This window comes from Scomber scombrus, chromosome 17 (genome assembly GCF_963691925.1).
Source record: "Scomber scombrus chromosome 17, fScoSco1.1, whole genome shotgun sequence".
In the NCBI taxonomy this organism is placed as follows: Eukaryota; Metazoa; Chordata; class Actinopteri; order Scombriformes; family Scombridae; genus Scomber; species Scomber scombrus.
In genome coordinates, this window is record NC_084986.1 from 2,447,122 (window position 1) to 2,519,210 (window position 72,089).

At 37.9% G+C, this 72,089-nt stretch overlaps 2 protein-coding genes and 1 pseudogene across 2 annotated transcripts in view; all 3 read right to left on the bottom strand.

Annotated features, from left to right (window-relative positions):
- The window catches only part of msraa (methionine sulfoxide reductase Aa), a 25,993-nt gene extending 12,000 nt beyond the window's left edge, over positions 1 to 13,993 (bottom strand). Inside the window, exon 1 of the mRNA XM_062437745.1 lies at positions 13,804 to 13,993. Within this exon, the coding sequence (XP_062293729.1) occupies positions 13,804 to 13,942 (139 nt within the window). The 5' untranslated portion in view covers positions 13,943 to 13,993. The remainder of the gene's footprint in view (positions 1 to 13,803) is intronic.
- Positions 13,994 to 28,376: 14,383 nt separating this feature from the next.
- On the bottom strand, positions 28,377 to 54,734 carry LOC133997233 (NACHT, LRR and PYD domains-containing protein 12-like; annotated as a pseudogene).
- Positions 54,735 to 62,673: 7,939 nt separating this feature from the next.
- LOC133997242 (protein NLRC3-like) lies at positions 62,674 to 64,897 on the bottom strand (the record flags this gene model as incomplete). Its single annotated transcript, XM_062436815.1, has 2 exons — positions 62,674 to 64,538; positions 64,687 to 64,897. Coding segments are annotated over 2 exons (2,076 nt in total), but the record flags the coding sequence as incomplete, so codon positions are not given.
- Positions 64,898 to 72,089: the final 7,192 nt, after the last annotated feature.

Below are 72,089 nucleotides of genomic sequence, written 5' to 3' on the forward strand. Positions count from 1 at the left end.
TTTAAAAAATATTATTCAGACTAATCTTCATTATTAATATCATCAATATCGGTGGTTTTCTATCTCTGTCGCCCATTTTTTCTCTAATCACCCGCTCGGCCTCGCAGCGACGCCTCGGCCCAGGAGAGGAGCTACAGCCGGGCCTAAACATCCAGGGCTCCCTCTCTTCTTCCTCTTCCTCCTCTTCCTCCTCCCTGAAGCTCCAGACATGACAGTGATAAATGAAACACTGCAGCTGATGTCTGGCGAAGGAAGATTGGAGAGCCTGCACACACACATGCACATACACACTGCATTGCAATTAAATCTACAAAGCAACCCCAACCTCCCCCACCTCTTCCTCCTCCTCCTCCTCCTCCTCCTCTCTCTGATTGCCTGGCTTCTTCATCCTTCTTCAGTTCTGCTCCCCCCCTTTCTTTCTCTCTCTCTCTCTCTCTCTCTCTCTCTCTGATTACCCCCCATCATTACAAGCATCAGCGTTAGCCTCGTTGTTGGGCTGCTGTCTTCCTCCTGTGTTTGTCTTCTAACTCGCAGCACATATCAAAGGAAGCTGTGTGCAGAATTTAAAAACTTTAAACCACTAAAACTGATCCAGTCTGTCCGGGTCACACTGATCACTGGAAGCAGACGACTAGTATAACTTTTCTTTTCTTCATTTCTCATGCAGGTTACCATCTAAGATATTTATTACATGCATATAAAGGAATGAGATGCCAAGTATCATATAGCATGATGGGAGTAAAGTAGGCGTTAAAAAATAGAACACACACACACACACACACACACGCACACGCACACGCACACACACACACACACACACACACACATCACTGTTAAACAATAATGATGTTTTATGATGTAATAACCTTTAGTCCTAAGGTCTGGTTTAGGCACTAAAACTACTTCCTTAAAGCTACTCCACCTTTGTCGTCACGGCAACAATAAACACCACTGGGTTAAAGTTAAGGGACGATTATAGTCGTGGTTTTATGACACTAACAGTCGGAAATGACAAATGTTGTTGATGCAGAAAAAGCATTCACAGTCACACTGTATACTGGTCCAACGCTCATTTACACGGGAGAACATAATGATTTCAATTAATAATATTAAATGTGAATAAAAAAAATGTTGTATAATCTGGGTCACATTAGGAAAAGTTATCAAATATCTGGCTAAAAGAAAAGATTTTAAGGTGTGATTTCGTCTTTCAAATGTAAAGCTGGGTCACATTAGACTCTGGACAGTATGTAAGGGTTAAAGGAGCCTTTCAAAGCACTCAAGGAAACCTTACAGGACACACATAGAACAACAATCAGCTAACATTGATGTGGAAGTTGGTATAATTTTAAAAAGATAAATAAATAAATATGAATGTGGCTACATAGTGCAATAGTACAATATACTGTAGGTTGTTAACTTTAAGTGCACATTAAAAGCCTCAAAGGTTGCACACACTGCAGAGGGGTTAACCCTCCTGTTGTCCTCCCGGGTCAAGGAAGGAAGGGAGGAAGGAAGGATGGAAGGGAGGGAGGAAGGGAGGATGGAAGGGAGGGAGGAAGGAAGAAGGAAGGAAAGTAGGGAAGAAAGAAGGAGGGAAGGAAAGGAGGGATGAAGGAAGGGAGGAAAGGAAAGAAGGTATGGAGGAAGGAAAGGAAGGAAGGACGGAGGAAAGAAGGAAGGAAGGAAGGGAGGAGGGAGGGAGGAAAGAAGGAAGGAGGGAGGGAGGGAGGAAGGAAAAGAGGAAGGGAGGAAGGGAGGAAAGAAGGACAGAGGAAAGAAGAAGGTAGGAAGGTAGGGGGGAGGAAAGAAAGAGACAAGGAGGGAGGGAGGAAGGAAAGGAAGGAAGGAAGGAGGGTAGGAAAGAAGGACAGAAGGAAGGAAGAAAGGGGGAGGGAGGAAGGAGAGAAGGACAGAAGGAAGGGAGGAAAGAGAGAGGAAGGAAAGAAAGAGAGAAGGAGGGAGGGAGGAAGGACAGAAGGAAGGAAGGAAGGGAGGAAAGAGAGAGGAAGGAAAGAAAGAGAGAAGGAGGGAGGGAGGAAGGACAGAAGGAAGGAAGGAAGGGAGGAAAGAGAGAGGAAGGAAAGAAAGAGAGAAGGAGGGAGGGAGGAAGGACAGAAGGAAGGAAGGAAGGAAGGAAGGGAGGAAAGAGAGAGGAAGGAAAGAAAGAGAGAAGGAGGGAGGGAGGAAGGACAGAAGGAAGGAAGGAAGGGAGGAAAGAGAGAGGAAGGAAAGAAAGAGAGAAGGAGGGAGGGAGGAAGGACAGAAGGAAGGAAGGAAGGAAGGAAGGGAGGAAAGAGAGAGGAAGGAAAGAAAGAGAGAAGGAGGGAGGGAGGAAGGACAGAAGGAAGGAAGGAAGGAAGGGAGGAACGAAGGAACAGTCAAAACAGACGAGGGTCAATTTGACCCGGGAAGACAACAGGAAGGTTAAACTATACATTACATTCTACTGAGGCTTAACTGCAACACTTGTCTTAACTCATGAACAACACTAATAGTCCGCTTATGTAACTCTCTCATTTGCATGTTCATAAATCCTCAATAAAAACTTCCCAAAGACAGAACAGTGTATTCTGGCTTTAGCTCCACTGAACCTGATCAGTATTCATTGTGTTCATTTATCACTGGAGACGTTATTGTCTATGAACGCTGAGTTTTGGGCTCGCTTGAAGACAAATTTCACATTTCTGCAGGTTGGACTGACCTTCTGTTGACGGACCGAAAAACCAAATTAAGTAGTTTAATTAATTAAAAGGAACTGAAAGGGTAAAAACTCAACTCTGTCTGCAGCTATTAGAAACCAAATGAAGAAGTTAGTCCAGGAAACTTCAGGAAACAAAGTTGTTCAGTTCCTATTTTTAACTGAAAACTTCATTCCTTCCTTTCATCTTTCTTTCCTTCCTTTCTTCTCTTCCTTCCATCTTTCCTTCCTTCCTCCCTTCCAAGCTTCCTCCCTTCTTTCCTTCCTTCCTTCCTTCCTTTCATCTTTCCTTCTCTTCCTTCCTCCCTTCCAAGCTTCCTTCCTTCTTTCCATCTTTCCTTCTTTCCTTCATTCTCTTCCTTCTTTCCTTCCTTCCTTACTCCCTTCCTTCCTTCCATCTTTCCTTCCTTCCTTCCATCTTTCCTTCATTCCTCTCTTCCTTCCTTCCTTCTTTCCTCCCTTCTTTCCTTCCATCTTTCCTTCCTTTGTTCCTTCTTTCCATCTTTCCTTCCTTCCTCCCTTCCAAGCTTCTTTCCTTCCATCTTTCCTCCCTCCCTCCCTTCCTTCCATCTTTCCCCCCTCCCTTCCTTCTTTCCTTCCTTCCTTCCATCTTTCCATCTTTACTTCTTTCCTTCCTTCTCTTCCTCCCTCCCTTCCTTCCTTCTTTCCATCTTTCCGTAGTATAAGTATAAGAGTAGTATAAGATGATGCTAATGAGAGGATTCAAATGTTCTTATATGTAGAAAATGTCTTAATAAGCACCGAGTGGAGCATCTGTCACATTTACCATCTTTGTCCTCCTTTTTTCTTCATCTATTCTTCTTGATTGACAGCTATGTGTATACTTAGAGTGGCGGTAAGAGGTTAATAAGAGCACTACAGGGTGTGTGTGTGTGTGTGTGTGTGTGTGTGTGTGTGTGTGTGTGTGTGTGTGTGTGTGTGTGTGTGTGTGTGTGTGTGTGTGTGTATGTGTATGTTCCCTGCAGGTCGATAACTCAGGGCCATTAGTAGTGAGACTGTGTGTGATGGAGGAGGAGGAGGAGGAGGAGGAGGAGGAGGAGGAGCAGGAAATAATACTTAATGCACTGAAAAGATGGCCGACTGATTCGACCCTTTCAGACATGGATTCTGTAAAATAGCTCGGTGCATTTATATTAGGAAGAAGGAAGGAAAGGAGGGAGAAAGGAAGGAGGGAAGGAAGGAAGGAAGGAAAGGAAGGGGGAAGGAAGGAAGGTAAGGAGGGAGGAAGGAAGAAGGAAGGAAAGGAAGGAGGGAAAGAAGGAAAGGAGGGAGAAAGGAAGGGAGGAAAGGAAAGAAGGAAGGGAGGAAGGAAGGAAAGGAAGGAGGAAGGAAGGAAAGGAAGGAGGGAAGGAAGGAAGGAAGGAAGGGAGGAAGGGAGAAGGAAGGAAAGGAAAGGAAGGAGGGAAGGAAGGAAAGAAGGAAGGGAGGAAGGAAGAAGGAAGGAAAGGAAGGAGGGAAAGAAGGAAAGGAGGAAGGAAGAAGGAAGGAAGGAAGGAAGGAAGGAAGGAAGGAAGGAAGGAAGGAAGGAAGGAAGGGAGGAAAGGAAAGAATATAAAATGTATATAAATGTTATATTGTAAAGTAATGGCTTTTTAACACTAACACATACTGTGAGATATTTGGCTTTTATCACACAGGATCAAGCATAAAGTTATAATGCATGGTGGTAAAGATATATATATATATATATATATACATATGCGGGCTTTAATAACATCAATACATTTGTGATATTAGCAAAGTGCTCTTCTTCTTCTTCTTACAGCGAACACATTAACTCTTCCTCTGTAAACTATAGCGTCATTATATATGTGTGTGTGTGTGTGTGTGTGTGTGTGTGTGTGTGTGTGTGTGTGTGTGTGTGTGTGTGTGTGCCAGCAATTACAGCATTACTTGTGTATAGTGATGAAAGGCTGAAGTGTTTACACAGTGGTTAAAGTCTGCAGTGCAGTGAGTCAGCTGATCACACAGAAGGCTGGGTTACTTTGATATTTGAAATCTACTCAAAATGATATTTATTTGTAAGTTTTGATCTGAAGCCGTTGTTATCAGCCTTCAGAGTTGCAGTGTTTATATCACTCGTGTGTTTCTATAGCAGATAAATGACACAGTCAACTACTACACACACACACACACACACACACAAAGAACTACTCTGCAAAAACTGAAAATGTGTCACTGTTATTAGTCTTTAGAGTCATTTCTAAACAAACTAACGTGACCAAACTCTTCATAATGATGTCACCTGATGCATCGCTGTGGATTATAAGACATGACCAGACTGTGGACACACACACATGATACTTATTAGTAGATCACTTCATTGTTGGTTTGAGTGACAATAAGGAAAATCACCAGCTTTATCCTTAACTACCTTTCTGAATCATATGGTAACCATGCCAACCGTGGTTCTGCTTGGTTACCAGTTACCTCTAACTATAGAAACTATAGGGATTGGCATTTGAATACATTCACCTGATCGATCATCAGGAAAATTAACGATCAATTATAGAATCATCTTAAAAATGCCATGAATATATAAAATACAGAAATCTTTATTCCAATAACTTATAGTCCAACAATCTTAGACCCTAACCCAAGACAGTTAAAGTTCAACTGCACATATCAATCCCTAACGCTTTTAAACACAATTGAGCCTCTTTTAAGAAACACTTCCAAAAAAAAACAATCAAACAAATTAAATCAGGAAGGGAAGGAAGGAGGGAAGGAAGAAGGAAGGAAAGGAAGGAGGGAAGGAAGTAAAGAAGGAAGGGGGGAAGGAAGAAGGAAGGAAAGGAAGGAGGGAAAGAAGGAAAGGAGGTAGGAAGGAAGGGAGGAAGGAAGAAGGAAGGAAAGTAAGGAGGGAAGGAAGGAAAGGAGGGAAGAAGGGAGGGAAGAGGAAAGGAAAGAAAGACGGGAAGAAGGAAAGGAGGGAGCTCAAACAACTTAATCAAAAAAACAGAATATTAATCAGGACTGACAGTTTTTATATCAAGTTTTTTATAATGTTAAACTCCTCCAAAATGCACCAAGACAGAAAGAGGGAGAGTGAGTGAGAGAGATTTATTTAACTAGAGCCTCATAAAACAACCTAAAGGCTGCAGCGGAGGTGACGACTGTCCTCTGATAACAACGTAAAGTAACTCAAGACTTCTGAGTTTAACTTACTATGAACTAATGTTTCAAGAAGAATGAGGGAGGGAGGAAAAGAGGAAAGAAGTAAGGAGAGAAGGAAGGGAGGGAAGGGAGGAAGGAAGGAAAGGAGGAAGGGAGGAAAAGGGGAAAAGAAGTATGGAGAGAAGGAAGGGAGGAAGGGAGTAAGGAGGGAGGAAAAGAGGAAGGAAGTAAATAGAGGAGGAAGGGAGGAAGGGAAGAAGGAAGGAAGGAAGGAAGGAAAGAAGGAAGGAAGGCAGGAGGGAGGGAGGAAAAGAGGAAAAAAGTAAGGAGAGAAGGAAGGGAAGGAAGGAAGGAAGGACAGGAGGAAGGAAGGGAGGAAGGGAGTAAGGAGGGAGGAAAAGAGGAAGGAAGTAAATAGAGGAAGAAGGAAGGAAGGAAGGAAGGAAAGAAGGAAGGGAGGAAGAAGGACGGGAGGAAGGAAGGGAGGAAGGAGGGAGGAAAAGAGGAAGGAAGTAAGTAGAGGAGGAAGGGAGGAAGGAAGGAAGGAAGTAAAGAAGGAAGGAAGGAAGGAAGGAAGGAAGGGAGGAAGGAAGGAAGGACGGGAGGAAGGGAAGAAGGGAGTAAGGAGGGAGGAAAAGAGGAAGGAAGGAAGTAGAGGAGGAAGGGAGGAAGGGAAAAAGGAAGGAAGGAAGGAAGGAAAGAAGGAAGGGAGGAAGAAAGAAGGGAGGAAGGAAGGACAGGCGGGAGGAAGGGAGGAAGGGAGTAAGGAGGGAGGAAAAAAGGAAGGAAGGAAGTAGAGGAGGAAGGAAGGAAGGAAGGAAGGAAGGAAGGAAGGAAGGAAGGAAGGAAGGAAGGAAGGAAGGAAGGAAGGAAAGAAGTGAGGAAAGAAGTATGGAACGAGGAGGGAGCAAAGAAAGAGGGAAGGACGGGAAGAACGAAGGAAAAATTAAAGAAAGAGGGAGGAAGGAAGGAAAGAAGGAACAGTCAAAAGAGAGACGGGGTCAATCTGACCCGGGAAGACGACAGGAGGGTTAAATAAAAAGGTTCATCTTCACCTCCTCGTCCTTCTTGTCTATTATCTTCTATTCTTTACACCTGTGTGTCATGTTGTGTCCTTTATGCCGTCTAGAGTCTAGACAGTGAGACTCAAACACCTCCTGACCTGTATAATACTAATTGAACACCGTGTTTTATCTTGTTTCTTCTGCTTCTTGATTGTTACATCACCGCTGAACCACCTGAGTGACAACACAGTTAACCTCTCAGTCCTTCTCTTTACCTCCATCTATTAATCTCTACCCTTCTCTCTCTCTCTCTTAACGTCTGTCATCACGTCTCCCTCGTCTGTCATGTCTCTCTCTCCTTCTCTCTCTTAACCCTCCTGTTGTCCTCGAGTCAAGGAAGGAAGGGAGGAAGAAGGAAGGAAAGGAGGGAGGGAGGATGGAAGGACGGAAGGAAGAAGGAAGGAAGGAAGGGAGGAAGAAGGAAGGAAGGGAGGAAGAAGGAAGGAGGGAGGAAGGAAGGAAGGATACAAGGAAGGAAGAAAGGGGGATGGAGGAAGGAAAGAAGGAAGGGAGGAAAGAGAGAAGGACGGAGGGAGGAAAGGAAGGAAAGGAGGGAGGAAGGAAGGATACAAGGAAGGAAGAAAGGGGGGTGGAGAAAGGAAAGAAGGAAGGGAGGAAAGAGAGAAGGAGGGAGGGAAGAAAGGAAGGAAGGAAGGAAATAAAGAGGGAGGGAGGAAGGAAGGAGCGAAGGAAGGAAAGAAGGAGGGAGGGAGGAAGGAAAGAAAGAGAGAAGGAGGGAGGGAGGAAAGCGAGAGGAAGGAAAGAAAGAGAGAAGGAGGGAGGGAGGAAAGAGAGAAGGAGGGAGGCAGGAAAGAGAGAGGAAGGAAAGAAAGAGAGAAGGACGGAGGGAGGAAAGAGAGAGGAAGGAAAGAAAGAGAGAAGGAGAGAGGGAGGAAGGAACAGTCAAAACAGACGAGGTCAATTTGACCCGGGAGGACGATGACAGGAAGGTTAAACACACCTGTCATCCAGGTTATCAGACATTTGCTGGAATCCTGCATCCTCTGCGTTGTCACGGCAACGGCTGAGAGCAAAAAAAGGATGTGTGGATGGATGGATGAGCGTCAGCCTGAACCTGATAAGGCTTGCAGGGTCATTAAACATGTATGAGAGGATGTTTACAACAGCGGCTTCACCTGGATTCACCTGATCTGTGAATCTGATAAACTACATGTAGAAGCACTGATATTACATCATCATGTGACTGTTCAACATCTCCTCATTAAGACACGGGCATTAATCTTGCTGTTACAACAACATCCACTCTTCTAGTTTCAGGCTTGTCACTATTAAGCCATTCAAGAGCAATATGGAGCTTTCCCACTACACAGTTCTAGCTCTACTCGGCTCCATCAGGGATAGTACCTGGTACCTGGTACTACATCAGGGATAGTACCTGGTACCTGGTACTCCATCAGGGATAGAACCTGGTACCTGGTACTACATCAGGGATAGAACCTGGTACCTGGTACTACATCAGGGATAGTACCTGGTACCTGGTACTACATCAGGGATAGTACCTGGTACCTGGTACTACATCAGGGATAGAACCTGGTACCTGGTACTACATCAGGGATAGTACCTGGTACCTGGTACTACATCAGGGATAGTACCTGGTACCTGGTACTACATCAGGGATAGAACCTGGTACCTGGTACTACATCAGGGATAGTACCTGGTACCTGGTACTACATCAGGGATAGAACCTGGTACCTGGTACTACATCAGGGATAGTACCTGGTACCTGGTACTACATCAGGGATAGTACCTGGTACCTGGTACTACATCAGGGATAGAACCTGGTACCTGGTACTACATCAGGGATAGTACCTGGTACCTGGTACTACATCAGGGATAGTACCTGGTACCTGGTACTACATCAGGGATAGTACCTGGTACCTGGTACTACATCAGGGATAGTACCTGGTACCTGGTACTTTTTTAGTATCTGCTCTGGTGAGGGTCCAAGCGAGCCGAGCCGATACTTAATGTGACGTCATCCGACTGCCGGCCACTGATTGGTCAGAAGAGTCACTGGAAAAGTCATGAGCCGTCCCACACAAGAATCAAACCCGGCATTTTTAACCCTCCTGTTGTCCTCGAGTCAAGGAAGGAAGGGAGGAAGAAGGAAGGAAAGAAGGAAGGAAAGAAGGAAGGAAAGGAGGGAGGAAAGGAGGTAGGGAGGAAAACAGGAGGGTTAAACAAATATGTTGAAGAGAAGCTGAAACTTCTGCCTTCAACAGTGAGTCTGAAGACATTTCCTGTGTCACAATCACTCATCACTCGTTCCACAACAACAAGCTGCAATAAAACGGATTCACAACAACAACAAGTCATCACACCAGCTGCTGGATGTCTGAACACATCTGCATTCAACTGTGATGAGGATGACCTACTTCCTTATCTGTCAATGTTTTCATCTGTCCATGTGTGAGAGAAATGGAGAGAGATACAGGTTGGAGTAAAACATAAAGGGTTAATCTATTAGTCAACTATTCTGATAAGCAATTCATCATTTCAGACACTTTTTAAAGCAAAAATGACACATTTTAAAGAGACCAGCTTCTCAAATGTAGAAGATTTGATGCTTTTCTGTGTCACATCTGATAGTAAAGTAAAGATATTTGGGTTTTTGACCGTCAGCTTGGACTCTGGGAACCTGTGAGGGACATTTTTCACCATTTCCTGACATTTTATAGATAAATGATCAATCGATTCATTGAGGAAAAATAGTTGCAGATTAAGCCGTGAATGATAATAACAAGTTATGTGTCAAATCCAGAGACTTATGAAAAAGTTTAAAGCAGAGAGCTATTCAGAAATCACATTTAAGTTATGTTAGAATTTAAGTTTATTTAGATAGTTCAGATCTATTAGCTATTAGTTAGTTAATTAAAATATAAAACAGCTGTATGGTTTCTTCTCTCAGGGCTACCTCATGAAACTCCTGCCCTCCTTCCTCAGTGACTTATACCTATTCATCAATTTTCCCTAATTTAATTTACTAAAAGTTTAAAGTTATATTATTAAGATCCTTTAAACTATGACTTATGATTTATGATTGAAAGCTCCAGAACAGCTACTAAACTGACCCGGTGATCAACTGCAGTGTCCAAGATCAAGATCAAGCATGAACTTTCAATCTCAACTTTTAGTCAACTTTAATGTAAATTCAAACATCTATGATTCAATGACAACATGGTTAAATCTATCTGCAGAGGAAGACAGTGGGATTCGATTAAAAGCTCCAGAACAGCCACTAAATCCACCTTAAGCTAAGACTGTTTTCCCAACTACAGTTTCTAAGTTATGATCCTGTTAGTGTAGTTATGAATCTAAAATCCAAAAGGCTCCAACTCACCATCAACCAAGTCAACTTTCAAAAGAGTAAAAGCATAGAAACTGATACTTTGGTCCTTTGTTTTGAGTCTTCTGGCCTCGTTCGGCCTCCTTCACGTCCTGCAGGTCAGCTCACAACACCACCAAGTCTTCAGATGAATGAAACAGACACTTCTTCTCTCTGTGACTCAACACTTCTCACTTCTATTGAGATCCAACTACTGTCCCAAAGATTATTAACAATGAACTATCTAGGGGGAACAAACATTGAGTCACAAACCTCTTGCTTGGTGCAGAGTCGCAGGCCTTCCTCATGCTACTAGAAGACTCCTCCAAGTCAGATATCCATCTTTGTCCCGTCAGAAACATCGTTCACCTCTCCCAAAACACAACGCTCAGCACTTTATTACCGTTATAATCACAGACTTTAAGCGGCGTTGGAAGCAGTTGGTGTTGTCCTGCTGTTCTTTGTCCCAGAAGCCCGGCTGGTCCAGAGGCTCAAACCCACGATATCGTTTAAATAAAAAGACACATTTTGTTTTTTGGGGCGTCCAGCAGCTCTTTCACAAGCAGAGTTTTTCGGGTCGTTACAAACTACTTTTTCCTTCTCTTGTCTTTTCTGAGCCGAAGCAGAAGCAGAGCTCGTCCCCCCGTCCAGCACCTCCTCCTCCACCAACCATGCCTGGACATTTCTTGATTTCCTCTGGCGCTGCAGCCCCCGAGCCAGACAGACAAAGGAAGGGGAAGCCTTGCCAAGTCTCCTCTCCACTCACTGCAGGCATGGCTTTTTCCTTTTTCCTCCATGCGCCCCCTTCGCTCGCTTCTTTCTTCATTTCTCTCTCTCGGTCGTGGCAGCGTTCCCGAGGAGCTTTTTGGCGATGCTCCAGCCTGTCTGGTCTGCCAAGCCGTCTGAACCCTTCCATCCATCCATCCACCCATCCATCCATCCATCCATCTCGATCGTCCTTTTTGCTGCAGCCCCCCCTCCCCAACTCCTTCCACTCCCACATCCTCAATCGGCGGTCCAATCCACACACTTTGGGGCAAATAAATCCAAACTATATCTAAAAGACTCATCGAATCACTTGCACTTCTTCCCACCTCTCTCTCTCTCTCTCTCTCTCTCTCTCTCTTTAACTTCAACATCTACAGCACAAAAACACTTATTTTTTTGTCATCTTTCACTTTACAATGTTAAAGGGCAGCGTGTGTGTGTGTGTGTGTGTGTGTGTGTGTGTGTGTGTGTGTGTGTGTGTGTGTGTGTGTGTGTGTGTGTGTGTGTGTGTGTCGGCTCTTTTGTCCGGTGCCAGTGCAGATCTATTCATCCTGAGCCAAGACCCAGCACCCTCACTCGTAGTGAAGAGGGGGCAGGTTGGAGCCAAATGCCCCGACTGCCAACTGAGTGCTGCCGTCGGTCTGTTTAACCCTCCTGTTGTCCTCGAGTCAAGGAAGGAAGGGAGGGAGGAAGGAAGAAGGAAGGATGGAACAGAGGAGGATGGAACAGAGGAAGATGGAAGGAAAGGAGGGAGGAAGGAAGGGAGGAAAGGAAAGGAAAGGAAAGGAAAGGAAAGGAAAGGAAAGGAAAGGAAAGGAAAGGAAAGAAGGAAGGAAGGAAGATAGGGGGGAGGGAGGAAAGAAGGAAGGAGGGAGGATGGAAAGGAGGGAGAAAGGTAAGGAGGAAAGGAAAGAAGGAAGGAAGGAAGGTAGGAGGGAGGGAGGAAAGAAGGAAGGAGGGAGGGAGGTAGAAAAGTGAAAGAGGAAGGGAGGAAGGAAGGAAAGAAGGACAGAGGAAAGAAGGAAGGGAGGACAGTAGGGGGGAGGAAAGAAAGAGAGAAGGAGGGAGGGAGGAGGGGAGGAAGAAAGGAAGGAAGGAAAGAAGGAAGGAGTCTAATCATCTGTCAGAGAGTCGACTCAGAGCACTCAGAGTTTCTTTGTCAGTCTAATCTCATAATGAAAGTATTAAGTTAGTTTATTTATGTTTATCTAAGCATAACAAGCCTTTCCTGTTGAAGACGAGGAGCTAGAAGCAGACAAAGCTGTGAATTTATTTAATATATTCAGGCTCAACAAAATTTCCAATCTTAAATAATGTCATTTGTTACTTTATTCTTTGTTAGATTCTTAGTTTTTATGTTTAAAGTGACATAAAGAAGTCGTCCCGTCCTATTAAAGAAGAGATTATAAGTTATTTAATAGCAGGTGATGTCCTTAACTTAGCATGAAGACTGATGGCTCTAATGGTTATACAATAAACCCTACAGTTCCATAAAGTTCTGCTCATTTTACCTTTACATAAAAAATAACATTTAAGCACCAAAAAGAGATGAAAAAATGACTAATAAGAGACTTAAAATGACTAAAGACACCTAAAAACTACCAAAAAGAGATAAAAAAAAGACTATGAACAACCTACAGTTAGTTTGAGTGACAGCTGCCATCTGGTTACCATGGTAACTATGAGATGGAGTGACTAAAAAAACTCAAAACTACCAAAAAGAGACATAAAAATGACTAATAAGAGACTTAAATTGACTAAAGAAACCTAAAAACTACCAAAAAGAGACGTGAAAATTACTAAAATCCACCTACAGTTAGTTTGAGTGACAGCTGCCATCTAGTTACCGTAGCAACTTAGAGATGGAGTGACTAAAGAAACCCAAAACTACCAAAAAGAGACATTTCCATCATTATTGCTATGTTATATTTTCATGTCTGAGGTAAAATAGGACATGATATTGTGTGATAGGAGATGTTTAGTGGTGTAAAAGCTAAAAAATACACTCTCTCTGCTCTCTGACACATGAATCAAGGTTGAATCACATTTATTGATCAGTCAGATCGACTATTGATGCTTTCTAAACACATCTGTGCTTCAACATTTAATATAAACACTTTTTATGAGTATGTAGTGTTATTGTTCTTATTGTTTTTTGTACTTATTATTTATTATTCTTTTGTTATTGCTGCTCTTATATTCTATTTTACTGTCCACTTGCTGCTGTAACAATGCAAATTTAATCCATTGTGGGACTAATAAAGTAATATCTTGTCTTATTCTGCTGTGTGTGTGTGTGTGTGTGTGTGTGTGTGTGTGTGTGTGTGTGTGTGTGTGTGTGTGTGTGTGTCTGTGTGTGTGTGTGTGTGTGTGTGTGTGTGTGTGTGTGGGAGGTAGAGTATGATCAGGTTAAGTATGTGCATACATTTCATAGTAAAGTATTGGGCAGTTTCATGTGTATTTTACTGCAAACTAGCTCATAGCTGCACATGTGGTAAACACAGTGACTGGCGCATGCGCAGATTGCAACACCGTTTTATAAACAGAATACAGCGCATGCGCAGAAGCAGCAGAAGAAGCTAACCGCTACAATTAAAGTGAATTCTAACTAAATAAAAGCTTTAAAACACATATTATAACTATACTATGAAGCAGCAACGACTGAATGTTAACCAGGTAGAACCACAACACTAAAAAAAGCGAGTAACAGTTTTATTTTAGGGTCTGCAGCTGCTTTGTTTTGGTTATATGACTTTCTGCAGAAGCTCATGGTGGTGCACACTCACCGGACACTTTGATGCTGTCAGTCCGGCCAGGCAGCGCTGTTTCTGGGGTTGGCATCTGCGCTTTGGAGGACATTTCTCCCATTCGACTGTTTATAAAATGACGCCAAACTAAACGGAGCCTGATGGAGGAATGAACCATTGATCCTCGAGCTGCTGCTGCTGCACACTGACAGTTAGAGCTGCTGGTTATGTGGATATGTAACACCGGTGTTACCTAACAATGGAGCCGCCCACATGTTACAGCACAGCGGCCATAAACACTGCAGCATGCACGCTCTAAACATCATATATAAGAGGTATTCATAATAATAATAAAGTATTAATACCACCCTGTAAAAACACTCATTATTTTATGCTGCAAACCTATATTTTATTCTCTATTTTATTTTATTTTTCTCTCTTTCTACTTTCCTGTACTTTGTTTTTTAATTTTTACTTTTATTGGGTTTTATTTTTTTTAATTGTATTGTTTTTATGTTCTTTGTTTCCAATTACTTACTGTTAAATGATTGTTTGACACTTTATAATACATTCTTATTATTCATAATAAAAAAGAAGTATCAATACCTCATTTCTCTTCTCCTGTGCTTATGATTGAGCTCTTTTAAAGCACTTTAAATTTTAATCTTTCATTTGCACTGTATGTCCTTTTAATGATTTTAATACAAATCATTATTTTATGCTGCAAACTTATATTTTTTTCTCTATTTTAGTTTAGTTTTTAATATTTTTTTCTCTTTCTTTTTTTTCTGTACTTTAAAAAAATGTTATTATTATTATTTTTAATTATATGTTTTAATGTTTCCTATGTTTTTACTATTATTGGGTTTTATTTTATTTTTATTTTTATTTTTTTTATTGTATTGTTTTTATGTTCTTTGTTCCCAGTTCTTACTGCTAAAAGTTTTGTTTTTATGTAAAGCACATTGAGTTGTCCCTGGGTATGAAATGCTCCATATAAATAAAAACACTCCAATACAAGAAAAAGTCCTGTTTTTATATTAAAATGTGTTTTTATTTATATAGTTTAAAGTTTAAAGTGGGATACACTTTTAAAAAACTTCTGTAAATGTGCCAGATTACTGAAAACATGATGTAATATTGATATATAAGAGGTATTCATAATAAAAAAGTATCAGTACCACAATGTAAAAACACTCCAATACAAGAAAGACTCATGTTTTATGATTAAAATGTGTTTTTATTTATATAGTTTAAAGTTTAAAGTTGGGATACACTTTTAAAAACATCTGTAAATGTGCCAGATTAATCATCTCAGCTCATGTTTAGCTGCAGACCCAGTGAGCAAGTATAATAACAGCTACAGTATAAACTGGGACTGCAACTCTGTTTATATAGAGCAGAGCACACTCTATAAATAATACTTTAAAACAAGGACAATAATAAAAGACTCAAACCATACACACACTCACTGAGTTAAAATAAAGACTGATGCTGCACATTTACAACAGTATGCACATGTATGTTTACTTTACCCTACTATGTAAATCCCAGGAACATTGCACAATGCACATTTATATACAGTTTCTCAGATTTTATGCACATTGCACATTTATTTGTATCTGTATGAAGGTTTATTCTGCATTTAAACTCAGGAATTTCTGCATATTGCACATTTATATATTGCACATGTATTAACACAAAGATCCATTTTACTGTATATAGTCTTTTATTTATTTTATCCTATTTTGTCTTATTTGTTTTTGAATCTGTTTTAGTACACTTTCACCCTTATGATGCTACTTTATTCTACTGTACTGCTGTGTCAATTTGGATTTCTCCTATGAAGGATCATCTTATCTTATCTTATCTTATCTTATCTTATCTTATCTTATCTTATCTTATCTCTATGCAATTTAAAGTTACAGTTAGGATATTACACATTAAAAGAGCCAGCTCAGTCTGTGGCTGCCCCCTGGACCCCATAGAGGTGGTGGGAGAGAGGAGGGTTTTAGCCAAACTGTCCTCCATCATGGACAACCCCTCCCGTCCTTCATTCCAACTGCAGTCAGACTGGACAATGCTGCACTATAGTTGCACTTTTAGGTCCTTTTTTTAGTTTTTAATTTTTATTGTTGTATATTTATGTTATAATTGCACTTTAAAGTCCTTTTACTTAATTTATAATGTTATTGTTGTATATATATATGTTATAATTGCATTTTATGGTCTTTTTATTTAGTTTTTAATTTTATTGTTGTATATATTTGTTTTTCTTTTTTTTGAGCTGCTGTAGCAATTAATTTTCCCCACTGTGGGATCAATAAATGTATCTTTATCTTTATATTAATCTTTTATCTTTAATGTGCCAGATTAGTCATCCTGGCTAATATTTAGCTGCAGGGACTGCTATACTGTACATATAGCAGATTATACTCAATAAGAACCCAAAATACTGTAAAACAAGCACAACAATGAAATAAAAGCACACTTCTGGTTATGTGAATAAGTTCCAGAGAGTAGTCAAACACTTTGTCATCTTTTAACCAAATGTATTATAAATGAGTAAGTGTTGACAGATTGTTTCATATGAGCACTTTCCTCACTTTGTCATGTTTATTGAAATGTTGCACTTTAGGGTCACTGTTAAAATACTCTGGATAATGAAAGAAAGTGAGCCGTGAGTTGAGATTATTATGCCAGGTAAGAAACAGAAGAGATTGCTGAAATGACATCGTCTCCATTAATTAACTGACTGTTGGACATTTATGAGAGTGTGTGATAAAATCCTGTCATACTGAGCAATAACTCACATTTCAAATCTGCATAAAATGCTCAGATAGAGACGTTAAATAGTCGAAGCATGTTATTGAAAAAGGGTTTTAACGATACATTCTGCAGTCAGTAAAATCACAACTTAATTATAAGTGTGCCTCATGTATGACTCTGCAGCATTTTACATTTTTAGGTTAAAAAAAAAAGGTAAAATTACAAATAAATAAAAAGTGTATAAAGTGGAGCTTCTGTTACCAGTTTAAGGAGATAATTACTGTTTCATGTTAGTGTCTGACATGAAAATGATTAACCCTCCCTTGTCCTCGAGTCAAGGGAGGGAGGAAGGAAGGATGGAAGGGAGGAAGAAGGAAGGAAAGGAGGGAGGAAGGAAGGAAGGGAGGAAGAAGGAAGGAAAGCAGGAAGGGAGGGAGGAAGAAGGAAGGAAAGCAGGAAGGGAGGGAAGGAGGGAGGAAGGAAGAAGGAAGGAAAGGAGGGAGGAAGGAAGGGAGGAAGAAGGAAGGACAGGAGGGAGGAAGGAAGGAGGGAAGGAAGGAAAGGAGGGAGGAAGGAAGGGAGGAAAGAAGGAAGGGAGGAAGGTAGAGAGAAGGAGGGAGGAAAGGAAGGAAGGAAGGAAGGAAGGGAGGAAAGAGAGAGGAGGGAAAGAAAGAGAGAAGGAGGGAGGGAGGAAGGACAGAAGGAAAGAAGGAGGGAGGGAGGAAAGAAGGAACAGTCAAAACAGATGGGGTCAATTTGACCCGGGAGGACGACATGAAGGTTAAATGTAAAGTAAAGGATGAGTCCTGCATTTAAAATCATACTTATGTTAAAGTAAATCAGCACTTACAGCTACATTTACTTAAAACACTTGTTTTGCAGATAATAAAGCTGCATGCATGTAAACATCAGACTGAACACAGCAGCATGGAGGGAAGTAAAGTGGAAAAACACTGTTACGATAATCATGTCAAAACTACTGAATCTGTCAACACTGAACTTCCTCCAGTTCTCTTCCTTTTCTTTTCTTGTGGTGATGTTTGCTGTTGGCCAACACACGTATCCTCCAGATAATAATCAACTTTGTCACACACTGCAACCTAGAGTGAGGGTAGTGTGCCGGAAAGGTGACTGGAAAAGGTGTAGTCTAACCTTAAAATGCTGAAAAAAGGTTGCAAGACAAAGTCCATTTGATGCAAAAGATGAAGTGATTTATTGCCCTTTAAATACAGTCCATGGAAATGTGAGCATGTGTGCATTCCGCAAAAATGCAGCAGAAAAAAATATATATACAAAGTACTAACCAAAAAACACCATTGGGCCCAGCACCAGGAAATACTGTGGTAAGAAAACCCCAACATAATTAGATACAAACCCTCCCTTCCTTCCATCCTTCCTTCCTCCCTCCTTTCCTTCCTTCTTCCTTTCCTTCCTCCCTCCTTTCCTTCCTTCTTCCTTCCTCCCTCCCTTCCTTCTTCCTCCCTACCTTCCTTCCTTCCATCCTTCCTTCCTTCCTCCCTCCCTTCCTTCCTTCATTCCTTCCTTCGTTTCCTTCCCCCCCCCTTTCCTTCCTTTCCTTCCTCCCTCCCTCCCTCTCTTCCTTCCTTTTCCCTCCCTTCCTTCCTTCCATCCTTCCTTCCTCCCTCCTTTCATTCCTTCTTCCTTCCTCCCTTCCTCCCTTCCTTTCTTCCATCCTTCCTTCCTCCCTCCCATCCTTCCTTTCTTGACTCGAGGACAACAGGCAAAGGCCCACAAATAAAAAAAATACTAAAATTATCCAGCTGTGGTAATTAAAGTGAGTAGATGAGGCTCTATAAGATGAAGGCTGCTGATTATTAAATGGCGTGTGGATGTAATGGTGCAGTCAGATGAATGCAGATCAGCCCTGGTTCCCAGTATGATGGGTGGGGGAGGAATGGGTGGGTGACAGATTTACAAGCCATATGGATGAACCCAAGAGGAACGCTGCTGCTCACGGAGGCAAAATATTAATCTCAACATCTGATTGTCCCCAAAGAAGAAGGTTCATTTCCTGGTTGTCTCAGTTAATGAAATGCAGCCAGTGATGTGATGTTCTGGTAATTATTACTCTCCAGTTACTGGTCATAGTGGTCTTTCCCCTCATATAAACCACCTCATGAATATTGTGAACAGCTAATTAAAAGTACTGCAGTATTATGAGCCATGTAGCATGCAGTATTACGGTAAAAGTACTGCAGTATTACGGTAAAAAGTACTGCAGTATTAGGAGCGATGTAGTATGCAGTATTACAATCAAAGTATTGCAGTATTATGAGTGATGTAGTATGCAGTATTACAGTAAAAGTACTGCAGTATTATGAGCGATGTAGTATGCAGTATTACAGTAAAAGTACTGCAGTATTATGAGCGATGTAGTATGCAGTATTACAGTAAAAGTACTGCAGTATTATGAGTGATGTAGTATGCAGTATTACAGTAAAAGTACTGCAGTATTATGAGTCATGTAGTATGCAGTATTACAGTAAAAGTACTGCAGTATTATGAGCGATGTAGTATGCAGTATTACAATAAAAGTACTGCAGTAATATGAGTGATGTAGTATGCAGTATTACAGTAAAAGTACTGCAGTATTATAGTGATGTAGTATGCAGTATTACAGTAAAAGTACTGCAGTATTATAGTGATGTAGTATGCAGTATTACTGATAGTACTTGGTTCATTTCCAACACAATCCTATCCAACGCCTTTGGGATTGACTCAAATTGAGAGCCTTAGACATTACAGCTTAATATCAGTGTTTAATAGATTTTTGGACTATTACATAATATTCAGTGTCTGTATATTTTTAGCCTTGTGTGTTTTTATTTAAATAATATGCAGGCCTGTGTGTTTTTTATAATGTCCATTTTCTTGGATTAAATCAGCATATTACTGACAGTTCAGAGTCAGATGGAGTGGGCTCTGGTTCAGTTGGTTTGTTTAGTGAGGCAGATGCTCTCCCTCTTCTTCTTTCTTTTTCCCCCCTCCTGCTTCTCCCCAGAAGAGGACAGAGAGGGATGAAAAGCAGAGAGAGAGGACAGAGCTGGAGGCTGAAGCTGAGGATGTAAAAAAACTGGCTTCATCTGACTCGCTCTCTCTTTTCAGAGGACCACCCCCTCCCCTCTCTCTCTCTCTCTCTCTCTCTCTCCTTCCTCTCTCCATCTGACTGCGCCCAACTTCTCTCCCTCCATCCTGCCGTACAGCTACTGTATCACAGCACCTCCTGACTGCGCCCAGCACATACAAAACCTCATTTTTTTGGAAGGTTTTTTGGGATCTGGCTTGGCTCTGCTTCTCTTTTTTTGGGCTTGGACTATGTGTGCTTTAGGAGCTTCTCTGCAGGAAAAAAGAATCCGTCGTTTTTTTTCCTCCCCAATTCAGCTGCAGAAGAAGGTCGGTCCGACCTCCGCATCCCCCGCAACATCCCTCCGCATCCTCAGCATCCCTGCGTGGACCTCCAGAGCACAGCATCGAGGACCGGGGCGACGCACGCGCATCAAGCCGGTTTAAAGCGTTCTATCGTCGGACACAGAGATCGTCCTGCATCGGTGTATTGTATGGAGCATTTGGCTGCTTTTATGGGTGTCATATCTTAAGTAGGTGTCTGCAGATGATGGGTTAAAAAAAAATAGAAATCTGCGCCATTTATCGTGCATCCTGCTGCTGAAAGGTATTGTTCGGTTTTTAACACATCTCTTCTAAGTTTAGGTTATTCATTTCAACACAGTAGATTTTTTTTCTAGGCCTTGTGCTTTCTTTAAAAAAAAAAAAAAAAAAAAAAATCCATCAGCTCCTTTCATCCGCGCTAATTCTGCCTCTGCAAAAGCCGCAGTGTGCTGTCGAGCTCTGCGGAACTTCTTATTTCATGTCTCTTTTTTTCTCTCTCTAGAAATACTGCACACACACACACACACACACACACACACACACACACACCCAGGATACACACCCTTAATCCATCACACATACTGCATTAAACACATAGTATTTAGACATTTACCTTCATAACGTGATGTATGATGATAGTCATGGTGCTCTAATTATAAAAACACTGCAGTATTATTCCTTATTATGTTATTTATTATAATGCATTATTGTGGGCCTTGTTATAATTCGTGTAATTTGTGCAGGTGTCTCGACTCTTGTTTAAAATAAATCCTAATATAGGCTCTAACACAGACGCTCCGACCCCCACAAAGGCAGCCATCTCCCCCGCCCCCCCCTCTCTCTCCCCCTCCCTCCCCCCCTCCCCTCTGCATTTTTAGCCTACATGAGCTATCTGGGTCATTAGCATTTCAGTGGTTAATGAGGCTGCAGAGGGATCCAGCTTCTCTCCTCTCCTCTCTGCCGGAGAGCCGTTGAGCAACACATCTGCTGCTGATGTTGCTGCTGCTGCACAAATGAAAAGAAAAAAGGAAAAAGCTCCCAGCAGCAGCAGCAGCAGCAGCAGCAGCTTCCTCCCCTGCAGCTGTGTCATTAATGCAGTGGTGTATAAGAACGTGCATTATGGCTGCTGCTGCTGGATAATGGAGGATAATGCTTTAATGCTCCGCAGTGCTGCTTAAAGGACCATACCACTATTTTATTTTTATTATGTTTGCTTTTTTTTGCATGTAAAATCTGCTCTATCCTCCTCTTATATTATGCTTGCGTGCCTTTCTTTCTTTCTTTTTTTATATTAATGTGCTTTTCTTGAAAATCAGTTTGCAGTGACGATGCTCGAGTTAGAAAATCCATCATGTCTGCTTCAACTGTAGACCAAGTGGCCATATCCCTGTATGATGATGCAGTTTTACAGTATGTGTTTGGAGGGTGCTAGCTCAAGCAAGAAGATCCCAAAATAATCTGAAGTGGATCAAATGATTACAGGGATTATATATTTTTTTCTAATATACAAAATGTTTCTCTTTTCTTGTGCAATGTTTGATGTTTAAATCTCTTTAAAAGACCAAAAAGGTTGGAAATCAGCTACTTAAAGTCTCAGCAAATTGATATAGATGCAGAAATGAATTGCACATTTTGGATAATGGTCAACATTTGGTGCAGAACACTAACATTATCCTTTAAAGGATACAGTTGCAACCAAACACACATAGTTGTGTCATCTTTTTTTTTAAATTCTCTTGCAATTGATCTGCAGCTGTGTCCGAGTGTATTTGGTGGAGGTCAGTAGGACATCACAGGCCTGAGACGGTTAGATAGATATGTGCACAGCAGTGGTCGAAAGCAACTGAATACATTTACTCAAGTACTACAGCGAAGAACAATTTCTAAAAAACCTTTAATTTATTAGAGTATATACATTTTATTCTATGTTATATTGCACTCTGCTTCATTTCACAGAGTAATATTGTACATTTTACTCCACTGCGTGCAGTTAAACACAAAATTTACTTGATATTTTGCTTTGAATTATTAGTATAAATAAGATCAACAAATAAATTATTATTATTTTATAGATTAAGCTACCCAGCAGCATATAAAATAGTTACATTTAGCTCTGCCTTTACCAGCTGCGTCATTATAGTGATGCATGCACATTAATGCAGAGTGAGAGAGAGAGAGAGAGAGAGAGAGAGAGAGAGAGAGAGAGAGAGAGAGAGAGAGAGAGAGAGAGAGAGAGAGAGAGAGAGAGAGAGAGAGAGAGAGAGAGAGAGAGAGAGAGAGAGAGAGAGAGAGAGATCTGCATTTACACTCCTACCTCTATGTGCTAGTGTTGCATTTAAAAAAAAAACCTCCTGAGCTGCTTGTCTGTCTTTGGACAGCAGGGGGAGACAGAGAGCTGCAGAATTAATACAAACAGTGAAGGTTTAGACTCAAGCATTTTTCGGTTTAATGTGCAGCACACAAATCCAACTAATTCAAGTTATTCTAGTCAATATAATCACAATACTTTGTAAAGTCATGATTTTAGTAATTTCAATACTATGGTGAGTATAATCAGCATTATAAAGTATTTATTGGAGCCTTATTAGAAATGCTTGTGTGCTATATATAATTATTACATAGAGTCAGTATTAATGCATCCATATACTGCACATAGTAATACAATCAGGGAATCATAAGAGTATTTAGTGAAGTTAATTCAGGATATATTGAAATGAGTTAAATATATTTTTGTATTAAAAAGGTTAAAACGTATAATTCTTGATATATAATTCATGTTGAACTTCCTCAATGCTCTTGACAACAGGAACCCGAAAAAGATCCAGTGCCATACATACTTACATACATGTGATTCGTGTCATGTGACGGAGGAAGGCGAGGGTCGTGAAGTGAAAGTGACTCACACAAAGCCCAGTGAAGCAGAACATAGTGAGATATAATGGGATAAAACAGGATAGACTGGTGCTGGGGGGGGGGGGGAATGGGATTTTGGGTGGGACGGGATAAAGCAAAAGCAGAGCTGGATAAAGCAGGACAATGAAAGGCGAAATCAGGCAGAACTGGGGAAAGTAGGGCAGAGTGATTTATTGAAACATGGGTCGTCTCTCCTCGTGTTCACAGCGGACCTTGATTTAAATGTCCATACAATTAAGGCACGCGGTGAATGCCAAGAGAGTGGCCCAATATCAACTGCGAGTTTCTGTCTGACATATTTATATAAGATCAGTCGAGGTGATGAAACACAGGTATACTGATGGTTCACAAGTGTATTTTTAAAGCGTCGTTATATCTGCCTTTGACTTGAACATTGCAGATTTCGGTGATGGTTTGAAGCTAATGTAGAAGAGCCTGTAGATGAAGTCATGACCAGTAAACAAGAGGCTCTAAAATCTGTATAACATGCATCCTTCTCTATCACTTTCTGTCATTTTTGCACACAACAGAATGAAATCCAGCTGACATATAAAGCCCTCTCTGTCCCTCCCTCTCAGCACTAAACATGCCAACAGCAAAAATAAAGGAAAAAACAATCCATTATAAGACATATGAAGTATGTTTTAGTGTCTAAGCCTGTCAGAGTCAGCTTCCTATACTTTAAAATGTGGGTTTTTATGGGTCAGTAACAATAAAAAAGTCAATTCCAGGCTTCAAAATGTCTCTTTAGAAACATTTGACATCACTAAAACAGCATTTCTGCAAACAATACAAACCTAAAAGGAAATTATAATAAAAAATAAGCACAGTAATAATAATTATAATTCAAAAATATATATTTTTATCATTGCAATCAGTGTGCAGAACATCTTTCATGGTCCAGGTGCTTGTAATACTAGACTGAATTTCATTATTCAACTGTATATGTGGCAAATAAAGTACCTTTCATCCATAATTAACACAGGGACAGGATGTATTACTACTTTGGACATTGGTTTCATTCACTTTCTGTAATAAAATATCTAAAATGATTGTTTAGGGTTCTTTGATGTGAAAAAGTTTCGCTGCTTTAGATCATTTCTACCTCCTGCGGCCTTTTTTTAAAATATAAAAATCTTCAAAACCCCTGATAACATGCTGTATTCTGAAAAACAGCAGAAAATGTTGCTGCTTTCACACTTCCATCACTACTGTTTATGTTTCTGCTCGGTTGCATCTGACTTACATCACCCCCAACCTCAGATCAAACCTCCTTAAACCCCCGCCCGAGTGAGTGAGCCGTCCAGCCGGGCTCGGAGGACTGTCTGAATCTATCTCCTCACTGATACGTCTGATTCATTTAGATGGGGGGGTTTGTGAGATAGATTAGAAAGAAGTGTTAAAGCAGAGGAAAGAAAATGTTTTCAGCAGGCCAGTATAAAAGTGGATACAAAGGAGTAGACTCTTGGAAATAAAACATAACAATCTACACAACAGCAAACCAAAGAGAGACCGATAATCGGAGGCCTTAAAGTGAATGTGTGAAGTCTTTATCAGGCTTGTTTCATGTGTGTATGGATCTACCTGCTTAGCTTTAGTGTGCAACGATGATGAATTAATAAATTGTGTTTTGACTTGAGATTTAATCATTCTTGTTCTGACATGTATAAGAAAGACAATAAACTGTTATGATTGATAATAATAATAAAAGGTGTTGTGCTGATTTGAATTACAAATGACCACTGTGTTAATATCAACAGTAACACGAGGAGTCCTTCAGGTAAAACTGGCTGTAATTGTTTCTTCTAACACAATACAGATGCTCTGTCGCTTTTTGTGTCAGTTTTCTTCATAATGTTTGTTCAGTTTTGACATTTATTCAGTTTTGAGTAGAGATACAGTGAATATATGAATGTATGGGATGTGAATAGATCAAGAAAGGGTGGGATGGACTGAGTAGAGATTACTTTTTAGTGCAAATGAAATCTAATGCATCTTATAGAGGTCCCATATTTTCTTAATTCAAATATTGTACGGTGAAGGATCTAATTTCAGCCATATAATTTAGATATAATAGCAGCCCCACTTTGCCATCTTATCCTTTTTCCTCACAAATCTCCCTCAACTGAAAATGGTACAATACTCACTGAATTAAAGGCGCCAATGATGGTTAAAAAAAGCCGGATGGGGCTTTTTTACTTGTCTTTTTGAAGGCACAAGCAGCAAAATCTGAACAGATAAAAGGAAATAATTAGGAATTAACACTCAGACAGTTAAAAAAATAAGTTATATGTTTAATAAATTACTTGCTTTAAGTGAAATCCTTGGTTGAATAAAAAACGACACTTCAAATTGTGAAGAAAATAGTGTCCTTAAACATAAATGTGCCTAGCAGAGGATGAAATTAGCGTGAAAACTCAGACTCTATGTATGAGAAACAAGGCCTATAATGTCAGCATACAATGTGCCAAAGAAAAATGGACATTTATGGAGAATAAAGTTAAAAAACAACACACTGTATTCCAAATAATATAATGAACTGTCTTGAATGGTCAGCTAATTCAGGCAGTGGAGGGAAACTATCAGACTGACTTTATTTTTAAGAAAAGCCAACAATAATTTAAAAAAAAAAGACTGGCCTTCTTCGATCCTGAGTGTTGTATATGTTGAGATATTTTTACGCATTTTTCATTCAGAGGGTTGTGACATTCTGCATCCTCTGTTGGCATGGAAAGCTCTGCAGAAGGAGCTCTGGAGAAATCGTGAGTATTGCCCAGAAAAATAAACGACACTAAGTAAGACACCTTAACTGACATCTACCAAACCTGAGCCCTGTAAAAGACAGCATGAAAAAACCTTCTACTTCACCCACAACACCCAGCTCAGTGAGCTTCAACCCCTCCCATCAGATCAACGTCTTTGTGCCCCCAACTGCATAAAGAATGATCCATTAATCCACAACATTACTGTTAACTAGGGATTCATTTCAATATAGCTATACTGCACCTCTTCATCCTCCCCTAAACATAAACCCCTCATCAGTGCACATACACACATACATGTAGAGGATATACTGCATATATATAATTAATATTCAGTCCCGGCCTCTTCATTAAGAAGACCTGTGCAATCTAATACAATCCAGTAGTAATTAAAACTGAGAATGTATAAGCTTCGTAAAAGCAGAATTCAGTCAGAGCTCTTGGATTGGATTGAATTGCATTGCACAGGTGTTCCTAATAAAGTGACTGCTGAGTACTGTTACAACCCCTCCCTTTCTGCTCGCCATCATGCAGCTGATTACTTCCTGCAGGATATGGCAGTCAGGGAGTGTCGTTAGGGCAAGGTGCTGACACCTGGCTAGGCCTCTACCCAAGGTGATAAATGCCAGCCTGGTCTCATTCTATCTCTCTTTCTCTCTCTCCTATACTCCACGCCGCTACTGGTTCTGGGTTCTTTTTGGCGTTTTCCTTTTACACTCAACAGCAGCACACAAATGTCTCACTCATCCAAACACTACATTCGCCACTGATGCCACTACTCTCCACACCTCATGCTTTTTGTAGATATGATTGTTTAAGTTATAATAAAACATTTTCATTTGACACTTTCAATCCTGCCTTGTCTCCCCTCCTTGTCACATATATTGAGCCAGTTTGTGACACTACATATCAATCTAGATGTTGTGTTAATATCCATTTTACTGTTATTGTGTACTGTCCAAATAATTGTATTTGGATGCTTTGGCAACATTGTTCTTGAAAGCTTCCTGCCGATAAAGCTTATCAGCCATTTCTCTCTATAATACACATGCAGCACAAGAGGGAGCACATACAAACTCTGAGTATTCACAGCAGTACTATAGTCAGTGCTGCACAGTGGGAAACGCTGTATTGTGTATATTTCTGGGCTGCATTGTGTCACCGCTCACATTGAAGCTTTGTACTCCAGAAGCACTGCTGGATGCTGCTGTGTAGTAGTTTTGTGTATTTTATATTACAAAGGATGACTGCCATGACCCCATCCTGGATTTTTTTTTTTAATCCTTAGTGTGTATGTTAGGTTTTGGGAACTCACTGCAAACCAGCTTCCCTCTAAATCTTAATTTTTCTTTCTTTTTTGACATTTCATAGACAAAATAATTAATAAAGACATATCTAACTATGTTCACTCACTTCTCTCCTCACATTTTAAAAAAAAATGTCTGAATGGATTGTTGTTCCCTCATATCGTCACTTGGTGGTGCTGTTTCCTTGTTGTGTAATGCACTTGATTTCAGCAATAGTTAAAGTCCCCTTGTCCTCATCCTTATTGTTCCTTCTTATTGGATATTTGAGCTTCTCTGTGCAGAATGATGCAGTTTGTTTTCACATTCATCTGCTGAAGGAGAAAAGTTTCTATGAGTTCACTGAAAACCTGCTTTTTAAAGGCCTACAAGCAGGATTTGTGACATCTCCAGTGCACTGAGAAATGTATTTGCATATTCTTAGATTTTGGGATTTTGAATTGGGGAGAAGAAGTGGAAGTAAATTAAAGGCTTTTGACAAAATAATTGAACTTTTTTGTATTTTGAGTATTTTGTAGATAACATGTCTGGAGGAGATCTTTAAGGAATAAAGAAAAAAGACAAAGTTAGTAAATTTCCTGGAAAGAACCAACTTCTTAAGTACTCATTTTATATCTAAAATAAAAACAGTTGGATTCCATTGTTTAAAAATGTTTTAATCAGTTCACAGTCAGACATGCAAACATATATTTCACATATGTTTCCAACAATAAATGACTTATTAATTTATATTATCTCAGGTTGAAATGGTATGAATGCTGCAAAATTACAACAATTATTTCCAGGAAATTTTGAAGAAATTAATAAGAAATAAAGCATAACCAAAACTTCATATGGCGTGTCTTGGTGCAGATGTTAGACAAATCCACAGCTATCAAAAACAAATAACACTTTACACAAAACTAAATTAAATGAATTAATTAAAATGTAAGATGTATATCATAAAGCAGTGAAACCATGTAGCTGAACCAAGAATATTTAACCAGATGAGTCAAATTACCTGTTATCTTAATTAACATAGGTTCTTCATTTTTCTCAGGCTTTCTTTACAGTTGGTAAATATCATCTCATAATCAACTTTGGCTTCATAGTGTTGTTACATTACCTCGGTAAGTTACCTGTCTATACACATAATACACCAAATTACTACTGTTTAATATTTACAGCTGAGACTGTGAGAAAACTTCAACATGTCATCATTATTTCTACTTTGCTGCTCTGACTGTGGTAAAACAGCGACGTCTCACTCTCTCCCAGCAGTAATCCTTCTCCTGCTGAAAGTCACAGTCAATTCTCTTCTGCTTCATTCATTAGTTTTAGTCCTCGTTAACTCTCAGTGTGATTCTGAGATGCTTGATTAATATGAGCCCAGGGTCATAGTCTGACTTATAACACCTGATTTTTAAAAATCTTTTCTGCAACAAACATAACAAATCTATAAAGTGCTGACTTGAACAAAATCCAGAGATAATTGTTCAGTTCAGTGAAGAGACTTAAGTGAAGATGACAAAATCCAGATCCAGGCTCCGGTCCAGATCGATCATCAGGATCCCGCTGATCCTCTCTCAACACTCCTGGATGTTCACTCACACTCTGACAGAGATCACCACTTCCGTCTGATGGGAGAAGAAGAATCAACAGAGGTCAAAAATCAGTGTTTAGTGAGACTCACTTCATCAGCTGTCAGTCAGTGATGCAGCACATCCAGTATAAAGAGCAGCAGGGACTTCAGTCCAAAGTTTAAAGCTACAGTCTCTGTGGGATTTGAAGATATTTCCTGCTTTTAAATCATCACATGACAATCAGTCAGAGCTCTCAGCTAAACAGCTGCTGTGATTCCTGGACTTCAGCAGAGGTTCTGGTCTGTATAAAGACGACATGGTTACTAAACATAATGATGCTTGTGTGAAATCAGAGCCAGTGATTTGCAGGCTGCAGTCAGACTGATCTTAGAGCTCTGACAAAGATGAACTGATCAATTGTTTAGTGTTGAAATTAGAGAACAAACACTTTGAGATCAGATATGATGGTGTGACAGTTTGATGATGAGGACCACTGTCTCTATACATCTTGTAAGGCTGTCAGCTGTAATCCATCTTTATTTCCTGCAGACATCAACAACAACAGTCGTCTTCACATCAACTCAAACACATGATCACAACAAGCTTCTGGCTCATCTGATTGGCTGACTGTTATCTCTCTCTTTGTCTTTCTGTCCAATCCTGAAGCCTGTCACTATTCTCCTCTCAACGCTTCACTGAGGAAAGCAGCACTGAGAAAGTTGGAGCTTCACCAGGAAATTCTACTTTGATACTGACTGTGTTTAATACTAAACTGAGAGCATGGACTGAATCCAACTCTACTGACCTCAGAGTCTCCAGTCTGCATTCTTTACTGTCTTTAAGATCGAACAGTGGCTTCACATCTGAATCCCGCAGGTTGTTGTAGTTCAGATCCAGCACTCTCAGATGGGAGGGGTTGGACTTCAGGGCTGAGACCAGAGTAGCACAACTGATCTCTGACAAAGTGCAGGATCTCAGTCTGAAAAAAGAATAAACGATGTAGATTAAAACCTGTTCATAATACTTTTTTATTAGTAGTATTATTACCAGTATCAGAGTAAATTATCCAGTGTTGGACTTTTCTTGTTATATCAAGATTTTAAATGTGCAGTCAATGGACTTAACCACTGAAAAAGAAAACATTTCCATTACTCAGTGTGGCTCAGCATAATATTAACTTAATGTCTGCAGTTTATTATCATCAGAACTGTCACATCATATCAATCAGCACAGAGGTAAAAAATGGTGTCTGACCCCAGAGTCTCCAGTTCACAGCGAGGACTCTCCAGGAAATTACACAGATGCTTCACTCCTGAATCCTGCAGCTTGTTTCCACTCAGATCCAGCACTCTCAGATGGGAGGGGTTGGACTTCAGAGCTGATACCAGAGAATCACAGCTGATCTCTGACAAACCGCAGCACCAGAATCTAAACAAAGAATTAATTATGTCACTCTAAACAAATACATAATACATACATAATCCAATCAAATGTAATCAGGTTTTACATGTGTAATACAACATTTCTGTCATCATCAATGAGCATTTTGCTAAAATGTACTGTGTCGCTAAAATGAACAGTGTCTTTCTCATTGTGTTACTGTGGATCATCATAATATCAGCCTTCAACAGACATCATCCACATGTCACCCAAATATTCAAATACACATTCATGTCAACACTGATTCATAAAAAAGGATCTGAAGGATCAATATTAATGATCAGACATTACTCATTAAAACAATATAATATAGACTTTGTCATTGCACAGATCCAGATGTTATTCTTTTAATATACACATGAATTAACTTGAACAACTAACAGTGGACATTTTCTACAGTTTCTTTAAGAACCTGTCATATAACTACACACCAAATTTTGTACAGTCAAAAATAAAAAATATGGATAAAAAATAGTTTATATTTATGGACATAAATTAGGTTCAGTTGTTAAACATTAAAATCGACAATGCTAGAAGTGAACTGACCCCAGAGTCTTCAGTCTACAGTCTGGATTCTCCACAAAATTGCACAGCTGCTTCACTCCTGAATCCTGCAGCTTGTTCTTACTCAGATCCAGCTCTGTCAGATGGGAGGGGTTGGACTTCAGAGCTGAGGCCAGAGAAGCGCAGCTGGTCTCTGACAAACGGCAGCCCCTCAATCTGAATAAAGAATAAATGATGTAAATTAAAAATAGTTTATAATCCAATCAATTGTGTCCATATTTTAAATGTGTAATTCTAAGTACTATGTCCTCATCAATGAGCCTTTCACTAAAATGAATAGAGTGACTTTGTCATTGTGTTATTATGGATCATTATAATGTCAGCCTTCTACTATCATCCAAATGTCTCTACAATGTGAAGACACCTATTGATGTCAAGACTGATTAATAAAAAATACTCCATCTTTCTGTGTCGCTTTGTGTGTCTGTGTGTGTGTGTGTGTGTGTGTGTGTGTGTGTGTGTGTGTGTATGTGTGTGTGTGTGTGTGTGTGTGTGTGTGTGTATGTGTGTGTGTGTGTGTGTGTTAGGATTAATACCAATGATCTGACATATTTCTTTAAAATACATTAAAGAATGGAATAAAGAAATATTTTTGAACAAGTAAACTTGATCAGTTTCAAAAAGATATTAGTTGAGAGGATCTTCTGTATATACACGTGACTATTAACCAAAAATTATAAACATTTATTTACTTTAAAAATTAAGAGAGGACATTTTTATAAAAGACAGACTAAACTTTGTACAGTGAAAAATGAAAATATATTTTACAAATAAGCCCTCATGAATTAAAGTTACATATGTATATAAATAAGATTCAGTTGTTAAACATTAAGATCAACAATAGTAAAAGTAAGTGAACTGACCTCAGAGCCTCCAGTCTACAGGCTGGACTTTCCACAAAACCACACAGTCTCTTCACTCCTGAATCCTGCAGGTTGTTTTCACTCAGATCCAGATCTCTCAGATGGGAGGGGTTGTCCTTCAGAGCTGAGACCAGAGAATCACAGCTGGTCTCTGACAAACTGCAGCACCACAATCTGAAGACAGATTGAAGAATAATTCAGTTATTAAAATCATGATCCAACCAGATATGCTCAGATTTTAAATCTGTAGTTTAACATTACTATGTACTAATCAATAGTATATAGATGTGAATTTTTTTTGTCATATTTTATTATTTTTACTTTTACAATTTTTTTTCTGGCATAGACTCCTTTATTATACAGTAGAGAGACAGGAAATTAAGGGAGAGAGAGGGGTGCGACATGCAGAAAGGTCCGCCGGCCGGTACTCGAACCACTCGACCACCTGAGCGCCATTTTTGCATTTTTTTAAGACTAAATTCTGTACAGCAAAACATATAGAAAACAAATTAACTTAATGGATATATGGTATATAAATGTGGTTCAATTGTTAAACATTAAGATCAACAATCGTAACAGACAGTCAGTGAACTGACCTCAGAGTCTTCAGCATACAGTCTGGATTCCTCATGAAATCACACAGCCGCCCCACTCCTGAATCCTGCAGGTTGTTTTCACTCAGATTCAGATCTCTCAGATGGGAGGGGTTGTCCTTCAGAGCTGAGACCAGAGAAGCACAGCTGATCTCTGACAAACTGCAGCACCATAATCTGAATAAGAATGAACAATTCAGTTATTACAATAATAGTCCAGAATATTTAGTACACAATTTTGAGTTTTGATCCCTCCACTGCAGCTCAGCAAGGAAACACTGAAGAAACACAAAGATGCTTATTTGATATGTGTAACTCCGACTGCCAAAGCCTCATATTAGTTTAAACTTTAGAAGTCATTTTTACACAGAACAAGACTGTGGATTTTAGATTCCTGAAGAAAAAAGATTCTACAGATTTGTGCTCAGGCAAATCCTGAAAATATATGAACCAAATATTTGAAACCTCCGTGAGGAATTTGAATGGAACATTTAGATTAAAAATAAAAAAACTACCAAAATGACAACTAGTGAACTGACCTCAGAGACTCCAGTCTACAGTTTGGACTCTTTAGTCCAGCAGAGAGAAGCTTCACTCCTGAATCAGGCAGGTCTCTTTCACTCAGGTCCAGCTCTGTTAGATGAGGGTTGGACTTCAGAGCTGAGGCCACAACTTCACAGTGAGTCTCTGAGAGTCCACAGCCAGAAAGTCTGTAATGACACATATATTACAACATATGATAGAGAGGAAACTTTAAGATCTTTTTAAATTTCAGATTCAGATTCTTTCTTTATTGTCCCCAGGTGGAAATTTGTTGTCATAGCCGTACTCATAACATTCAAATGGTCAACAAACATCACCAACAAAAAACTTGTAGAAATTCAACAGGATACAAAACAGTTGAATTCTACCATTGTGCTCTTTTATATTCATCAGACATCTGTGCATTCCCTGCTACTACTCTTCTCTACACCAACAAGACAGAAAACACCTGAGTTTCTTTGTGGAACCAACAGAATATCATAAACACTTAAAAACAAAATAATGAAACATGGCTTTTTTCTTTAAAATAAAAAGTTGAATTCATTAGAAATAACTGACAATTGCTCAGTTCAACACACTCTGGTTTAGTTTTGTATGACTAGTACTTTATGAAGGCTAATGTTGGTTAATGTAATGAAAGGTTTTGAAGGTTTTAGAAACCATTTAGAAAAAAATGACGATGAAAGCAATTCTCGCTGACTTCAGAAATCTTCTTTAGAAAATGATACAGATCTTAATTTGAACTCTTAATCATAGAGGTGAAAACAGTGTCTGTCTGATTATATGCTATCTGCAAAACCTTCTCATTTAATAATAACTTTACTGTATTCACTGATAAATGTAAAACACTGATATATGCCATGATAAAAAAGCTGCTGTAATAAAAACCTCAACCACAACCTCTAAAGTCCTTAATTTGTTTTAGCAGGTGTGAATGACGCTTCTGTCACACAAAGGAAAAACAAATAGAGGAAAAAACTGAAATCCAAAATTACTAGAAGTTAGCTAGATAGTTAGATTCATACAAATGTACATAATTCCTGATATAAATTATATTAATGAACTAAACTAAGTAAATAGAATAACTATGTTCATTAACTGAAAGCTGTGAACACAACCAACTAACAAAATAGACATGATTTGCACTCACAGCATTTGAAACAGCTGAAGAACATCTGTGGCAACTGATATTATTTCAGCTATAAACAACACTAATAATAATAATACAAATATTCATATTTGAAGAATTAGTTACTAATTTACACTGATTTATAATACTAATCAGTAATCACATCTGGACTTACACAGACTTTCTGCAGTTCCTCACAGCTGGGATCAGTCTCAGTCGTCCCTCCTCTGATGTGTTGTACTTCTTCAGGTCCAACTCATCCAGAACCTCCTCTGACATCTGCAGCATGTAGGCCAGAGCTGAGCAGTGGATCTCAGAGAGTTTCTTCTTCTTTGATCTCTTCTCTGACTTCAGGAACTCTTGGATATCATGATGTACTGAGCGGTCGTTCATCTCCATCAGACAGTGGAAGATGTTGATGCTTCTGTCAGGAGAGATATCAACTTTGTCCATCTCCTTCAGATTTTTGATGACTCTCTGGATGATTTCTGGACTGTTCTCTGTCTGACCCAGAAGGTCTCCTAAGAGACTCTGGTTGGACTCCAGAGAGAGGCCATGAAGGAAGCGAACAAACAGGTCCAGGTGGCCATTTTTACTTTCTAGAGATTTCTCCATGGCTCCTTTCAGGAAGTCATCCAGTGATGAGCCACAGCTATCATTGTTTCTGACATTGGCAGAAAGTTTGTCTTCTCCCAGGAAGTCCTTCAGTACCTGTGTGTTCCTGCTAGTGTAACAGTGGTACATGTAGACTGTAGCCAAAAACTCCTGAACAGTCAGATGAACAAAACTGTAGACTGTTTTCTGGAATATCACAGTCTTTTTACTTTTAAGGATCTCTGTACAAAATCCTGATAACACTGAGGCCTCTGTGACATCAAGACCACACTGCTCCAGGTCTTCTTGGTAGAACATGATGTTTCCTTTCTGCAGTTGTTCAAACGCCAGCCTCCCCAGCTTCAGAAGAAGGTTCCTGTCAGCCTCCGTCAGCTCCTGTGGACTCGTCTCATGTCCCTCATCATACTTGTTCTTCTTCCTCTTTGTCTGAACCAGCATGAAGTGTGAGTACAGGTCAGTCAGGGTCTTGGGCAGCTCTCCTCTCTGGTTTGTAGTCAACATGTGATCCAGAACTGTAGCAGTGATCCAGCAGAAGACTGGGATGTGACACATGATGTGGAGGCTCCTGGATGTCTTGATGTGTGAGATGATTGTGCTGGACTGCTCTCCATCACTGAATCTCCTCCTGAAGTACTCCTCCTTCTGGGCATCAGTGAAGCCTTGTACTTCTGTTACCCTATCAACACATGTAGGAGGGATCTGATTGGCTGCTGCAGGTCTGGAAGTAATCCAGATGAGAGCCGAGGGAAGCAGCTTCCCCTTGATGAGGTTCGTCAACAGCACGCTGATTGATGACTTCTGTGTGACATCAGACACTACCTCACTGTTGTTGAAATCCAGTGAAAGTCTGCTTTCATCCAGGCCGTCAAAGATGAACAAAACTTTACAGACAGCGAGCTTCTCTGCTGTGAGCTTCTGTAATGTTGGATAGAATTCATAGATCAGCATGAGCAGACTGTACTGCTCATCTTTGATCAAGTTCAGCGCCCTGAATGAGAACAGAATCAGCAGACTGATATCTTGGTTTTTGGATCGCTGTGCCCAGTCCAGAGTGAACTTCTGCACTAAGAAGGTTTTTCCAACACCAGCGACGCCGTTCATCATAACGACTCTGATGTGTTTCTGTTGGTCAGGTAAGACTTTAAAGATGTCCTGACACTTGATTGGAGTGTCATGGAGGGTCTTCATCTTGGAAGCTGTTTCAAGCTGCCTCACCTCATGTTGTGTATTAACCTCTTCACTCTGTCCCTCTGTGATGTAGACTTCAGTGTAGCTGCTGTTGAGGAGGATTTCACTTCCTGCTTCATCAGTTCCTTGAGTCACACATCCACATGTGCTGCTCAGACTGATCTGATGTTGATCTAAAACCTCCTGCAGATCACTTTCTGCTGAAAGAGAAAAAGAAAAGTATAATTAAAAAGAAATATGTCTCACTGTGTTAATGTAGAGTAGGATGGAGGAGGTAGATACCTGTCCTGTTTTCAGAGATGATGACATCAGCAGACAGATCTTCAGCCTTAGTTTGTACAGTGCTGGTCTGTCTGTCTGCAGTACAGGTCTTGTTGTGGATCCTTCTCCACACTGGGGACAGGAGGAGTCTCCCGATGAAGCAGACTGGTTCCAGTATGACATGATGCACTATTTGCAGAACCAGTGTCCACAGCTGGTAGAGAGTGGATCCTTTAGGACGTCCTGAAAACATTCTTTATGACACATGACATTAGTGGAGGCCAACCAACAGCTCACAAGTTGCATTCAATATAATAAATAAATTGCAAAAGTTCAAAAGTAATTAGATAAACACAACAATGAACCAGAGAAGAAGAAGAAGAAGAAGAAGAAGAAGAAGAAGAAGAAGAAGAAGAAGAAGAAGAAGAAGAAGAAGAAGAAGAGAGACTAAACTCGCAGTTTTACTTTAGTAAATATAGACTGATACAATTTGACTCATTACTAAACCCTAAGGAAATATTACACTGGGTTATCTACTAATCTTTTTACTGGAAAATCAAATACCAATAGCAGCCCTTTCTCTGTCTCTGGTTAACATGAAAAAGTTATGTTTATCTGGCTGAATCATCTTCAGTCAGTTTACAGTAGAAACAGTCTCTTACTTTGTATCTGAGGATCCAGGTTCATCACTGAAGAATGGAGGATAACCTTTAGACCGGTCACTCTTCATAGACAGACAGCTGGATATTACAGACTCTGTTCGCTGTCTGTAGAAACAACAATTGTTTTAAACATATCATTAGTTATTACAGATGTAAGATGAAACATGGTGCAGGTTCATGATTTAATAATGACAACAGTATATTTATTAACAATGACGAATGGTTATCCTTCCGTATGTTCTAAACATTTTGTCTACAGCTGCAAACTGGATATGCACCATTCAGCCAAAACATTAAAACCACTGACAGGCAAAGTGAATAACATTGATTATCTTATTAAAATGGCACCTGTCAAGGGGTGGGATATATTGGGCAGCCAGCGAACAGTCATTTCATGAAGTTGATGTTTTGGAAGCAGGAAGAATTTGCAAGTGTGAGGATCTGAGAAACTAATAAGGGCTGAGTCAGAGCATCTCCAAAATGGCTACACATCTTCCCAGTATGCAGTGGTCAGAACTTACCAAAAGTGGTCCGAAGAAGGACAACCAATGAACCTGCAACAGGGTTATGGCCGTCCAAGACTCACTTATGCATGTGGGAAGCAAGGGCTACTGTTGTACAAATTGCTAAAAAAAAAGTTAATGCTGGCTATAACAGACAGGTGTCAGAACACACAGTGCATAATAGATTGGAGTGCCCATGCTGAATACTGTCCACTGCCAAAAAGCTCCTATATGAGCATCAGAACTGGGCCATGGAGAATGGGAGAAAGTGGCCTGGTCTGATGAATCACGTTTTCTTTTACACCATGTGGATGGTCAGGTGCATGTGCATCATTTACCTGGGTAAGAGATGGCACCAAGATAGGACTATGGGAATAGGGCAAGCCGGGGGAGGCAGTTTGATGTTCCAAGCAATGCTAACATAAACTTTGTTGCAGACCAAGTATACACCGCCATGGCAACAGTATTCAGTGATGGCAGTGGCCTCTTTCAGCAGGATAATGCACTCCACCACACTCGAAAAATATTGGTTGAAGCAACTAATAAGTGGTGTTTGTTTGTTTTGGGTTTTTTTCTATTTAAGATTACAGGGACAATGCATATTAATCAAAAACATAGATGTAAATACACAAGATTATAGCCAGTGGCTAATTTCCATCTTTAGTCCCTGGGGGCAGGTTTATGTTAAAAACCTGCCCCCAGGTTAAATGACACTGAATCATCTTCAGGTCAGTTTACAGTAGAAACAGTCTCTTACTTTGTGTCTGAGGGTCCAGGTTCATTACTGAAGTCTAGAGGATCACTTTTAGACCAGTCACTCTTCATAGACCGACAGCTGGATATTACAGACTCTGCTCCGTCCTCCTCTTCCTTTGAATCCTTCATCTTCTGGAGTCTGAGAGGTAAACCAGTAACACTGGAGACACACACACATACACAGTATAATAAATGAAGAAAGACTGAATACTTTCACTTTCACTCCCTGTTTGCTCCTCCTGCCTCTTTGTTTACTGTAAGCCATGGAGCACAGACCAAGCCTCTTGCTGAACAGGAAATCCTCTGAGTTATCACTGCCAAACACATTTCCCCCAAACACACAGGCTTATATATTGATTACAGAGGTGCAGAACCTCTACAGGGAAACATGGTCATACTGTATATATACTGTACTGTACATGTAGAAGTGTTTTTGGCCTCCTTATTTTTTTCTGTTATTTTTATGTGTTGCAGTATCTGCAATTTTTTTTTTCCTGAAATAACTGTTGTAGTATGATTATCAGGTGACCCTTGCTGTGTGGAGTGAATTTGGTGAGACTACAGTGAATAATATTAACGCTATTGACGATATTTCAAAATAAAATTACCCAAAAATATGCAATTTTTTTTTTCCTGAAATAACTGTTGTAGTATGATAATCCGGTGAACCTTGTTGTGTATCATGATTTTGGTCATCCTACACTGTATAATATTAACGCTATTGACCATTTTTCACAATAAAATTCCCCAAAAATATGCAAAAAGATTTTTTTTCTGAAATGACTGTTGTAGTATGATTATCAGGTGACCCTTGTTGTGTATCATGATTTTGGTCATCCTACACTGTATAATATTAACGCTATTGACCATTTTTCACAATCAAATTCCCCAAAAATATGCAAAAAGATTTTTTGTCTGACATGACTGTTGTAGTATGATTATCAGGTGACCCTTGTTGTGTATCATGATTTTGGTCATCCTACACTGTATAATATTAACGCTATTGACGATTTTTCACAATCAAATTCCCCAAAAATATTAAAAAAATTACCCCCCTGAAATAACTGTTGTAGTATGATTATTAGGTGACCCTTGTTGTGTAGCATGATTTTGGTCATCCTACACTGTATAATATTAACGCTATTGACGATTTTTCACAATCAAATTCCCCAAAAATATAAAAAAAATTTCCCCCCTGAAATAACTGTTGTAATATGATTATCAGGTGACCATTGTTGTGTATCATGATTTTGGTCATCCTACACTGTATAATATTAACGCTGTTGACGATTTTTCACAATAAAATTCCCCAAAAATATGGAAAAAACATTTTTTTTCTGAAATGACTGTTGTAGTATGATTGTCAGGTGACCCTTGTTGTGTATCATGATTTTGGTCATCCTACACTGTATAATATTAACGCTATTGACCATTTTTCACAATCAAATTCCCCAAAAATATGCAAAAAGATTTTTTGTCTGACATGACTGTTGTAGTATGATTATCAGGTGACCCTTGTTGTGTATCATGATTTTGGTCATCCTACACTGTATAATATTAACGCTATTGACGATTTTTCACAATCAAATTCCCCAAAAATATAAAAAGAATTTCCCCCCTGAAATAACTGTTGTAGTATGATTATCAGGTGACCCTTGTTGTGTGGAGTGAATTTGGTGAGACTACAGTGAATAATATTAACGCTATTGACGATATTTCAAAATAAATTTACCCAAAAATATGCAATTTTTTTTTTCCTGAAATAACTGTTGTAGTATGATAATCCGGTGAACCTTGTTGTGTATCATGATTTTGGTCATCCCACACTGTATAATATTAACGCTATTGACGATTTTTCACAATAAAATTCCCCAAAAATATGCAAAAAGATTTTTTTTCTGAAATGACTGTTGTAGTATGATTATCAGGTGACCCTTGTTGTGTAGCATGATTTTGGTCATCCTACACTGTATAATATTAACGCTATTGACGATATTTCAAAATAAAATTCCCCAAAAATATGCAATTTTCTTTCCTGAAATAACTGTTGTAATATGATTATCAAGTGACACTTGTTGTGTGGAGTGAATTTGGTGAGACTACAGTGAATAATATTAACACTATTGACGATATTTCAAAATAAATTTACCCAAAAATATGCAATTTTTTTTTTCCTGAAATAACTGTTGTAGTATGATAATCCGGTGACCCTTGTTGTGTATCATGATTTTGGTCATCCTACACTGTATAATATTAACGCTATTGACGATTTTTCACAATAAAATACCCCAAAAAAATGCAAAAAGATTTTTTTTCTGAAATGACTGTTGTAGTATGATTATCAGGTGACCCTTGTTGTGTAGCATGATTTTGGTCATCCTACACTGTATAATATTAACGCTATTGACGATTTTTCACAATCAAATTCCCCAAAAATATAAAAAAATGTTCCCCCCTGAAATAACTGTTGTAGTATGATTATTAGGTGACCCTTGTTGTGTAGCATGATTTTGGTCATCCTACACTGTATAATATTAACGCTATTGACGATTTTTCACAATCAAATTCCCCAAAAATATAAAAAAAATTTCCCCCTGAAATAACTGTTGTAGTATGATTATCAGGTGACCATTGTTGTGTAGCATGATTTTGGTCATCCTACACTGTATAATATTAACGCTATTGACGATTTTTCACAATAAAATTCCCCAAAAAAATGCAAAAAGATTTTTTTTTCTGAAATGACTGTTGTAGTATGATTATCAGGTGACCCTTGTTGTGTATCATGATTTTGGTCATCCTATACTGTATAATATTAACGCTATTGACGATTTTTCACAATCAAATTCCCCAAAAATATAAAAAAATGTTCCCCCCTGAAATAACTGTTGTAGTATGATTATTAGGTGACCCTTGTTGTGTAGCATGATTTTGGTCATCCTACACTGTATAATATTAACGCTATTGACGATTTTTCACAATCAAATTCCCCAAAAATATGCAAAAAGATTTTTTTTCTGAAATGACTGTTGTAGTATGATTATCAGGTGACCCTTGTTGTGTATCATGATTTTGGTCATCCTACACTGTATAATATTAACGCTATTGACGATTTTTCACAATCAAATTCCCCAAAAATATAAAAAGAATTTCCCCCCTGAAATAACTGTTGTAGTATGATTATCAGGTGACCCTTGTTGTGTGGATTGAATTTGGTGAGACTACAGTGAATAATATTAACGCTATTGACGATATTTCAAAATAAATTTACCCAAAAATATGCTATTTTTTTTTTCCTGAAATAACTGTTGTAGTATGATAATCCGGTGAAGCTTGTTGTGTATCATGATTTTGGTCATCCTACACTGTATAATATTAACGCTATTGACGATTTTTCACAATCAAATTCCCCAAAAATACGCAAAAAGATTTTTTTTCTGAAATGACTGTTGTAGTATGATTATCAGGTGACCCTTGTTGTGTATCATGATTTTGGTCATCCTACACTGTATAATATTAACGCTATTGACGATATTTCAAAATAAAATTACCCAAAAATATGCAATTTTTTTTTTCTGAAATAACTGTTGTAGTATGATTATCAGGTGACACTTGTTGTGTGGAGTGAATTTGGTGAGACTACAGTGAATAATATTAACACTATTGACGATATTTCAAAATAAATTTACCCAAAAATATGCAATTTTTTTTTTTCCTGAAATAACTTTTGTAGTATGATAATCCGGTGAACCTTGTTGTGTATCATGATTTTGGTCATCCTACACTGTATAATATTAACGCTATTGACCATTTTTCACAATCAAATTCCCCAAAAATATGCAAAACGATTTTTTTTCTGAAATGACTGTTGTAGTCTGATTATCAGGTGACCCTTGTTGTGTATCATGATTTTGGTCATCCTACACTGTATAATATTAACGCTATTGACGATTTTTCACAATCAAATTCCCCAAAAATATAAAAAAAATTTCCCCCTGAAATAACTGTTGTAGTATGATTATCAGGTGACCATTGTTGTGTAGCATGATTTTGGTCATCCTACACTGTATAATATTAACGCTATTGACGATTTTTCACAATAAAATTCCCCAAAAATATGCAAAAAGATTTTTTTTCTGAAATGACTGTTGTAGTATGATTATCAGGTGACCCTTGTTGTGTATCATGATTTTGGTCATCCTACACTGTATAATATTAACGCTATTGACGATTTTTCACAATCAAATACCCCAAAAATATAAAAAAAATTTCCCCCCTGAAATAACTGTTGTAGTATGATTATTAGGTGACCCTTGTTGTGTAGCATGATTTTGGTTATCCTACACTGTATAATATTAACGCTATTGACGATTTTTCACAATCAAATTCCCCAAAAATATAAAAAAAATTTCCCCCTGAAATAACTGTTGTAGTATGATTATCAGGTGACCCTTGTTGTGTATCATGATTTTGGTCATCCTACACTGTATAATATTAACGCTATTGACGATTTTTCACAATAAAATTCCCCAAAAATATGCAAAAAGATTTTTTTTCTGAAATGACTGTTGTAGTATGATTGTAAGGTGACCCTTGTTGTGTATCATGATTTTGGTCATCCTACACTGTATAATATTAACGCTATTGACCATTTTTCACAATCAAATTCCCCAAAAATATGCAAAAAGATTTTTTGTCTGACATGACTGTTGTAGTATGATTATCAGGTGACCCTTGTTGTGTATCATGATTTTGGTCATCCTACACTGTATAATATTAACGCTATTGACGATTTTTCACAATCAAATTCCCCAAAAATATAAAAAGAATTTCCCCCCTGAAATAACTGTTGTAGTATGATTATCAGGTGACCCTTGTTGTGTGGAGTGAATTTGGTGAGACTACAATGAATAATATTAACGCTATTGACGATATTTCAAAATAAATTTACCCAAAAATATGTAATTTTTTTTTTCCTGAAATAACTGTTGTAGTATGATAATCCGGTGAACCTTGTTGTGTATCATGATTTTGGTCATCCTACACTGTATAATATTAACGCTATTGACGATTTTTCACAATAAAATTCCCCAAAAATATGCAAAAAGATTTTTTTTCTGAAATGACTGTTGTAGTATGATTATCAGGTGACCCTTGTTGTGTATCATGATTTTGGTCATCCTACACTGTATAATATTAACGCTATTGACGATTTTTCACAATCAAATTCCCCAAAAATATGCAAAAAGATCTTTTTTCTGAAATGACTGTTGTAGTATGATTATCAGGTGACCCTTGTTGTGTGGAGTGAATTTGGTGAGACTACACTGTATAATATTAACGCTATTGACGATTTTTCACAATCAAATTCCCCAAAAATATGCAAAAAGATTTTTTTAACTGAAATGACTGTTGTAGTATGATTATCAGGTGACCCTTGTTGTGTAGCATGATTTTGGTCATCCTACAGTGTATAATATTAACGCTATTGACGATATTTCAAAGTAAAATTACCCAAAAATATGCAATTTCTTTTTTTCTGAAATAACTTTTGTAGTATGTTAATCGGGTGAACCTTGTTGTCTATCATGATTTTGGTCATCCTACACTGTATAATATTAACGCTATTGACGATTTTTCACAATAAAATTCCCCAAAAATATGCAAAACGATTTTTTTTCTGAAATGACTGTTGTAGTATGATTATCAGGTGACCCTTGTTGTGTATCATGATTTTGGTCATCCTACACTGTATAATATTAACGCTATTGACGATTTTTCACAATCAAATTCCCCAAAAATATGCAAAACGATTTTTTTTCTGAAATGACTGTTGTAGTATGATTATCAGGTGAACATTGTTGTGTAGCATGATTTTGGTCATCCTACACTGTATAATATTAACGCTATTGACGATTTTTCACAATAAAATTCCCCAAAAATATGCAAAACGATTCTTTTTCTGAAATGACTGTTGTAGTATGATTATCAGGTGACCCTTGTTGTGTATCATGATTTTGGTCATCCTACACTGTATAATATTAACGCTATTGACGATTTTTCACAATCAAATTCCCCAAAAATATAAAAAGAATTTCCCCCCTGAAATAACTGTTGCAGTATGATTATCAGGTGACCCTTGTTGTGTGGAGTGAATTTGGTGAGACTACAGTGAATAATATTAACGCTATTGACGATATTTCAAAATAAATTTACCCAAAAATATGTAATTTTTTTTTTCCTGAAATAACTGTTGTAGTATGATAATCCGGTGAACCTTGTTGTGTATCATGATTTTGGTCATCCTACACTGTATAATATTAACGCTATTGACGATTTTTCACAATCAAATTCCCCAAAAATATGCAAAAAGATCTTTTTTCTGAAATGACTGTTGTAGTATGATTATCAGGTGACCCTTGTTGTGTAGCATGATTTTGGTCATCCTACACTGTATAATATTAACGCTATTGACGATATTTCAAAATAAAATTACCCAAAAATATGCAATTTTTTTTTTCTGAAATAACTGTTGTAGTATGATTATCAGGTGACCATTGTTGTGTAGCATGATTTTGGTCATCCTACAGTGAATAATATTAACGCTATTGACGATTTTTCACAATCAAATTCCCCAAAAAAATGCAAAAAGATTTTTTTTCTGAAATGACTGTTGTAGTATGATTATCAGGTGACCATTGTTGTGTAGCATGATTTTGGTCATCCTACACTGTATAATATTAACGCTATTGACGATTTTTCACAATAAAATTCCCCAAAAATATGCAAAACGATTTTTTTTCTGAAATGACTGTTGTAGTATGATTATCAGGTGACCATTGTTGTGTAGCATGATTTTGGTCATCCTACACTGTATAATATTAACGCTATTGACGATTTTTCACAATAAAATTCCCCAAAAATATGCAAAACGATTTTTTGTCTGACATGACTGTTGTAGTATGATTATCAGGTTACCCTTGTTGTGTATCATGATTTTGGTCATCCTACACTGTATAATATTAACGCTATTGACGATTTTTCACAATCAAATTCCCCAAAAATATAAAAAAAATTTCCCCCTGAAATAACTGTTGTAGTATGATTATCAGGTGACCATTGTTGTGTAGCATGATTTTGGTCATCCTACACTGTATAATATTAACGCTATTGACGATTTTTCACAATAAAATTCCCCAAAAATATACAATTTTTTCCCTCCATGAAATGACTGTTGTAGTATGATTATTAGGTGACCCTTGTTGTGTAGCATGATTTTGGTCATCCTACACTGTATAATATTAACGCTATTGACGATTTGTCACAATCAAATTCCCCAAAAATATACAATTTTTTCCCTCCATGAAATGACTGTTGTAGTATGATTATTAGGTGACCCTTGTTGTGTAGCATGATTTTGGTCATCTTACACTGTATAATATTAACGCTATTGACGATATTTCAAAATAAAATTACCCAAAAATATGCAATTTTTTTCCCCCTGAAATAACTGTTGTAGTATGATTATCAGGTGACCCTTGTTGTGTAGCATGATTTTGGTCATCCTACACTGTATAATATTAACGCTATTGACGATTTTTCACAATCAAATTCCCCAAAAATATACAATTTTTTCCCCCCCTGAAATAACTGTTGTAGTATGATTATCAGGTGACCCTTGTTGTGTAGCATGATTTTGGTCATCCTACACTGTATAATATTAACGCTATTGACGATTTTTCACAATAAAATTCCCCAAAAATATACAATTGTTTCCCTCCATGAAATGACTGTTGTAGTATGATTATTAGGTGACCCTTGTAGTGTAGCATGATTTTGGTCATCCTACACTGTATAATATTAACGCTATTGACGATATTTCAAAATAAAATTCCCCAAAAATATGCAATTTTTTTCCCCCTGAAATAACTGTTGTAGTATGATTATCAGGTGACCCTTGTTGTGTATCATGATTTTGGTCATCCTACACTGTATAATATTAACGCTATTGACGATTTTTCACAATCAAATTCCCCAAAAATATGCAAAAAGATTTTTTTTCTGAAATGACTGTTGTAGTATGATTATCAGGTGACCATTGTTGTGTATCATGATTTTGGTCATCCTACACTGTATAATATTAACGCTATTGACGATTTTTCACAATCAAATTCCCCAAAAATATGCAAAAAGATTTTTTGTCTGACATGACTGTTGTAGTATGATTATCAGGTGACCCTTGTTGTGTATCATGATTTTGGTCATCCTACACTGTATAATATTAACGCTATTGACGATTTTTCACAATCAAATTCCCCAAAAATATGCAAAAAGATTTTTTGTCTGACATGACTGTTGTAGTATGATTATCAGGTGACCCTTGTTGTGTATCATGATTTTGGTCATCCTACACTGTATAATATTAACGCTATTGACGATTTTTCACAATCAAATTCCCCAAAAATATACAATTTTTTCCCCCCCTGAAATAACTGTTGTATTATGATTATCAGGTGACCCTTGTTGTGTATCATGATTTTGGTCATCCTACACTGTATAATATTAACGCTATTGACGATTTTTCACAATCAAATTCCCCAAAAATATACAATTTTTTCCCCCCCTGAAATAACTGTTGTAGTATGATTATCAGGTGACCCTTGTTGTGTATCATAATTTTGGTCATCCTACACTGTATAATATTAACGCTATTGACGATTTTTCACAATAAAATTCCCCAAAAATATACAATTTTTTCCCTCCATGAAATGACTGTTGTAGTATGATTATTAGGTGACCCTTGTTGTGTAGCATGATTTTGGTCATCTTACACTGTATAATATTAACGCTATTGACGATATTTCAAAATAAAATTCCCCAAAAATATGCAATTTTTTTCCCCCTGAAATAACTGTTGTAGTATGATTATCAGGTGACCCTTGTTGTGTAGCATGATTTTGGTCATCCTACACTGTATAATATTAACGCTATTGACGATATTTCAAAATAAAATTCCCCAAAAATATGCAATTTTTTCCCCCCTGAAATAACTGTTGTAGTATGATTATCAGGTGACCCTTGTTGTGTAGCATGATTTTGGTCATCCTACACTGTATAATATTAACGCTATTGACGATTTTTCACAATAAAATTCCCCAAAAATATGCAAAACGATTTTTTTTCTGAAATGACTGTTGTAGTATGATTATCAGGTGACCCTTGTTGTGTATCATGATTTTGGTCATCTTACACTGTATAATATTAACGCTATTGACGATTTTTCACAATCAAATTCCCCAAAAATATTAAAAAAAATTCCCCCTGAAATAACTGTTGTAGTATGATTATCAGGTGACCCTTGTTGTGTAGCATGATTTTGGTCATCCTACACTGTATAATATTAACGCTATTGACGATTTGTCACAATCAAATTCCCCAAAAATATACAATTTTTTCCCTCCATGAAATGACTGTTGTAGTATGATTATTAGGTGACCCTTGTTGTGTAGCATGATTTTGGTCATCTTACACTGTATAATATTAACGCTATTGACGATATTTCAAAATAAAATTACCCAAAAATATGCAATTTTTTTCCCCCTGAAATAACTGTTGTAGTATGATTATCAGGTGACCCTTGTTGTGTAGCATGATTTTGGTCATCCTACACTGTATAATATTAACGCTATTGACGATATTTCAAAATAAAATTCCCCAAAAATATGCAATTTTTTCCCCCCTGAAATAACTGTTGTAGTATGATTATTAGGTGACCCTTGTTGTGTATCATGATTTTGGTCATCCTACACTGTATAATATTAACGCTATTGACGATTTTCCAAAATATAATTCCCCAAAAATATGCAAAAAGATTTTTTGTCTGACATGACTGTTGTAGTATGATTATCAGGTGACCCTTGTTGTGTATCATGATTTTGGTCATCCTACACTGTATAATATTAACGCTATTGACGATTTTTCACAATAAAATTCCCCAAAAATATGCAAAAAGATTTTTTTTCTGAAATGACTGTTGTAGTATGATTATCAGGTGACCCTTGTTGTGTATCATGATTTTGGTCATCCTACACTGTATAATATTAACGCTATTGACGATTTTTCACAATCAAATTCCCCAAAAATATAAAAAAAATTTCCCCCCTGAAATAACTGTTGTAGTATGATTATTAGGTGACCCTTGTTGTGTAGCATGATTTTGGTCATCCTACACTGTATAATATTAACGCTATTGATGATTTTTCACAATCAAATTCCCCAAAAATATGCAAAAAGATTTTTTTTATGAAATAACTGTTGTAGTATGATTATCAGGTGACTCTTGTTGTGTAGCATGATTTTGTTGAGTATACAGTGTATAATATTAACGCTTTTGGCGATTTTTCACAATAAAATTCCCCAAAAATATGCAAAAAGATTTTTTTTCTGAAATGACTGTTGTAGTATGATTATCAGGTGACCCTTGTTGTGTATCATGATTTTGGTCATCCTACACTGTATAATATTAACGCTATTGATGATTTTTCACAATCAAATTCCCCAAAAATATGCAAAAAGATTTTTTGTCTGACATGACTGTTGTAGTATGATTATCAGGTGACCCTTGTTGTGTATCATGATTTTGGTCATCCTACACTGTATAATATTAACGCTATTGACGATTTTTCACAATCAAATTCCCCAAAAATATAAAAAGAATTTCCCCCCTGAAAAAACTGTTGTAGTATGATTATCAGGTGACCCTTGTTGTGTGGAGTGAATTTGGTGAGACTACAGTGAATAATATTAACGCTATTAACGATATTTCAAAATAAATTTACCCAAAAATATGTAATTTTTTTTTTCCTGAAATAACTGTTGTAGTATGATAATCCGGTGAACCTTGTTGTGTATCATGATTTTGGTCATCCTACACTGTATAATATTAACGCTATTGACGATTTTTCACAATCAAATTCCCCAAAAATATGCAAAAAGATCTTTTTTCTGAAATGACTGTTGTAGTATGATTATCAGGTGACCCTTGTTGTGTAGCATGATTTTGGTCATCCTACACTGTATAATATTAACGCTATTGACGATATTTCAAAATAAAATTACCCAAAAATATGCAATTTTTTTTTCTGAAATAACTGTTGTAGTATGATTATCAGGTGACACTTGTTGTGTGGAGTGAATTTGGTGAGACTACAGTGAATAATATTAACGCTATTGACGATATTTCAAAATAAATTTACCCAAAAATATGCAATGTTTTTCCTGAAATAACTGTTGTAGTATGATAATCCGGTGAACCTTGTTGTCTATCATGATTTTGGTCATCCTACACTGTATAATATTAACGCTATTGACGATTTTTCACAATCAAATTCCCCAAAAAAATGCAAAAAGATTTTTTTTCTGAAATGACTGTTGTAGTATGATTATCAGGTGACCATTGTTGTGTAGCATGACTTTGGTCATCCTACACTGTATAATATTAACGCTATTGACGATTTTTCACAATAAAATTCCCCAAAAATATGCAAAACGATTTTTTTTCTGAAATGACTGTTGTAGTATGATTATCAGGTGACCATTGTTGTGTAGCATGATTTTGGTCATCCTACACTGTATAATATTAACGCTATTGACGATTTTTCACAATAAAATTCCCCAAAAATATGCAAAAAGATTTTTTGTCTGACATGACTGTTGTAGTATGATTATCAGGTGACCCTTGTTGTGTATCATGATTTTGGTCATCCTACACTGTATAATATTAACGCTATTGACGATTTTTCACAATCAAATTCCCCAAAAATATAAAAAAAATTTCCCCCTGAAATAACTGTTGTAGTATGATTATCAGGTGACCATTGTTGTGTAGCATGATTTTGGTCATCCTACACTGTATAATATTAACGCTATTGACGATTTTTCACAATAAAATTCCCCAAAAATATACAATTTTTTCCCTCCATGAAATGACTGTTGTAGTATGATTATTAGGTGACCCTTGTTGTGTAGCATGATTTTGGTCATCTTACACTGTATAATATTAACGCTATTGACGATATTTCAAAATAAAATTACCCAAAAATATGCAATTTTTCCCCCCTGAAATAACTGTTGTAGTATGATTATCAGGTGACCCTTGTTGTGTAGCATGATTTTGGTCATCCTACACTGTATAATATTAACGCTATTGACGATATTTCAAAATAAAATTCCCCAAAAATATGCAATTTTTTCCCCCCTGAAATAACTGTTGTAGTATGATTATCAGGTGACCCTTGTTGTGTATCATGATTTTGGTCATCCTACACTGTATAATATTAACGCTATTGACGATTTTCCAAAATATAATTCCCCAAAAATATGCAAAAAGATTTTTTGTCTGACATGACTGTTGTAGTATGATTATCAGGTGACCCTTGTTGTGTATCATGATTTTGGTCATCCTACACTGTATAATATTAACGCTATTGATGATTTTTCACAATCAAATTCCCCAAAAATATGCAAAAAGATTTTTTGTCTGACATGACTGTGGTAGTATGATTATCAGGTGACCCTTGTTGTGTATCATGATTTTGGTCATCCTACACTGTATAATATTAACGCTATTGACGATTTTTCACAATCAAATTCCCCAAAAATATACAATTTTTTCCCCCCCTGAAATAACTGTTGTAGTATGATTATCAGGTGACCCTTGTTGTGTATCATAATTTTGGTCATCCTACACTGTATAATATTAACGCTATTGACGATTTTTCACAATAAAATTCCCCAAAAATATACAATTTTTTCCCTCCATGAAATGACTGTTGTAGTATGATTATTAGGTGACCCTTGTTGTGTAGCAAGTTTTTGGTCATCCTACACTGTATAATATTAACGCTATTGACGATTTTTCACAATCAAATTCCCCAAAAATATGCAAAAAGATTTTTTTTCTGAAATAACTGTTGTAGTATGATTATCAGGTGACCCTTGTTGTGTATCATGATTTTGGTCATCCTACACTGTATAATATTAACGCTATTGACGATTTTTCACAATCAAATTCCCCAAAAATATACAATTTTTTCCCCCCCTGAAATAACTGTTGTAGTATGATTATCAGGTGACCCTTGTTGTGTATCATAATTTTGGTCATCCTACACTGTATAATATTAACGCTATTGACGATTTTTCACAATCAAATTCCCAAAAATATAAAAATTTTTCCCCCCCTGAAATAACTGTTGTAGTATGATTATCAGGTGACCCTTGTTGTGTATCATAATTTTGGTCATCCTACACTGTATAATATTAACGCTATTGACGATTTTTCACAATAAAATTCCCCAAAAATATAAAATTTTTTCCCTCCATGAAATGACTGTTGTAGTATGATTATTAGGTGACCCTTGTTGTGTAGCATGATTTTGGTCTTCCTACACTATATAATATTAACGCTATTGACGATATTTCAAAATAAAATTCCCCAAAAATATGCAATTTTTTTCCCCCTGAAATAACTGTTGTAGTATGATTATCAGGTGACCCTTGTTGTGTATCATGATTTTGGTCATCCTACACTGTATAATATTAGCGCTATTGACGATTTTTCAAAATAAAATTCCCCAAAAATATGCAAAAAGATTTTTTGTCTGACATGACTGTTGTAGTATGATTATCAGGTGACCCTTGTTGTGTATCATGATTTTGGTCATCCTACACTGTATAATATTAACGCTATTGACGATTTTTCACAATAAAATTCCCCAAAAATATACAATTTTTTTCCCCCCTGAAATAACTGTTGTAGTATGATTATTAGGTGACCCTTGTTGTGTATCATGATTTTGGTCATCCTACACTGTATAATATTAACGCTATTGACGATTTTTCACAATAAAATTCCCCAAAAATATACAATTTTTTTCACCCCTGAAATAACTGTTGTAGTATGATTATCAGGTGACCCTTGTTGTGTAGCAAGTTTTTGGTCATCCTACACTGTATAATATTAACGCTATTGACGATTTTTCACAATCAAATTCCCCAAAAATATGCAAAAAGATTTTTTTTCTGAAATGACTGTTGTAGTATGATTATCAGGTGACCCTTGTTGTGTATCATGATTTTGGTCATCCTACACTGTATAATATTAACGCTATTGACGATTTTTCACAATCAAATTCCCCAAAAATATACAATTTTTCCCCCCCCTGAAATAACTGTTGTAGTATGATTATCAGGTGACCCTTGTTGTGTATCATGATTTTGGTCATCCTACACTGTATAATATTAACGCTATTGATGATTTTTCACAATAAAATTCCCCAAAAATATGCAAAAAGATTTTTTTTCTGAAATGACTGTTGTAGTATGATTATCAGGTTACCCCTTTTGTGTATCATGATATTGGTCATCCTACACTGTATAATATTAACGCTATTGACGATTTTTCACAATCAAATTCCCCAAAAATATACAAAAAGATTTTTTTTTCTGAAATGACTGTTGTAGTATTGATTATCAGGTTACCCCTTTTGTGTATCATGATTTTGGTCATCCTACACTGTATAATATTAACGCTATTGACGATTTTTCACAATCAAATTCCCCAAAAATATACAATTTTTTTCCCCCCTGAAATGACTGTTGTAGTATGATTATCAGGTGACCCTTGTTGTGTATCATGATTTTGGTCATCCTACACTGTATAATATTAACGCTATTGACGATTTTTCACAATCAAATTCCCCAAAAATATTAAAAAAATTTCCCCCCTGAAATAACTGTTGTAGTATGATTATTAGGTGACCCTTGTTGTGTAGCATGATTTTGGTCATCCTACACTGTATAATATTAACGCTATTGACGATTTTTCACAATAAAATTCCCCAAAAATATGCAAAAAGATTTTTTTTCTGAAATGACTGTTGTAGTATGATTATCAGGTGACCCTTGTTGTGTATCATGATTTTGGTCATCCTACACTGTATAATATTAACGCTATTGACGATATTTCAAAATAAAATTCCCCAGAAATATGCAAGTTTTTTTTCTGAAATAACTGTTGTAGTATGATTATCAGGTGACCCTTGCTGTGTGGAGTGAATTTGGTGAGACTACAGTGAATAATATTAACGCTATTGACGAAATTTCAAAATAAAATTACCCAAAAATATGCAATTTTTTTTTTCCTGAAATAACTGTTGTAGTATGATAATCCGGTGAACCTTGTTGTGTATCATGATTTTGGTCATCCTACACTGTATAATATTAACGCTATTGATGATATTTCAAAATAAAATTCCCTCAAAATAAAACCATCTCACTGAATCATCTTCAGGTCAGTTTACAGTAGAAACAGTCTCTTACTTTGTGTCTGAGGGTCCAGGTTCATTACTGAAGACTGGACCATCACCTTTAGACCGGTCACTCTTCATAGACAGACAGCTGGATACTACAGACTCTGCTCCATCCTCCTCTTCCTCCTCTTCCTTCATCTTCTGGAGTCTCAGAGGTAAACCAGTAACACTGCAGACAAACACACACACACACACACACACACACACACACACACACACACAGTATAATAAACCCAATACAACCATGTGTGTTTTCTAGTCAACACAAAGATCAACTTTGACTCTGGTTTAAATCCATCCTCTACAGGGAAACGTGGCCATATATACTGTATGTACAGTGGAAATTTTTTCTTTTCTTTTTTTTAATGTGTTGCAGCATCTGACTGTCAAAGAACAAGAAAACCAACAAACAAGAAAAACAGGTTGGGTTGGAGTTGTTTAACATTACTACAATTTATTTTATAACAAAATATATCTGTACCCGATGATGTCCTGTTGGAACGCCCCTCCACTGTTACACACAACAAGCTTTAACTAAAAATTGTCACAAATGTTTAGTTTCTTATACAAAATGATGTGAATATAGCATTCAACAGATTGTTATTAACAATCAACAACAAACCATGATCTATAATCTTAAAATAGAGCAGAGTAGATGATACAAAGTTACATACAGGACATTTGCTGCTGCATATTGTCAGGTATGAATTTAATTTAAACATGTGACACAGAAACACATGATTAAAGACATGCACAAAAGACACACTGTTCTCCTCCTTCTGCAAACACACTTTGAGCTCATTCTGCTCTGTTGACTTTACACAGACTAAATAGTTTCACATTGACTCCAAACCTGTTGTCTGCTATCTTTCTTCTTTACTGTAACTGTGTGTGTATGTGCGTATCTACTATATACATATCTATTATTTACTCTTGTAAATACTGTAAATAATGTCACAATTATTTGTATTGTTCTTTATTCTTTCTTATTGCTGCTCTTCTATTCTATTTTTACTGTCCACTTTGCTGCTGTAATAATGCAAATTTCCCCTTTGCGGGACAAATAAAGGAATATCTTATCTTATCTTATCTTATCTTATCTTATCTTATCTTATCTTATTAACCCATTTCAGTTGAAAACCTGCTTTGTGAGGACAAGGACGATCCTCACAACTTCAAAAGGCAAATTGAGGGTTAAGAACTGGTCTAAATGTTAAGGCTAGAATTGGGTTTAGGTTCAGTTTAGGGATTTGGTTGTGATGTTTAAGGTTAGGGTAAGGGGCTAATGGATGCATCATGTCTATTAGGATCCTCACAAGGTATAAAGACAAATACGTGTGTCTATGAGCATGTGTGTACTTGGTTTTCCTCATGTGGATATAAAACACGTTTATGACTGCCTTTACTGCCTAACTGTCCTCCTCCCATTGTTCTTTACTGGAGGGTTGTCTTCTTTGTATTGTATTATCTATAGTTATACATTAACCCAAACCCAGTTAGTATTCTACACACATTAACTTGAAAGTCAGAGAAAGACTGAAGTCATTGTTCAATACTGATAAATGACCCAGAACTGTGAATGAATATAACACATTATAAACATTTATCTCCTGTAAATTCTTCAGGTCAGTTTACAGTAGAAACAGTCTCTTACTTTGTGTCTGAGGGTCCAGGTTCATTACTGAAGTATGGAGGATGACCTTTAGACCGGTCACTCTTCATAGATGGACAGCTGGATATTAGAGACTCTGCTCCATCCTCCTCTTCCTCTTCTTCCTTCATCTTCTGGAGTCTGAGAGGTAAACCAATAACACTGGAGACACACACACACACACACATACACATTATAATAAACCCAGTCCTGCCTCTCAAGTTATTAGCTTCTTATTAGTTTACATGACTTTAACTACAACCATGTGTGTTTTCTAGTCATCACAAAGATCAACTTTGACTCTGGTTTAAATCCAACAAACAGACTTCACATAAACATCTGTGCAGTGGCGTGCACAGACTTTTTGAAGGGCAGGGGCGAAAAGAAAAAAAAAGGGCACATACAGCGCGTTCTCGCCACTGACGAGGGCACCTTAGCATGTGTTTTGGCTCCCAAGAGGGCACTTTAGCGCACGTTTTTCAACAATTGGGCCACGAGGGGGGGCGACCGCCCCTGCCCCCCCTTGTGCACACCACTGCATCTGTGTTATTGTTAACTGTGACTTCTCCTATTTAGAGCTCAGCATTAAGTCACATTACATTGCTGTGATGACACAGAAACCACGGAAAGAAGAGAAACAATATTATGAAGATATCAACACTGTGATTTCAAATTTTTCTCAAACAGTTTAATCACCTAAACAAAAAATATGATCAGTAATGAGCGGATAGATCAATAATTCCTCACAGCAATATTAACACTCACCTGCCTCAGACTTGCTGTTTGCCGCCTTCTGCTCTGTTGACTATAAAAGAATGACTGAATACTTTCACTTTTAGTCCCTAGATGTTGGTTCCTCCTCCCATTGTGTGTGTGTGTGTGTGTGTGTGTGTGTGTGTGTGTGTGTGTGTGTGTGTGTGTATTTGTGTGTGTGTGTCTTATCTGCGTTGCTTTGTTTGTTCATGGCTGAACAGCAGGCAAGTATGTTGAGTTTCAGGAAATATGAAGCAGAGGTCAAGTCTCTAACTGAACACATAATACAAGACATGAAAAACAAAGAAACAAGGAGTATTAATAGAAATAGGGACACAATGAAACAACATTAGTCGACACTGACTAAAACATGCAAAGTAGAAGCACAGACATAAAAATGACAAACTACATAAAACATATAATTCACTCTGCTGTGATAAAAGAAACTCATGTTCAGGTACATGAGGACAGACTGGCTGCTGTATAAACACATAAGGAATGACAATATAGTAAAACACAAGTGTAAAAATATGTCTTTATATAAGAAATTATAATTGCTGTTAAATACTGTACATTAATAAATATTTAAAATGTCATTATATCTGCTTAAAACTACATTACAGAGTTGGAGATTCTGTATTTTTCAACGAGGGAGGAGATGTCATTTTAAGGGTTTTAATATAGTAAATGTACTTTTTTAGCAGAAAAAACAAATCAAACACAAATTATTGTTCCAAGCAGAGTATTTTTATATGTCTTGGTATAAGTCTGGAGGGATCTTTAACTTGAACTGTGTCACCTTCACAGAAAACCAACAACAACCACAGAAGGAGGACAGCTGCTGGACGGAAAAGTGGAATAATAACACTTAAACATGAACCATAAAGGTTTGTTGGTAATAAAATGATACCTGTGCTGTATTCCAGAAAGCAGGTAGCAAGTAATTTGTGGATGTTTACTGTCTGTCAGAATATAAATCCTGGTTGGATATTAGTTTATTGCTGAGGACTTCCTGAAATTACAACTTTTATGTGAATAGCTCTGTGAGTCATTTCTTTGAACAACAGTTTTTGCTCTTACAATAAAATATTACACAATGTGAATTGAGCTTCAGCTCAGAATAAAACCTCTGCATGTCCTCCTGTTATAACACTGTGACTGTGCACACAAGACAGCTGCCAGTCAATATATTTTAACAGCATTTCCTGTTTTTTATATTTTTATTTTTTCAGAGCATTGCATACAGTAATGTCATTGCCAGTAGTTGCTGTAGATCCAAAAAAAGATAAAATAACAGTCTCGATACACTTTTAAACCAACTTAACATCAATACCCTTCTTTTTTTCCCTCCCTTCCTCCCCTTAAACATGTAGGCCTATATATATCTTAATATAAAAGAATATTATTATGATATACACATGTATAAAAAAATATATATAAAAAGAATAAAAATAAAGAAAGAATGGGATAAGAAAAAATAAAATCATAAATAATTCAGTGACGAATGTTTAAATTTATTACATTTGTTGAAGTTGCGGAAACAAAGTCACTGAATGCTGTTGAGCTAAGATACAAATAGATTTCTTAATATTTTAAATCTGTATTTTAACCTTGACGCCTTTCCAAGCGTACATCATCAAAGGGTTAAAGTCAGAGTTTATTGAACCTGCTTTCTAGATTTCTCCTCAGCACCAAACATGCAAACATTTGTGTCTACAGAAAAACAAACAATTCAACATATATGAGAATAAAGTTTCCAATAATAAATGACTCATGAATATACATGAACTTAGATGGAAATGTAAATCTCTAAAGAAATGAATAAGATATTATGAGAATAATGGACATTTAAAATAAAGTATATTCAAACATTTAGATGGTGTGTCCTGGTGGGGTCCTTTCAGCCAATCAGCTCCCACCCTGCCCTTGTGTTGTGTCACCTGTTCCTCATTCCCTCGTTAGGACTGTTAGTATTGAAGTCTTGGTTTTCTGTTCAGTCTTTGTTGGATCCTCTGTTGAGTTCTTGTCTAGTTTTATTTTTGCCTGAAATTAAAATATTTTTCTGCAGCTCTGTTTGTGGTCTCTTGTATTTGAGTCCACTCTGCTCTCTTTTGTGACAGAAGGATCCAACATAGAAATGGGCCCAGCAGAGACAAATCTAGTCTGGGGGACACACCTTCTTTCTGCATCACACAGCTCACGTATAACAAATCGGTAAAGAGATAACTGTTCAGCTTAAAGTCAGTGAAGACACTTAACTTAAGATGACAAAATCCAGATCCAGAGTCCGGTCCAGATAGATCATCAGGATCCAGCTGTAACTCTCAACACTCCTGGATGTTCACTGAAACTCATACAGAGGCAACCACCCGCTGATGAGGGAAGAAAAAACAGCAGAGGTGATAAATGAGTGTTTAGTGAGACTCACTTCATCAGCTGTCAGTCAGTGATGCAGCACATCCAGTATAAAGAGCAGCAGGGACTTCAGTCCTGTTCAGACCAGGAGTTGAACAGCTGTGCAGCGTAGCTTGCTTCCTTTCAGCTCTCATGTTAACGTGTTGGAGTGAACACACTGAGCTCCAAGCTCACACACCTGCACACACTTTTACCACCAAGTCTGTTTCCTCTGCAAATTTCACTGAAGTACACAGAGGAAATAAAGTGCTGAGTGTCATGAACACATCATTACTGCAGAAACAGAGACATTCACTCATCAGTTTACTGATGAATTTACTGCTGATACATGTCAACTCTTATCAAAGTTCAAGGGCCCCATTTTAACAATCTATAGCGCATGGCGTGAAGCGGGTGGCGCAAGTGCCTTTGGGGCAGGTCCAAATCCACTTTGGATTCTCTTTGCTATTTTAACGGCGGAAAAACAGTCAATTTGCCTTGCGCATGGTCTAAAAGGGTTGGACTTAAGCCCCCTCATTAATCATAGGCGTGTTTTGGGCATAACACGCAGTAAACCGTAAATCAGTGTTATTTCCCATTCCCTTTAAAAGCTAAGAGCGCTGTCACTATGGCGGATTAATATTATAATGCCGCATTTGTCAACAATGGGTTTCAAGAATAAAACACAAGTTACTTTTGCTGAAAAGAAAGTTGGCTGATGAGCTGCTAACCCAACATTTAATTCATAAAAAGAAAGAATATAGAGATATAACCGAACAGTCTGACGAGTGTAGAGGTGTGTGTGGTTATACTGCAGCAGCCTGGTGTCATCAGCTAATTTAATAAACTCTAGTTCTCTTTAAAATCATTTTGGTCAGTCATGTGGTAAACTCAGCAGGGTTTTAATTGTTGAAAGTATGTTAACCTGACCAATGTCATCTCAATAATATGAGTAAAATATTGTTCAAAAACTCATGTTAACCCTTTATACAGTTGGTAGGACTGTCCGCAGCGACACTCTCCAAGGTGCTGATACCCCCCCCCCCCCAAACAGTGGAAGGCTCATTTTCATTTAATATGTTTGTTGTTTTTTTACAATTAATTAAATCTGATTAATATTATGACTAACTAATATGACATGTATTTTTAATATGTTGATGTACATCATAATACGAATTCACATTGTAGTCCTTTTATTAGTGATGTTTTGCATGTTTGTGTGCTGCTGCGTGTCCGTGTGCGTAACAGGCACCGTGTCTGCGCGCTGCGCACCCCCCTATCTAGGTGCATATTTAACTCTTGATAATGCGCTCTTATAATAACAGTGAAATATGCACCAGTGACTTCAGACATGGTTTTTTTTTGGTCAGTAGCGCAATTGCCTTCCTTTGCCTTAAAATAGCAACGTGCCATCAATGCGCCTGACAACTCATTTAGAGATCAACACGGCTATGGGTGAACAGACCAGTGCAAGTGCATTTGCTATTTAGACAACGTGGGCGCAGGGCGAGAAAATGACAACTGCGCCGGGGCAAACTAACAAAGACACATGCGCCACGCCCACCATCCGCTGTGCTCCGACCGCTAGATGGGGCCCTAAGGCTAGAGTCTCTGTGGGATTTGAAGATCTTTTCTGCTGTTAAATCATCATATGACAATCAGTCAGAGCTCTTAGATAAACAGCTGCTGTGATTCCTGGACTTCAGCAGAGGTTCTGGTCTGTATAAAGACCACATGGTTACTAAACGTAATGATGCTTGTGTGAAATCAGAGCCAGTGATTTGCAGGCTGCAGTCAGACTGATCTTAGAGCTCTGACAAAGATGAACTGATCAATTGTTTAGTGTTGAAATGAGAGAACACTTTGAGATCAGATTTGATGGTTTGACAGAATGATGATGAGGATCACTGTCTCTATACATCTTTTAAGTCTGTCAACTGTAATCCAGCTTTATTTCCTGCAGACATCAACACAACAACAACAGTCATCTGATTCCAACTCTCTACTGACCTCAGAGTCTCCAGTCTACAGTCTGGACTCTCCTTAAGAGCAGACAGCAACTTCATGTCTGAATCTTCCAGGTTGTTGTAATCCAGATCCAGCTCTCTCAGATGGGAGGGGTTGGACTTCAGAGCTGAGACCAGATAATCACAACTGATCTCTGACAACCTGCAGGCCTTCAATCTGAATAAAGAATACATTATGTCACTTTAGAAGACAAAATTCATGCTTAAAATCATTCAATGTTTTATAATCTGTTCAGAACTGAATAACGTTTAAATCTAAACACCAAACAAATCAACCCAACAGGATTCAGGTTAAAAACTATCAAATACAAACAGTGAAAAAGAGTTCTCATTAATATTACTGACACAAAGCTGCTACTTCAATAAAGATGGAGGGATTTCACCTTTTAAACTCTGAAGCTCCTCTACTGACTCCATATATATAAACTCATGTTGTGCAGCCAAACAGATTAAAAGATGACACATCTATATGTTTAGTTTTATATTTGCAAAACAGTTGACAAAACAAAACCTGCATTACTTGCAAGTCTTTGTGTTATGCCTTGTCTTTGAAATCAATCAGCACAATTGCAGTGTTCTTAAAGGCAAATAGTTAACAAGGGAGTTAGCCATGTAGCTTGGTTCAGGCACATTAAGGGATTTGTATGTAACGACCTTAAAGTCAATTCTGAAACTTACACGAAGCCAGTGCAGTTGATGTTTTGGTTGATATTCAAGCTGCAGAGTTTTGAATGAGCTGAAGCCTCTCAGTGTTTTTTTTCGGGAGGCCAGTAAAAAGTTCATTACAGTAATCAAGTCAGCTTGAGATGAAGGCATGAATCAGTCTTTTTCCTCATCTTTCTTTTTTTAGTTTTACCGACTAGAAGGATCTCAGTTTTGTCCTCATTTAACTTTAAGAAATTATTGCTCATCCATATATTTATTGCCAGACAACAGCTGTAGTTTATAGCTGCATCATCATTTAGATGTATGGTTGTGCATCATCTGAGCAACTATGGAAACATACATTTTGCTCTCTGATGATGTCACCAAGTGGCAGCATGTACAGTGAGGATAATAAAGGACCAAGGCAGCTCCCCTGTGAAACCTCAAAGCTGTAGTCATGATCCTCGGACACATGATCTCCAAGACCAATGTAAAACTTTCTCCCTTTGATGTTTGTTTTAAACCAGTTAAACATACAGTCAGGGAACCCAACCCACTTGTCAAGACACTCGAGTAGGACAACAGTGAGTCATATTGAATGCTGTGCTTTGGTCAAAGAGGATACAAACAGTTTTCATCAGTTTAGTCTGAGGAACCTTTTTTTTAATAATTTTTATTATTATTTAGTATCTTACTAAGAAATGGAAGGTTGGATATCGGCCTGTAGAGTGTTGCCATCCAGGTTGGGTTGTTTTTAATAAGGGTTTAATAGCAGCTGTTTTAAAGGCATAAGTGATATATTTATTATGTTCAAGACTATCAATCTCTGTCTCACTTATTTGTGTAAGTATTTATATTAATCTCCTTTCTAAATCTTGAACCTGACTTCCAGCACTTTTTTGCTCCTCTCCTGTCAACACTGACACAGTAAATGGACTAAACCACTAAAGAAGAAAGTATAATTTTCCATTACTCATTGTGGATCAACAAAATATCAGCTTCATGTCACAACTGTCACATCACATTAATCTCAGCACAGAGGGAAATAAAATTGTGTCTGACCTCAGAGTCTCCAGTCTACAGTCTGGACTCTCCAGGAAATCACACAGATGCTTCACTCCTGAATCCTTCAGCTTGTTTCCACTCAGATCCAGCTCTCTCAGATGGGAGGAGGGGTTGGACTTCAGAGCTGAGGCCAGAGAAGCACAGCTGATCTTTGACAAACTGCAGTCTGTCAACCTGAATAAAGAATAAATGATGTAAATAAAAATACATGTATAATCAATCAATTACCTTCTCCCATATTAATTGTGGTCAGATTTTAAATGTGCAGTTCAACATTACTATGTATTAATCAATTATTCCTGAAGTGGTCCATTCCTAACACAGCTACACTGTAGGAAATTATTTAATATATTTAGCTGAAGCTAATATGAGGCTTTGGCAGTCTGGTAGACTCACACTTGATTTGTCTGACTCAAAGTTTCAGAATATTTAGTACAAAATTCCCTCTTTGAGTTTTGATCTCTCCACTGCAGCTCAGCCAGGAAACAATGAAGAAACACAGAGACACTTACTTTATATGTGTAACTCATATTACACATATCAAGTCTCATATTAATTTAAACTTTGGAAGTCATTTTTACACAGAACACAGATCCACAGATTTGTGCTCAGGCAAATCCTGAAAATTATGAACCAACAAACTTCAGTGAAGGATTTGAATTGAACATATAGATAAAAACAACCAGTGAACTGACCTCAGAGTCTCCAGTCTACAGTTTGGACTCTCCAGTCCTGCAGACAGAAGCTTCACCCCTGAATCAGGCAGGTTGCTTTTACTCAGGTCCAGCTCTGTCAGATGAGGGTTGGACTTCAGAGCTGAGGCCAAAACTTCACAGTGAGTCTCTGAGATTCCACAGCCAGAAAGTCTGTAATGACACATATATGATATTAAAATTAAAACTGAAGAGTACGGTTTAGACCTGCTCAATGTGTGTTATTATTATTAATTTCTCTGCAGGATATTGAATGGTTACAATTGGGAAAGATCATCTCTCTTTGCTACCTGCTGCTGTCAGGTTCACATCCAGACACAGGAAAATTTCAGCTATAAACATTTAAAGCACTATTTCAACAATAAGAAGAATTTTATATTATTACTTAACTTAAGTAATAATTTAACTTAACTTAACTACTGATCTACAATGATTTACAACACTTATCACATCAAGACTTACTTAGCCTTTCTGCAGTTCCTCACAGCTGGGATCAGTCTCCGTCGTCCCTCCCATGATGTGTTGTACTTCTTCAGGATCAACTCATCCAGAACCTCCTCTGACATCTGCAGCATGTAGGCCAGAGCTGAGCAGTGGATCACAGAGAGGTACGTCTTTGATCTCTTGTGGTACTTCAGGAACCACTGGATATCCTGATGTACTGAGCGGTCGTTCATCTCCATTAGACAGTGGATGATGTTAATGCTTCTGTCAGGAGAAGTATTATCACTGTTCATCTTCTTCAGGTTGTTGATGACTCTCTGGATGATTTCTGGACTGTTCTTTGTCTGACCCAGCAGGCCTCCTAAGAGCCTCTGGTTGGACTGCAGAGAGAGGCCATGAAGGAAGCGGACAAACAGGTCCAGGTGGCCATTTTTACTTCGGAGAGATTTCTTCATTGCTCCCTTCAGGAGGGCATCCAGTGATGAGTCACAGCTGTCATTGTTTCTGACATTTGAAAAAAGTTTCCAGAGAAAAGACTTTGACTTTGAGCCACTGTGTTTGTGGTCTTTTCCCAGGAAGTCCTCCAGTACCTCTGTCTTCCTGTTGGTGTAACAGTGGTACATGTAGACTGCAGCCAGAAACTCCTGAACAGTCAGATGAACAAAGCTGTAGACTGTTTTCTTGAAGATCACACTCTCTCTTTTGAAGATCTCTGTACAAAATCCTGATAACACTGAGGCCATTGTGACATCAAGACCACACTGCTCCAGGTCTTCTTGGTAGAACATGATGTTTCCTTTCTCCAGTTGTTCAAACGCCAGCCTCCCCAGCTTCAGAAGAAGATCTCTGTCAGCCTCCGTCAGCTCCTGTGGACTCGTCTCATGTCCCCCATCATACTTGTTCTTCTTCCTCTTCGTCTGAACCAGCATGAAGTGTGAGTACAGGCCAGTCAGGGTCTTGGGCAGCTTTCTTCTCTGGTCTCTGGTCAACATGTGATCCAGAACTGTAGCAGTGATCCAGCAGAAGACTGGGATGTGACACATGATGTGGAGACTCCTGGATGTCTTGATGTGTGAGATGATTCTGCTGGACTGCTCTTCATCACTGAATCTCCTCCTGAAGTACTCCTCCTTCTGGGCGTCAGTGAAGCCTCGTACTTCTGTTACCCTGTCCACACATGAAGAAGGGATCTGATTGGCTGCTGCAGGTCGGGAAGTTATCCAGATGAGAGCCGAGGGAAGCAGCTTCCCCATGAAGAGGTTTGTCAACAGCACGCTGACTGATGACTTCTGTGTGACATCAGACACGACCTCACTGTTGTTGAAATCCAGTGAAAGTCTGCTTTCATCCAGGCCGTCAAAGATGAACAAAACTTTACAGACAGCGAGTTTCTCTGCTGTGAGCTTCTGTAATGTTGGATAGAAAATATGGATCAGCATGATCAGACTGTACTGCTCATCTTTGATCAAGTTCAGCGACCTGAACGAGAACAGAATCAGCAGACTGATATCTTGGTTTTCGGAGCGCTGTGCCCAGTCCAGAGTGAACTTCTGCACTGAGAAGGTTTTTCCAGCACCAGCGACGCCATTCATCAGAACAACTCTGATGTGTTTCTGTTGGTCAGGTAAGACTTTAAAGATGTCCTGACACTTGATTGGAGCGTCATGGAGGGTTTCCATCTTGGAAGCTGTTTCAAGCTGCCTCACTTCATGTTGGGTATTAACCTCTTCACTCTGTCCCTCTGTGATGTAGACTTCAGTGTAGATGCTGATGAGGAGGATTTCACTTCCTGTTTCATCAGTTCCTTGAGTCACACATTCACATGTGCTGCTCAGACTAATCTGATGTTCATCTAAAACCTCCTGCAGACCACTTTCTGCTGAAACAGAAGAAAAAAAGGTATAATTCAAAAGAAATATTTCTCACTGTGTTAATGTTCAGTAGGATAGATAAGGTAAAAGATAAGGTAAAGATTCCTGTCCTGTTTTCAGAGATGATGACATCAGCAGACAGATCTTCAGTCTTACTTTGTACAGTGCTGGTCTGACTGTCTGTCTGCAGCTCAGGTCTGGTTCTGGATCTTTCTGCACACTGGGGACAGGAGGAGTCTCCCGATGAAGCAGACGGGTCCCAGTATGAGGTGATGCACTGTCTACAGAACCAGTGTCCACAGCTGGTAGAGACTGGATCCTTCAGGACGTCCTGACACAAAGAACAGCAGGAGAGCTGCTCCTCCACAGAAACAGCCCTCCTTTTCCTCTCTCTGTGGACATGAACACAGTATTTATGACACATGACGTTAGTGGAGGCCAACCAACAGCTCACAAGTTGAATGCAGATCTTTCTCCACATAAATAGTCCAAACTGTCAGTATTTGGACAGTTTCTTCGTTCTTCAGAGTCTGAGCTTCAGCATTTGCAATTTGAAATAAAATGATATATTCCCGAATTACAAGAACGCAAAAGTGATAAACGCAAAAAATGCACCAGGAAAGGCAGAGATGAAGAAGACTGCAAGATAGTACTCGCTTCAGCAATTGACATTGCAAATGTTTCATGAGGAGGGAAACGGATTCAACACATTTGTTAGACCACATAATGGATTTTGTAATTATGTCGGTGTTAACATGACTTTTACTTGCTAACAAGAAAAATCCACAGTGCAGCTCAGTTCTCTGTTTTCACATGTGGCCTGCTCACAGCAGATACATACAGAACTCTTCTTAACAAAGGCAAGTTAGCTACAAACCCCTAACTATCACAACAAAGGGACAATCAGCAGCCTCCTCAGTAACCTGGACCCTCTGACCTACACAACTGGAGCGCAAACTAAATAAATACATATTTTATATAATAATATGAAAATTCAGTGGCGGCTGGCCAATAGAGGGCGATAGGGCGCCGCCCACCATAATGTTTTTTATTTTTATTTTAAAAAGGAAAAAAAGGAAATTAACAATAATCACTCATTTTAAGTAAATTGTGTGTTTAAATTCGCAACAACATATCATATATAAAATATAAATCATAATTTTCAGAGAAAAAAGCTCCCTGCTGAGTGGCTGGGGCGACAGAAAAATCGCCCAGTCAGTGCAGCAGCCAGCCAATTACTGACAAGAGATTCGCACATAGCAACAGGAATTTATCCAATCAGCTTCGTCGATTCTGATGCCTTAAGGGCGATAAAGATATCGCCCCAAGGCAAGTTTGCAGCCGCGGGTGAGAGAGTGCAATTTCTGGTGACATTGCTGCTGTGATGTGATGTCTCTGCCACAAGGGGGCTGTTGGCTGCTGTAACACTCAACAGCTTTGTGTGTAAAAATGTAAATAACATAGTTACCTTACATTATTGGACAAACTGATTAATCCAGGTGTGTCTGACCATTGTTATTGTCACTAGTGAGGTCAGACACACCTGGATTTATCAGTTTGTCCAATAACGTAAGACAGGAAATAAAGGAGCTGAAGTAGTGGAGCTGTGCATAAAGTTCATAAAGCACAGCCCCACCTAGAATTTTTTTCAACAGCCGCGACTGTAATAATTTATAAACTAAATAAATGCTTTTGGACTGTTTGATGCTGCATAGGAACGAGCTTTGCCATCATCTGTTCTGCAAAAAACTCTAAAATCCTTCAACCGTAACTAGTTATTGATATGGTCATTTGGTGATAGTTATGAAGTTACAAATTAACCAGAGTTCCAAATTGAGAGCTCAGTACATTTAATAGCACTGAATCAATTGGCTATCTTTTCCCTGTTTTCCAGGGTTTTGTGGTGTTATTTTGATAATAAATATTATATTTGATTATAATTAATTATCCCTGATAGCCAAACCTTTAACCAAAGATTCAACACAATTGTGCCACATGTGAGGCAGAATAATCATGAGCAAATATTCATAATTGTGCAAAATTAATTTCAGCATTATTTTGGAAAATAATCAATTTCCATTAATATCAGCCTTAATAACAATCTCAATGAATCATCTTCAGGTCAGTTTACAGTAGAAACAGTCTCTTACTTTGTGTCTGAGGGTCCAGGTTCATTACTGAAGACTAGAGGATCACTTTTAGACCAGTCACTCTTCATAGATGGACAGCTGGATATTACAGACTCTGCTCCATCCTCCTCTTCCTCCTCTTTCTTCATCTTCTGGAGTCTGAGAGGTAAACCAGTAACACTGGAGACACACACACACACACACACACACACACACATACACAGTATAATAAACCCAGTCCTGCCTCTCAACTTAGCAGCTTCTTATTAGTTTACATGACTTTAACTACAACCATGTGTGTTTTCTAGTCATCACAAAGATAAACTTTGACTCTGCAGTGTTTCCCATTAATTATATAGACTGTGGCGCCATAATCTAATTTGTGCCGCCACAGTTTCACAGTGAGCTGAACACGTCTGTACACTCTGCAAAATATTGTTTTAAGGCTAAGCGGTATATTAAGTTTTTCAGATATATCAATGCATTTTCAAACGAGATATAGGATCACACATTATCTTTTTTTTTGTGGATTATATTGTTGAATTACTGAATGAAGTTGTGACAATTATCCACCGTCTCCGTCTCTGCTGCACATCAAGGATTTGGTTCATACTGTTTTTCTGTGAAATCACATCTCACTGAATCACCTTCAGGTCAGTTTACAGTAGAAACAGTCTCTTACTTTGTGTCTGAGGGTCCAGGTTCATTACTGAAGACTAGAGGATCACTTTTAGACCAGTCACTCTTCATAGACAGACAGCTGGATATTACAGACTCTGCTCCATCCTCCTCTTCCTCCTCTTTCTTCATCTTCTGGAGTCTGAGAGGTAAACCAGTAACACTGGAGACACACACACATACACATTATAATAAATCCAGTCCTGCCTCTCAAGTTAGCAGCTTATTATTAGTTTACATGACTTTACCTACAACCATGTGTGTTTTCTAGTCATCACAAAGATAAACTTTGACTCTGCAGTGTTTCCCATTAATTATATAGACTGTGGCGGCCCGCTGTAGTCTAATTTGTGCCGCCACAGTTTCACAGTGAGCTGAACACGTCTGTACACTCTGCAAAATATTTTTTCAAGGCTAAGCCGTATATTAAGTTTTACAGATATATCAATGCTTTTTTTTTTTTAGATATAGGATCACACGTTATCTTCTTTTGTGTGGATTATATTGTTGAATAACTGAATTTTATGACAATTTTCCACCGTCTTCATCTCTGCTGCACATCAAGGATTTGGCTCCGCCCCTCTGAGACAGAGGAGAGGAGCAGCTAACGTTAGCCTCTGCTGCTGTTTGCTGTCACTGCGTTGCTCTCTTCTGCTCTCATAGAGCCTGTTTAATGCAGAATACTACTACTTTATTCCTCCTCACTGATCAATGCAGGAATACTACTAGACAGAACTAGAGTGTCATGTTACATCCTTGAGGATGCAGAAACCAGGAAATGAAAAAAGGGAACAACATTTTAAGATATGAACACTGTGTCAAATGTATCTTAATGTTATCCAGTTATAGTCCCAGTATTTACCATTTATAAGTATATAAAAAGTGCATAAATAGATTAAAACACAGAATAATGCATTTGTAAGCAGATATAGGTGTTTATTAATATATTTGTCAACAACTATAACACCTGGTCATACATATCTAGGTTCTTATTTAAGTGTTTATTTGTTAATTTATTTAATAAGAACTGTGTGCATTAACAAGACATCTGTGTCATCTGTGTCATTCTTAACTGAGACTTCTCTCTATTTAACTGAACCAGTGTGTCACATGACATCTCTCTGAAGACACAGAAACAAGGAAATCATGTCTCACTGAATTACCTTCAGGTCAGTTTACAGTAGAAACAGTCTCTTACTTTGTGTCTGAGGGTCCAGGTTCATTACTGAAGGTTGGAGGATAATCTTTAGACCGGTCACTCTTCATAGACAGACAGCTGGATATTAGAGACTCTGCTTCATCCTCCTCTTCCTCTGAATCCTTCATCTTCTGGAGTCTGAGAGGTAAACCAGTAACACTGGAGACACACATACATACACAGTATAATAAACCCAGTCCTGCCTCTCAAGTTATTAGCTTCTTATTAGTTTACATGACTTTAACTACAACCATGTGTGTTTTCTAGTCATCACAAAGATAAACTTTAACAGACTTCAGATAAACATAATGTGGTGCTTCTTAACTGTGACTTCTCTCTATTTTAACCAGGCGGGGAGTTCCGGTCCTCTGAAATGAGGCCAACGCGGAAGTAACTTAAAACTGCATTCTATCAAAAGGCCACCAGGGGGCGACCGTTTTGGTGTCAAAAGGACTTCCGTCTCTATATAAGTCAATGGAGAATTCACCAACTTCTCACTTGATTTCTAACCTCAGTAAACGTTTTCAAAACGTGTTTATGGTCTCAATCGCTAGTTTAAAGCCTTCTTCAATGCAGTATGATGTTCATTTGGGACATTTTGGCCTCCCTGATTTTATATGTGACGATAAAGCAGGGTATGCATTAGGGCGTGGCTACGTCCTGATTGACAGGTTGATTGGTTCACAGGTTCAGGAGGGCGCCTCATGCTCCTCCTGATGCCCATATAAGTAGAATCCGTGTTTTTATTTTTCCCAGCATGCACCTGACATTTTCAAAATGGCGCTGCTCAGATCCGATACTATTGGCTTCCGAGCAGCATCATCTTCAGGTCAGTTTACAGTAGAAACAGTCTCTTACTTTGTGTCTGAGGGTCCAGGTTCATCACTGAAGACTGGAGGACGACCTCTAGACCGGTCACTCTTCATAGACTGACAGCTGGATATTACAGACTCTGCTCCATCCTCCTCTTCCTCCACTTCCTTCATCTTTTGGAGACTGAGAGGTAAACCAGTAACACTGGAGACACACACACATACAGTATAATGTGATTTAAATCCATCAAACAGACCTCAGATGAAGATCTGTCATTCTTAACTGTGAATTCTCTATTTAGACAGAACTAATATGTCACTTTTCATCACTGTGAGGATGCAGAAACCTGGAAATGAAAAAAAGGAACAACATTTGAAGATATCAACACTGTGGTTTCATGTTTTTCTGACATAGTTAAAACAATTGAATAATTAATCTTAATGGTAGCCAGTTAAAGTCCCACTATTTAGTATTTTTTAAGTATTATATGAACTGTTAAATAGTTAATGTTATTTACACTATTAGTATATGTTAGTTATACTATTATTGGGTTTTATTTTTATTTCTCAAATAGCATGTTTTTATGTTTTTTTTCTTCCAATTTTTACTGTTAAATGTGTGTTTTATGTAAAGCACATTGAGTTGCCATTGTGTATGAAATGCTCTATATACTGTAAATAAAGCTGCCTTGCCTATGTAACATGCAATAATTCAGTTGTAAGCAGATATAGCTGTGATGGTGCAGAGACCAGGGAAAGAAAAAAGGGAACAACTTTCAGATATTTTCTGACAGTTTAATCAACTAAACAATTAATCTGAAAATTAATAAGCAGATTGATCAATAATGACAGTAATAATTAATTATATTATTTTAACACTCACCTGACTCAGATTTGCTGTTTTCCTCGTTCTGCTCTGTTGACTTTAATATGCAGTCTGAAGAAAGATGAAATATTTTCTCACCTGTTTGCTGTTCCCACCTCCGTCTTTACAGGAAGTCATGTGTGTATGTGTGTATGTGTGTATGTGTCTCATTTGTGGGTTGATTTCTGCAAACTTCAACTTCTGTTTGTGGCTGAGGCCAGTGTGCTGAGTTTCAGGAGACATGGAACTGAGACCAAGTCATCACATGTTAATGCCCACTTCCCATTTTACAAACCTCTAGACTGAAACATGCAGGAATAGTCCTTTCACAGCCCCCATCCGCATGTCAGTTTATCACTTATTAGATTAACTATTTTGATAATCCAAATAATTTTTGTTTGTATTTTATTGATAAGGGAAGGGTGGGATTAGGGACTCAAAAAGAAACAAAAAGTTTCACGTTGTGTATACGTTGTATGTTAAATGACCTACATTAAAACAATATGTCTTTACTGTGTGATTGTTGTGTATGTCCTAACTGGAAATACAGGATTTACTTCACTGGTAGAGATAACTTGATTGAGGGAATTATGGTTATCATCATATGAATCGTAGTTTGAGGTAAAAATGACTAGTTTGAGGGAATAATAATAATAATAATTCATCAAGATTTCATTATAGGAATCAGACCTAAAGTCTTCTAAAACACTTATAACAAAATGTTTTTTTTTATCTGAGCAAACACTGGAAAAAATAAGCAATAGCAACACAAAAAGCTTGAAAACTATCTTTTATTTGATCTGTATCAAACAAAATACACTCCATATCAAACACACCAAGGCATTGCCAGCAACACTGGCCTCTGAAACACACATTAAACAGTCCTTCGAACCACCAGTTACAGTATGCCAGTCCATTAATGGTCCCAGTGGAGCCAGTAAAGTGTTGCAATCCGCTCTGGAGTAAAAACTAATGTGATCTGACAGAAACCTTTGGCTTTTATTCAGCGACGCCATCCTGAGAGAAAGTCTTTCTGATGAGAGAGAGAAGTGAAGAGACGGAGGACACAGCAGAGGACTGATGATGCAAAACTATTATATACATTAAAGTTTCTTACTGTCAACAAATCCCATGAAAAGACCAAAACTAACAATGAATAGAAGCTACTAACAAGTGTGCCAAAAAGCTCCATTATTGTTATTAAAAACACGTCAATGAACAATGTAAGTGTAGTTTTTATTGATTCAGTCCACACACACACACACACACACACACACACACACACACACACACACACACACACAAAGCCAACAAAAACACTACTTCCTCTTCTTTCAGTCACAGTTGCTAAAAACCACATTTCCCAGCTCTGTTTGAGGAAATGACTTCTTACTACATATCTGAGATCTACGGAGCCCCTGAGGGGACATGAGGCTTCTTTTTTTTCCACCTTGTTTTATTTTGCCTCATGTCCCCTCAGGGGCTCCGTAGTTCTCAGATATGTAGTAAGAAGTCATTTCCTCAAACAGAGCTGGGAAATGTGGTTTTTAGCAACTGTGACTGAAAGCAGAGGAAGTAGTGCTTTTGTTGGTAGTGTTTGTGTGTGTGTGTGTGTGTGTGTGTGTGTGTGTGTGTGTGTGTGTGTGTGTGTGTGTGTGTGTGTGTGTGTGTGTGTGTGTGTGTGTGTGTGTGTGTGTGTGTGTGTGGACTGAATCAATAAAAACTACACTTAAATTGTTCATTGACGTGTTTTTAATAACAATAATGGAACTTTTCGGCACACAGGAAAAAGATCCATAAATACCGACCAACTAAAATATGTAAATGTTAATAATTCAGAATACAGTCAGGAGAGACACATTTTAATTATGTTATTG